The sequence below is a fragment of the Rhincodon typus genome, chromosome 5, assembly GCF_021869965.1.
Source record: "Rhincodon typus isolate 14 chromosome 5, sRhiTyp1.1, whole genome shotgun sequence".
Lineage (NCBI taxonomy): Eukaryota > Metazoa > Chordata > Chondrichthyes > Orectolobiformes > Rhincodontidae > Rhincodon > Rhincodon typus.
This window is the reverse complement of record NC_063336.1, coordinates 49,699,700-49,767,702: the sequence shown is the minus strand read 5'-3', so window position 1 is coordinate 49,767,702 and position 68,003 is coordinate 49,699,700. Positions and strand designations below refer to the sequence as shown.

At 41.9% G+C, this 68,003-nt stretch overlaps 1 protein-coding gene across 1 annotated transcript; it reads right to left on the bottom strand.

Annotated features, from left to right (window-relative positions):
- Positions 1 to 7,496: 7,496 nt before the first annotated feature.
- slc35f6 (solute carrier family 35 member F6) lies at positions 7,497 to 35,391 on the bottom strand. Its single transcript, XM_048597451.1, has 6 exons — positions 35,222 to 35,391; positions 23,342 to 23,414; positions 22,582 to 22,753; positions 19,513 to 19,728; positions 13,288 to 13,398; positions 7,497 to 8,777 (listed from the first exon to the last, which is right to left on the bottom strand). The coding sequence occupies exons 1-6, from the start codon at positions 35,296 to 35,298 to the stop codon at positions 8,305 to 8,307; spliced, it is 1,122 nt and encodes a 373-aa protein (XP_048453408.1). The 5' UTR covers positions 35,299 to 35,391; the 3' UTR covers positions 7,497 to 8,304.
- Between the last annotated feature and the right edge of the window lie 32,612 nt (positions 35,392 to 68,003).

Below are 68,003 nucleotides of genomic sequence, written 5' to 3'. Positions count from 1 at the left end.
AGGCTCGAAACGTCAGCCTTCCTGCTCCTCTGATGCTGCTTGGCCTGCTGTGTTCATCTAGCTCTACACCTTGTTATCTCTTGCTTTCATAAACACTTTTTTTGTTGTTTTTGTTTGTTTGTTTTTTTGGTTTTTTTTAAACCAATCTTCATCTCTACATTGGACTGACTGGATTTTGGTCATTCATGTACTGAACAACTTACTTTCATTGCAACACTGAGCCCAACCGTCCAAATTTGCTGGGCATCACAATGATTTGTCTAGACATGGAACAAGCATAGCACCACCCAGTTCCCACGAGGAGACTTGTCTAAAGATTGAGGCTTTTATTTTCCTTCTGGTCCCAATCTTCTCTTAGTTACATTCCTGTCTTTTGTAATGGCAAATTTGTTCTACAGGATACACGGCTAATCTACTAACATGTTTATGCAACTGAACCAAAACTCCTAATTGATGCATTATTTTCTCTCCCAGAACAAGTACGTTTTCTAGGATATGAATTACCACAGGCATACTGACGTGTGATCTGTAGAAGCCCTATCTCAAATGGTTAATATTGAGTACTGCTCAGCGCCAAGAGAATGCTTAAGACTTTTGTACCACAGTGGTTTTCATTTGTACATGTACCTTCAAAAATCTTAGCACAAATCTGCACAAGGAGGATGGATAAACTGGCTTCTTCTTTAAATAAAAATCTGGTGTGTTCTGTGTTCAAAATGTGATTAGATTCTCTCAAATTTGCTGGAATATTTAGCTGTTAGACATGACTACTTAATGTTTAAATATGGAGCAAAAGTAAAAACTGCAGATTCTGGATATATTTATTTTTAAAATATTCCATTAATTCATTAAATATCAAAAGTTTGTCAATTTTTTTTACAGAGAAGCATGAAGGGAGCAAGATCTCGCTTTATCTGCTTTGAAGACTACTTCCATAAACCTTTTATTGTTATAGCAAATAGGTTTACAGCACAGAGCTACTGAAAATCTCTCTGCACTAATGTGTTGCTGGCATACTGCACTATGCTAAAATCCTTCAAGGTGAACTACTAAATAAAGGCTATTGTATGCAAAAGAAAGATGGCTTTCATTAACTTTTAAATGTATCACCTTCACATAGCATTTGGTAACTAACCCAGATGCTGCTAGCTTCATGGGCATTCATCACGTTTCAGTCTGTAAAGAAATGCATCACTGAGATTTGCCAATTTCCTTTGAAACATTTTGCAGGGGTACCTGCAAGGAGCAGAGGGAAAGGGTTGGCATTGTAGGAGCAATACCAAGATTTTCATGACTGCTTGGTGGAATAGACATTTTCTTCTTTTTATCGACATAATTAATTGGGTAGTAACGTGAATTTGGAAATGGTGGTAAAGTAGCTGAGAGAAAGGAGTCTGTTCAAAGACCCGGGGAGAGATGGATATTGCTGATGTTCTATGCTTTGTTTTCATACCAGCCATCAACAGATTTGCTAAATGTAAAAATCTTTTTTTAATCTTTTAAGATATTTTAACCTTAAGATGTAACAAGTCAATATAAAATCTTCTCAACCAAATAAAACATGCTAATCCAAATTCTACTAATTCTGTCCATTGTGTGGACCATACGAATAAAACTAGATGAGGGCAGTTTCATTCGTAGAGTCAGAGATAGAGGTGAGGTGTTGGTGGATGATGTCATGGTCAGACAAGTTGAAAATGACATCTGTTAAGGATTCCGGTGGATAGTTTAACACAATCAAATAGGGTGCAGTTGGTGATTTTTGAATACATTTCAGTGCTGTGGTAAGGTGAAAATGTAATGGAGAGGTTAAGACATGGAGTTGTGGGTAAGACAGGCATAGATTTGGGAGGTGATGGTACTTGCAAAGACATTGAAGAGGAAGAGGTTGGAGGTATGGCAATTTATAAAGACATAAGAGTTCAAAGCTCTTTAATGAGAGATGCACTACCACAACAGAGGTATGCACTTTATAATATCAGCCAGCCTGAGGATGAGGAAGAGAAGTTGGGTAATGATCAATCAGTGAGAACATAGTCAAAATCATGGTAGCCGAGTCTCTGACACTTTCTTGAGTAATGAGTACAAGTTGTAATGTTAGACTGACCTACTATTTGATTTGAAACAGATCACTGCAGAACAGTGGTGCTTCAGTGGAAGTTCACATAGAGGCATACAGCACGGAACCAGACCCTTTGGTCCAACCAGTCTATGCCGCACAATGCTACCCAAGCCCCCAGCATTAATTGTATAAGCCCTACCCATGTTTTTGGGTTTTTTTAAAAAAATTAACCATTTTGGGTGGCAGGGAAGTATTTTTTTCCTGCTACAATTATACATTAAAAGTAAAGATTGAGTTTTCTTTTACATCATTGTCTTGGTTTGAACAAAGAATATTGAACCACAACTTCACAATATTTAGTACCATATTGGTTTAGATCAGAGTCTGTATTTGAATACTGGGACAACTGGATGAACAGATTTATGATGTAACAAAATAAACAGGAGCTGGGAAATTGTCAGGATGTGCCAGAAGTTTGGAGATGGAAAGAAGTCACTGCTAGAAACAGACAGATTTCACTTCCTCTTTGGCCTGTCTGACTTTGAACCAGGCATGTGATTTCTTCAGTGATTGTGAGCCTGACATCAGTGGTGGGCAAGTTGTTGGAGGAAATCTCGAAGGAGAGGATTTGCATGTATTTGGAAAGGCAAGGAGTCAGTAGAGATAGTCAACATAGCTTTGTGCATGGGAAGTCCTCTCACTAACTTGATTGAGTTTTTTGAAGAAATATTAAAGAGGATTGATGAAGGCTGTGCGGTAGACGCAAGCCACATGGACTTCGGCAAGGTTCCACATGGTACACTGGTTAGCAAGGTCAGATCTCACAAAATACAGAGTGAACTAGCCATTTGGATACAGGACTGGCTTGGAGGCAGAAGATTGCGTGGAGGGTTGCTTTTATACTGGAGGTATGTGACCAGCAGTGAGCTACAAGGATCAGTGCTGGGTCCATTGCTCTTCATCATCATTTACATAAATGATTTTGATGTGAACATAGAAGGTATGGTTAGTATGGTGGCAGATGACAGTGAAGAAAGTCACCACAGTGTAACGGGATCTTGATCAGATGGGCCAATAAGTGGCAGATGGAGTAATTTAGATAAATGTGAGGTGCTGCATTTTGGAAAGGCAAATCAGGGCAGGACTTATATACTTAATGGTAAGGTCCTGGGGAGTGTTGCTGAACAAAGACACCTTGGAGCACAGATTCATAATTTCCTTGAAAGTGGAGTCAAAGGTAGACAAGATAGTGAAGGCAGCATTTAGTATCCTTGCCTTTATTGGTCAGAACATGGAGTATAGGAGTTGGGTAGGTCATGATGTGGCCATACAGGACATTAGCAGCCTAACCATTAAACTAGTGCATACAGCTCTGGTCTCCCTGCTACAGGATGTTAAGAAACTGGAAAGAGTTCAGACTTACAAGGATGTTGCCAGGGCTGGAGGATTTGAATACAGGGACAGGCTGGGACTATTCTCTCTGGAGTGTTGGAGACTGAGGGGTGACCTTGTAGAGGTTCATAAAATCATGAGGGGCATAGATTGAGTGATTAACCAAGGTCTTTTTCCCAACTGTGGAAAAGTCTAAAACTAGCGGGTACAGGTTTAAATGTGAGAGGGGAAAGATTTAAAAAGGGCCCGAAGGGGCAACTTTTTCCACAGAGTGGTGCATTTATGGAATGAGCTGCCAGAGGAAGTAATGGAGGCTGGTACAATTAAAAATATTTATAAGGCATCTGGATAGGTGTAAAAAATAGGAAGGGTTTAAGAGGAATATAGGCCAAATTGGACTAGATTAATTTAGGATAGCTGGTTGACAAGGACCAAAAGGGTCTGTTTCCTTGACATACAGCTCTACAAGGGAGTCTGACAGCTTCTGGAATGTTACTGGATATTCTCCCCACCAAAATCAGCCTGTTCAGAGATGTTATGAAACACCTCTGGAGCAGGTATGATTTGAGCCCAGGTCTCCTAGTTTGGAAGTAGGGACACTACCACTGCATTAAAAGAGATTCCTCCCCCTCACACCCATAGGATAGTGACTAAATGTTTGTTGGCATAAGTCTGGGGTTAGATGATCCCTATGATGAGGTACTTCTACAGCAGATGAGACTTGAACTCAGGCCTCCTAGCTCCAGGGCAGTGAAATGTCATTTGACACCACAGGGATTAAACTCAATCACAGGAACAACAATTAGGGAAAAACAAACATGGAGAACAATTGCCTACCTATCAAGAACCCCACTCAAGTGAGCAGAAACATGTAGGTGGGAGCCAGCTGACACTCGGAAGCCTGCATGACAACCATTACTAACCACTAATGGCACAAAGTAGGCAAGAGTGAGTCTTCCACTCAGTTCCTGGTCTTGAGCAGCAGTACCAGAAGTCAGTGTCAACTGCTGGGATCTCACACACTCCCAGGATCAAAGGCCTCGACAGATCCCTAGATCCAGGCAAGGAAGGACTTTGGGCAGTGAAGACTTGGGAACCTTGGTGGCATGGGTAAGGGAAGCATGGAGTAAAGTTTTAAAAAAGTCCACATGGGACTCTGAAAAGATTCTACTCTCCAAAAAAAAATAGTAATTTCTTTCCCCAACCAGAACAAAAAAAACACCACACCTCCACCCGTGATGTTGGAGGCAGGTAACTCTTTTTGCTGAAAGAACTGCAGATGCTGTAAATCAGGAAAAAAAAAACAAAGTTGCTGGAAAAGCTCAGCAGGTCTGGCAGCATCCGTGAAGGAACTCAGTTCTGAGGAAGGGTCACCGGACCCAAAACATTAACTCTTTTTCCTTCAGATGCTACCAGACCTGCTGAGCTTTTCCAGCCACTCAGCAAAACAGCTGTGTAGCCATGTGTTCCTGCAGTGCCCACCTCTCTCTAAAAAGAGAGAGATGGAGACCAGGTACTCCTACACCAAAGAACAGCTGGGCACAAATGTAACCATGAAAGAGGGGCAGAGTTGGTAGAGGTGCCCACTTCTGCAGGCCACTGCCTGGGTCTGTTTATGGCCAGCCTGGCCAGGCCCAGGAGCAGACCCACAAGTAGGTCCTCTGATCTGCCCACTGGGTGCCCAAAAGATCAGGAAAATGTAGCTGAAGTTCAACAAAAAAAAAAAAAAAAAAAGATTTTTCAAATAACAAACAAAAAGGGTGCATACCCCCACAACCAATGTATACGTGGCCCCACAGCACTGCAAAATAAAACAGTTGGACAGAGTCCACGAACTGCTGCAATTTGCAGTTACATAGGACTGCTGCACACAAACCCCTGCATCCCAGGCCCCTGATGGAAAGTGGGTCTCCTCCCATGTAGCCAGCTCTCCTATTCAGGGCCCCTGCCTCCCAGCAGCAAATAACTCCAGATTACCCTGGCTCATACTTAAGTGTTCAAGTGGTCCTTATTCACACAAGGTGAGCAGGCTGATGATTATAGCCCCCATACTGCCCACTCTCCCTATTACCAGGGAGAGCTTGGAGCTAGTGTGAAGATGTTGGAATGGGCAGCCAATCCCCCCACACATCAATTTACCCAACAGGGCACAAGATCCAGCCCAACATTCCCACTCTGGTCTGGCTTTACAGACAAAGGTTACAAACCACCTACCTAAAAACTTTAAAAACACTCAGATTCTTATTGCAGTTAAAGATTGTAATTAGATTGAAATCATCTTCAGGTGAAGAAATAACCAAGTAACTCAATTATTTAAACATCAAGGACTGCAGACTCAAGTAAAATTATTGCTGTCTGCCACAGATGAACCACAGCCATATTACTCTATTTCCTAATTTACTTTCCCTGATTGAGCAATTAAGGATGGGTGTGACTCAATTAGTGGCAAGCTACCTTCATGAACCACTGCAGTTCACATGGGAAAGGTATTGCTACACTGCTGCAGTTAAAAGGATTCCAAAAGTTTGACTGCAGATAGAAATTTTCCACCCAGGGATGATTAAAGAACAACAATGTGTTTCCATAGCAAGATGTGCTAGGAATGGAAGACAGACTTGCAGATGGTACTGTTTCCATGGGGGCCACTGACCATTTTCAGCAGTCAATATCATTGGGTTGGTACAGATTAAAATGAACCTTACAAATAGGCATGTCATGCCTGCTGGCCTTTACCTTACCAATTTAAGTGCTTAAAAATCTGAAGGCTGAATTCAGCAAGTAATTGGGAAATATTGCATTTTGTGGATTTGTTTTCATTACCAAAAAAAGGAAGGTGTTTAGGCATTCCAGATAAAGAGGTTCTCAGTGCTACCTAAAAACCACATTCTTCATTCAAGCCACATTGACAGGGGAATTCATTTATATTATTTATTCAATGCAGATTCATTGTTAACCAAGAGATAGCACATTTACTTCTGAAAATTGAAATGCTGATAAAAAGGTGGAGTAGATGGAATGTTTTGCTTATATTTCAACTTTGAATTCCAAAAAGATATGATATTTCACAAAACAACTCTGCAACAGTTTTGCAGACAGACCAGAGAAACTTATTTTGGACAGCTAGAAAAGTTGTGCTTAGCCAAAGCTGGCCTAAACATTTGCTGCTATCAAAATGTACCATGTACAGGAAGGTAGACCATGAGGAGATAGCAGACCAAAAGAAATACAGGAAAGAATTGATTATAATTAGACGAAATTTAACAAGTCTGGGTTGGAGGCAAAAATAAAAAGGAAATAATGGGAGAGGTGTCATTGTTTTCCCAGTCACTGGAAATCTGGCAATAAAATAATTGAACTAGCCTTCTTACAAGCAGTAGGCCATGAACTATTAAAAATTACACATCTACTAGCTGAATAAAATGATTTAAGATGTTTTACTCCACAAGCTCCACTGTTCCACATCTTGCATCTGATTAAACCTGGATGCAGCAGTTCAAAATTTATACACAAATGGGAACAGGAGAAGGCTATTCAGCCTCTTGTGCCTACTCTGCCATTCAATAGGATCATGGCTGATCCAACATTCTTCACATCCACTTTTATGCCCATTCCCCAAAATGTTGGGGCACAACTTTAAATTAGGCTGTAAGTTTCCCTCCTAAGCATGAGGCATTAGACAATTAGGACTTGTCCCAGAAATAGGGAGAAGGCCAGTGCTACAAGAACCCTGTAAAATGCACTTAGATGTATAACAGCATAAATTATGAAGGTTTAATTTCATGCCAGAAGTGCAAATTGAGAGACATAGCAAATGCAGTGGAAAATTTGGCAAGTTTTTTAAAAAAAAAGCACATGACCAATTTTCTGGCAAATTGGGTAAAACTGTAGGGTCAGGGGACATGGAAGTGGATGCAGGGTATTGATCAGAGTTAATCCAACAAAATCTAGGTGCCAACTGTTCAGTCCCAATTCTGTTTGGTGTGCAGATGCTGCAAAGATGATTCACAAGTGAAAGACAATTTGAAAAGATATTGCACTGAAGTTATTTATCTAGAATAGTGGTTTATTTTGAAGCAATAAATTTGTAACTATATACACATTTTCATTTCACATTAAAGCAAAATAAATTACTTCCTTGGAATGTACATGGAGAATGCCCATCAGAAAAATCAACTTTTACTTTAGTCATGGAATACTCCCTAATGATTTAAAAGAATTCTGTACAGTGATGAAAAGCAGAGTTTAAAAACCTACACTTAGTGTTTTAAATCTGTTCAATATAGACCTGCACAAAGAGGAGGAGGAAGGTGAGGGGGGGAAAACAGAATCATTGCAAGACTGGCAAGGTGGTAAAACAGAGGCATCACCAAAATTAGGCTACTTCACTGTTGGCAAATCTGTAGCACCCAAGAGGAGAGCTCTGGGTGAGAAAAATCCAGCACTGGAACACGAACTACAGCCTGCTGCAGGATTGGAGATTTCTCCTTAGACAAAATAGGAAACCAAAAAAAAAAAGGTATGTTTATTATTTTTCCCTCCCATTTTTAATCTCAAAAGCTTCTTAGCTGCAGCATCAATAACCAATGCCACTTACAGTATGTACAAGTCACTCATTCCTCAGCATATCAGTTCTATAAATTGCCCAAGTGTTTCAGCACATCTGTCTGGCTCATGGCTGCCAATAGAAAAAATAAAACAATTGTGCATAATATTCCAGCAATTGTGTATAGTCTTGGAGTACCATGAAAACATATTAAGGAATTTAGTTTAAGTGGATCTGCTTCAATTGGAAAACAAGTTAGCTTCCATTTAAAAAGAGGCAAACCATGAGCAACTTCAAACCATTAGTTTCATGGGCTGACATTAATGGAGTCCTTGTTTTCAGTCAATAATCGTTCCCTTTCGTATTCTTCCTCCATTCGCTCCTTGCGCCAGGGAAGCTTTGCTAGGACTGGCTTATGGAAGCCATTGTAGAGTGCAGCACCTGCCAGCAGAATTAAAAAGCCTAGAATTTGGAGACCGTGGAACTGCTCCCAACCCACTGCGAGACTCACTATCCAGATTACCAAGGTCCTCAGACTGTCCAAAACCATCCTTGTGGTTGCACTGATTTCTTTTGTGACACTAATACCAGCAAAGTTAAAGAATGCAATGCTCAAGATGTTTCCCAAGAGGGCTACAAAGATTAGTGGCTTTAGACCTATTTGACAGAAAGCATCCAATGCATCTTCAAGGACACCTCTGGGATTTCCACTGAATTGGCCCACAGGAATGTAGTACATTGGAATCAGCAGCAGAGTTAGGATGATGAAGCCAAACATTCCTAAGAGAAAAACAACAAAATTAGTTGCTAGCGTCAACCTGCTATAGACAACCAGACTTAAGAATAATTGACAGAAAGTAGGCAAGTTTGTAAATGGAATTTCCTACAAAAAAGGCTCATTCTGAATGACAATTCTTTTTTCAAAGTACTGTGTATTATCTTGATCTGAATATTCAGGAGCAGTAAAATCAGTCATCAAGTGTACTGGGAAGAAATCAATCCCCACTTTTGTCACGTGGAGTTTGCTAAAAAAGCAGGACTCCTCAATTTGACTTTCACGCGCAGATGGACAAAGCACAAACCAAGTTTCCATATTTAAAAATTATGGAGTTTCTGCAGTCTAAATCTATATTTGTGGGCAGTCGAACAGCTACTTGCTAGAACTCTAACCCACTGAATTCTGCTTTAATACAGAAATGCTAGATGTTATGGGCAGAGGAAGTGACTGGGAAGATGGCTGTGGTCCCTGAACACATGGTTTGTGAAGGTGATCCTCTGGCCAATCAGACCACCACTTTGAATCTGGAGAAGGGTGTTCTTGCTTGCCAGAGATACAAGCCTGACTGACTCACTTAATTCGTATACCTTTATGTCGCAGTTTATAGCAACCAGCAAGGGGAAAGAGTTATAAAAAGTTATAACCTGGCCATCTTCAGGCTTGAGAGTGAAACAGATCCATCCTTTCTGGAGGTCCAATGGCTTGGTGTCCATCTCATTCACCAACCTCCAAACCCCCAAGCTATTCATCCAACTGGTACATTGTTATTAAAAGATAGAAGGTCTTTATCAAAGATAGTAGGAACTGCAGATGCTGGAGAATCCGAGACAACAAGGTGCAGGGCTGGATGAACACAGCAGGCCAAGCAGCATCATAGGAGCAGAGAGGCTGACGTTTCGGGCCTAGACCCTTCATCAGGATTTCACAAGTTTCAAAATCTCCCCTCCTCCTACCGCATCCCAAAACCAGTCCAGCTCATCCCTGCCTCCCTAACCTGTTCTTCCTCCCACCTATCCCCTCCTCGCAAAGACTGCTCACTAGTTCACAGGCTGTCTACTTATTGCTGGCCAAATCTCCATTCATAAAACACACACTGGCTTATGATAGTCTGCAATGAGACCCTCCACCAAATGCTTGAGCAAACAGCTGGGTAACTGTATTCAGGTGACATTCCACAGGGTGGAGTGCTGGGTCCCTTGTGAATGCCATAAACAAGTGTAGATGAGAATGTGGGGCAAGGGTGATATTGGGGTGGGGGCAAGTGATCAGATTGAAACAAGTTACTTATTTTGCTCTCTACAAGATGAAGAGCAAAATCAGGTCAAATCCATCCTTTAGTACTGGAGACATGCTTGCAAAGTGAAATATCGGGGTGCGCACTAAGGTGGTTGACCGGAGTCTGGCTAGAAATTTGTGTATCCCTAAGTCTTCAGAAAATGCTGAAATTTTAGCTTAACACTAATGACAAAAAAAGGCAGAAAATAAATTCAAAAAAGGCATGTCACAACTGTGTGTGATTTGTATCTTCATACATATTGACAAAACAAATTGGTGAGAAAGTTGATTTCTGACAGCTTCTGGAACAATATTCCCATAATCCACTACTTCCAATATAATATTGTTTACTGAGACATGGCCAATTTGTATTTTTATAGCAATCTCTAGAAAAGGCAATACCATTAAAATTCCACTTAGATTTGAAAGCAACAGTCTTGTTCAAACAAGCAGTTAGCCTTAAAACATAAAGGGCAGGTATGACAAGAGTTGGCCAAGATTGATTGGTAATAGACTAGAAAAAAAAGGGGTAGTCTGGTGAAACAAAAATAATTCACATATATTCCAAATGCAGTGAAAATCCTGAAGATAATCCATCAATAACTCACTAGGGCAAGCTGAAGGAGGTATTAACTTAATACTAAAAAAATAAAAATATTGTAAAGAATAATCTAAGTCAAAGAATTGAGAGAGAGGTGTTTTAGAAATAGAGAAACCACAAGAGTGGATAAAAATAATTGGGTGAGGTGGGGGAAGAGAGAGTAGGCTAGCCAGGAATATTAAAAATACTTAGCCTGCCCAACCATGTGTAATGGCTAATTATGTTAATATTGGAGCAGGGGCAGGGTCTGTATGGTATACTGTTGGTGCTATTTATGTTGTCGTGCTTCATTCAGCCCATTAGAAGGGTAGTATGTGTACAGTATTATAGTGGGGACAAGGCAATGAAATAAAAAAGGGACAAGATTCTTAATTTACACTTTTCTGTCAATGAAAGTTAAATGCAATGATACAACTTTGAATTGATGACAGTGTTGTGCCACTAACTTCAGAATGAAACTAAATTGCCAGCATTATTTTCTAGTTTAATTCATGGAAATGTGGGCACTGCCATATAGTCTAGCATTTATTGCCCACCCCAGATTACATTTTCCCCAGTTAAGAGTCACCACACTTTGCTACAGACCTAGAATCACATGTAGGCCTAGCAAGGACAGATTTCTCCCTTTTAAAAAAAATTAGGGCATTAGTGAACAAGATTGTTTGTAACACTTGACAATAGCTGCATGGTCACCAAGGCTACTTTTGCATTCAAAATTCTAGTGAAATTTGAACTCAATATCTGCCATGGGAGATCAAAGAGTAGGAAACTTATGCTCATCCATCAGGTATTGTTAAGTCCTAGGGGCGAATAAAAATGTCTAATTATCCCAAAGCTAGCTTTCTCTCCTACTGAGGAGTATTGTCAATACAGGAACCAGCTCTGACAGAAATCCAAGTTTCTTTGTAGATGCAACCTTAGTGGTTAGCACTGCTGCCTCACAGCACCAGGGACCGGGGTTCAATCCTGCTCCTCACCTGCCAAACTGGGCAACTGTGTTGAGTTTGCACATTTTCTACTCCCTGCACCCCCCCCTCCCCACCCCCACATCTGCGTGGGTTTCCTCTGCGTGCTCTGGTTTCCTCCCACAGCCCAAAAGATGTGTAGGGTAGGTGGGCTGGCCTTGATAAATTGCCTGAAGTGTTAAGGGATGTTTAGATTTAAGTGGGTTTGGGGAATGGGTCTGGATGGGATGTGCCAAGGATCAGTGTGAACTTGTTGGGCTGAAGGGCCTGTTCCCACACTGTAGTGATTCTATATAAATAAAGATATTCACCGCAAGAGCGAGCGCTCCTAAATAGGGAGGGAGAGGGAGAGTCTACGGCTACTCAAAAATTAGCCGAATGACAATTGTGCATAAAAACGGCATAAAAGGGGAGTGTAAGATTAAGCTTCAAATCATGTGTAAGGTTTTTGGAGTAGATCTGTAGCTTGGGTTGTGGGTGTGGAGGTTGGTTGGCTCGCTCACTCAAGCCGGTTTGTTGTTCCGCAGATGTTTCGTTACCGTGCTTGGTAACATCCTCAGTGCAGCCTCTGATGAAGCGTCGGTGTGTTTTCCTGCCTGGTTTTTAAACTCCAGGGTCCGTTGCGATGGATTGCCTCACTTCCGGGTTTCCTCCGTAGTGGAATGTATACAGGGTCGAGTTCAATGTGTTTATTAATAGCATGCTTCGTGGAGTTCTCATGCTTGTCTCTGCCTAGCTTGTCCCAGTCGAAGTTGTGGTTCTCCTTGTCCATGTGGATTGAGATGAGAGAGTATTGGTCGTGTCTTTTTGTAGCCAGTTGGTGTTCCTGTGCTCTTGTTGTTAGTTTCCTTCCTGTTTGTCCAATGTAGTGTTTCTTGCAGTCTCTGCAGGGGATCTTGTAGATGACGTTGGTCCTGTCCATGGAGGGGAGCAGGTCTTTAGTTTGGGTGAGCACTTGTCGTAGGGCTGATGTGGGTGTGCGCCACTCCGATGCCCAGTGGTCATCAAAGTCTTGTGGTGAGTTCTGACGTGTTCCTAATGTAAGGTAGTGTGATGAGTGTGTTGGGGTGTGTAGAACCTTTCTGATGCTGTTCCTGTAGGCATCTCCTGACCCAGTTCTTTGGATATCCATTATCCTTGAACACTTGGAAGAGGTATTCCTCCTCCTCTTGGCATAGTCCTATGTTGCTGCAGTGTGTTGTTGCCTTTTTAAATAGTGTTCACTATTCCTGGAAGCATGGCACTCCACGAAGCATGCTATTAATAAACACATTGAACTCGACCCTGTATACATTCCACTACGGAGGAAACCCGGAAGTGAGGCAATCCATCGCAACGGACCCTGGAGTTTAAAAACCAGGCAGGAAAACACACCGACGCTTCATCAGAGGCTGCACTGAGGATGTTACCAAGCACAGTAACGAAACGTCTGCAGAACAAACCAGCTCAGCGAGCCAGCCAACCTCAACATCAACTTCATGTCTCCATGGTTTAAGTTCCATAATAAGCAATTATTCCAGCCATGTTACAAAGTGACACCCCAGTTAAGAATATTGCACAATGTAATATACTGTTCATTAAAAGACCAACACCCTCCCTGAAGAGGGCTCAAATATACACAATTAATGCTTGCTCCTCAATGGTGAAAGTATTGGCATCAATATTACATACCTTCAGTACCCACAGCTCGAAGTGGGTGTACATCATGTTTATAAACAAATTTCTCCTCGAGCACCATCTGAATAGCCACAATGATCTGTGCAATGATAATTAGGAGGTCCCCTAAACAGCCCAAAAAAAAAACACGTTAAAAAAAAAGGACCGAAATCGGAAGTTTACTACTTCAAAACTCAGTTTCTTGCCTAGAGAGAAGTCAGAAAAAGAAACAGTTCAGTAGCTGGCACTCCGACAGTATTTGAAACCATTGATCAGGTAAATGCATCAGAAAGAATATTTGTGGCCTGTTTCTACTCTGGACAACATACCATTTTGTTCAGAAGCAGCAGATAAATCAGAACTAGCAACATCAGAAACTAAGTAAACTTAGCAATATTGGAGACGGTGCTAAAATCTTCAGCAAAATGTATGTGGTAGGTATTATTAACTAACAACTGTGGGCAGTGATTTCAGAATGAAGTATCTGCAGTTCAGTTACTGAAGGTGGCGCTGTAGCAGGTAGGGACTGTACTCCAGGAAGTAGTCACATTTGCAGTCAGTAGTCAGACCAGAGGGTATGTTTGCACGTGAGACAGGAAAGGGGACCAGACAGCAGGGGCTTCAGCCATTACGACTGTTTAACATGAAATTTCCCTGCCAGGAGTATGAGGTTCTTCTTAGCAGTACCAGAATCTGCACATTACTTTTGAGGCGATGTTAATTTAATCTGTGGATTTAACAGTCATTCATGGATCTGTCATTGCTGGCTGGAACAGCATTTGTTGTCCATCTAGTTGCTGTTAGAGTGGTGGTGAACTGCCTTGAACTGCTGCAGTCCATTTAGGTTAGGTTTTCTCCATGTGATAGAAGAACAGTTCAGAATTTTTGACCCAGTGATAGAAGGAATGGTGATATATTTCAGTCAAGATGGTGTGACTGGAGGGGAGCTTGAAAGAGTTGTTGTTCCCATTCATCTGTTGCCCTTGTCATAGATGGTATTGGTCAAGCATTTCAAGTGTCTGGTGCATTTCTGCAGTATCTTGTAGATGGTGCATAACACCATTGAGTGACAGCAATGAGTGAGTGAATGTTTAAGGAGTGGTGCCTACTGGCAAATGTAGTACAACAGTTAAGTTTCCATTTGAGCCCAAACCTAGCTATTGTTCATGTCTTGCTGCACTTTAACATGGACTGCTTCATTAGCTAATTTGCTGCTATTCAGATATCAAACATCTCTACTTCTAAGCTTGTGGAGACAAGGTCATTGAAGAAACAGGTGAAGATAGTTGGACCTAGGAACACTTTCCTGTGAAATTCCTGAAGAGATGTCCTAGAAATGACTGGCAACCAACCATACTGATGAAATGGCTGAACATTGTCTACACGACCACAATGCATTCAACAAGGTTCCCCATGGTTGACTGGTTAGTGAGTTTAGATCACGTGGGATCCCAGAGGAGTTGCCACTAGAATGCAAAATTGGCTTGAAGGTAGGAGACAAGGTGGTGGCAGTAGAAGGTTGCTTTTCAAACTGGAGGCCTGTGAGCAGTGGTATGCCACAAGGATCAATGCTGAGTCTGCTGTTTTTTTGTCATTTACATAAATAATGTTCTGGATATGAATATGGGAGGCATAGTTGAAGATGACACCAAAATAGGTAGTGTAGTGGACAGTGAAGGTGGTTCTCAGTACAATGGAACCTTGATCAGATGAGCCAAGGAGTGGCAGATGGATTTGAATTTAGACAAATGAGGTGTTGCACTTTGGAAAAGCAAGTCAAGCCAGGACATGACAGGGCTGCAGGGAGAGGTGCCAAACAAAACAAAAAACAAAAAAAAAAAAAAAAAAAGGGGTTCAGGTACATCATTCCTTGAAAAAAAGTAGAGTCAAAAATAGACAGGCTGGTGAAGGCAGCATTTGGCATGCTTGCCTTCATTGGGTCAGAACATGGAGTGCAGAGCTGGGACATCATACTGTGGCTGTCCAAGACATTGAGATAACTCAATACTGTGTACAATTCTGGTCACCCTTCTAGGAGGATGTAAAAGTGGATTTACAAGGAGACTGGAGGATTGGAGTTATAGGGAAGGAGTTGAATAGGCTGGGACATTCAATGCATTCCACTTTGGCCACTCTCCTAGCCTGTACGAGTCCATCCACAGACTCCACACTTAGTCAACGCTACCTGCCCCTCCACCTTTTTCATCTGCAAAGATAATGATGCCCTCGGTTCCTTTGTCCAGGTTGTTAGTGTAGGATGTGATTAGTGGTGGTCCCAAAACCAACCTGTGCAGAACTCCACTAGTTACTGGCTGCCATCCTGGGAAAAAAAGTGATCTTTTATCCCTACCCTCTGCCAGTCAGGACATCCTGTATCCATGCCAATATCTGGCTGCTATCACCATGGGCTCTCATCTTATTTAGCAGCCTCCTGTGTGGCAGCTTGTCAAATGCCTTCTGGAAATTCACACAGATCATGTGCATTGGCTCGCCCTTTGAAGGGAGAATGAGCAAGCTAGACAGAGAATTAATAGATTTATTAGGCATTACCTCCCCTTGACAAAACCATGCTGACTCAGCCCTATTTAAATCATGCACTTTCAAGTACTCTGCAAACTCATGTTTAATATGGACTCTTAAAATCCAGACAGACATGTCAGGACTGCAGAGCTTAAATCTTGTTAGTTGTGGAAGTGCTTAGCCCCAGCTATCATTTGCTGTTTATGCTGCCTGGCATAAATGTAGTCATACTTTGTACCTTCAACTTAAGGCTTTGTGGTCTTTGCATACCCTCACCCACTTCATTCAGCCAGCTTAAAAACAGAGGGGAGGATGTGCCACACCAAGGTTGCAGACTGTTAGTATCCCGAAAACAAAAAAGAAAGATAGCCAGTTTTTGAGGGGTGGAAAAAACAAAAAAAAAAAAAGACAGCAGCTGCTGAGTGTTTAAAAAAAAAGTAAACTTTCGGACCTTAGTAAATCTCAATTATAGCCATTCCTCTATTTAGATTTCCTTTGGGGCCAGCAAGAAGAATGCAGTCTCCCTCCCCTGCAAAAGTCTCAAGATCTTCTACACATTCACCCATTTCTCACTCCAGATGCCATCTGACCCTCTTGTATTTCCTGCACTAATTGTTTGACTTCTGGCATTTGCCAAGTTGTGTTTCGGGATCTCTATGGAAATCCTTAGGACGATCTAGAATTCTAGCAGCTGTCGAGTAAACAGCTCATTGTAGAGACCAGGCAGCTATTCATCCCAGAGTCAGAGACAAAAGGTGTTAAAGTTTGATCAGCAAAATAAAAAACCAAATACAAGTACAATTAATTTAGGCATTAACTAACATATTGGGAAATGGAGAAAAAAAAACTGTATGGAGGAGATCTCCATCATCTATAAGATTAATAGGGTGGTTATGGTAGGGAATCTTAACTTTCCAAGCATACTCAGACTGCCAGTGTTAAAGGGCTTGGGTGGAGAGGAATTTGTTAAATGTGTACAAGAAGATTCTGCTTCAGTACATGGAGGTACTTACCAAAAGGTGGTGCAAAACTTGACCTGCACTTGGGAAATAAGGCAGGGCAAGTGACTGAGGTGATAGTGGGGGAGCACTTTATGGCCAGTGGCCACAATTCTATTATTTTCAAAATTGTGATGGAAAAGGATAGACCAGATCCAAAAGTTAAAGTCCTGAATTGGAGGAAGGCCAATTTTGACAGTATTAGACAACAACTTTCAAAAATTGTTTGGGGGCAGCTGTTTGCAGGTGGGGGTGGGTGGTGGAACCAGCTGAAAAAATGGGAAGCCTTTTTAAAAAAAAAAAAAAAGAAAGAAAGAAAGAAAGGGAGAGCACATCCAGAGACAGTATGTTTCTGTTAGGGGGAAGGGCAAGGCTGGTGGGTGTAGAGGATGCTGGATGACTGGAGAAATTGAGGTTTTAGCAAGAAGGAAGCATATGTCAGGTATTGACAGCAGAGATCGAGTAAATCCCTAGAAGGGCATAGAGGCAATAGGAGTACACTTGAGAGAAATCCAGAGGTCAAATAAAAAAAGGGACGAGAGACAGCTTTGGCAAATAGGATTAAAAGGAGAATCCAAAAAAGGGATTGTATAAAATATATTTAAAGACATAAAAAAGTAACCAGGGAGAGAATAGGGCCCCTTAAAGATCAGCAAGGCCACCCATGTGTGGAACTGCAGAAGATGGAGAAGAGGAGGAGGACTAAATTAGTATTTTTTAGTGTTTACTGTGGAGATGAATATGGATAAATCAAGAACTTGGGAAATAGTGACATCTTCAAAAATAAAAAATTTTTTAAAAGTAGCACAAAATGCCCATATTACAGGTGGTGGTGGTGCTGGATGTCTTAAAATGCAAAGGTGGATAAATCCCCAGGTCCTGATCAGAGGTATCCTAAAACTCTGTGGGAAGCTAAGAAAGTGATGCATGGGTCCTTGCCGAGACATTTGTATCGTCAATAGCCACAGGTAAGATGCCAGAGGACTGGAGGTTGGCTAACATTGTGCCGCTACATAAGAAAGGTGGTAAGGAAAAGCCAGGGAACTACAGACCAGTAAGCCTGACATCAGTGGAGGGAATCCTGAGGGACAGGATTTACATGTATTTGGAAATGCAAAGATTATCTAGCCTCAAATAATGCTATCTTGTAATGTTGATTTTGTCTAACACACCCTGTGCAATGTAACCAATATGCCTCTAACATTTTAGAAGCTTTGATTTGTACATCCTTGCTTACTATGATCTGCCTGTAAGCAAAGTGTCATGTACTGAAGTACAGTGAAAAAAATCAAACATGGCTTTGTGCATGGGAAATCATGTCTCACTAATTTGATTGAGTTTTTTTGGAACAGTGAAGAGAATTAATGAGGGAAGAGCAGTAGATGTGATCTATAGGGACTTCAGTTATGCATTTGACAAGGTTCCTCATGGTAGATTGATTAGCAAGATTAGGTCACACAGAATAGAAGGAGAACTAGCTCAAAGGTAGAGGACAGAGGATGGCGGTGGAGGGTTGCTTTTCAGACTGGCGGTCTGTGACCAGCAGTCTGCCACAAGGATCAGTGATGGGTCCACTACTTCTCAACATTTATATAAGCAATTTGGATGTGAACATAGAGATATATAATTAGTAAATTTGCAGATTACACCAAAATTGGAGGTGTAGTGGACAGCAAAGAAGGTTACCTCAGTACAATAGGGTCCCAATCAGATGGGCCAAATAAACCAAGGAGTGGCAGATGGAGTTTAAATTAGAGAAATGAGGTGCCACGTTTTGGAAAGGCAAACAGGGCAGGATTTACACACTTAAAAATGGTAAAGTCCCTGGGACATTGCTGGACATAGACCTCAGAGTGCAGGCTCATAGTTCCTTAAAAATGGAGTTGTAGGTAGACAGGATAGTGAAGACGATGTTTGGCATGCTTGCCTTTATTGGTCAATGCATTGACTATAGGAGTCGGAAGGTCATGCCGAGACTGTACAGGACATTGGTTAGGCTACATTTGCAATACTGCATGCAATTCTGGTCTCCCTGCTATAGGGAGGATGTTGAGAAACTTGAAAGGGTTCAGAAAAAAGATTTACAACAACATTGCCAGGGTTGGAGGGTTTGAGCTCCAGGGAGAGGCTGAATAGATTGGGGCTACTTTCCCTGGAGCAGTGTCTGAGGGGTGACCTATTAGAGGTTTACAAGGTCTGAGGGGTATGGATAGGGTAAATAAGCAAGGTCTTTTCCAGGGGTGGGGAGTCCAAAACTAGTGGGCATAGGTTTAGGGCAAGAGGGGAAAATTTAGAAGGGACCTAAGGGGCAATGTTTTTCACCCAGAGGGTGGTGCTTGTCTAGAACAAACTGCCAGAGGAAGTGGAGGCTGGTACAATTACAACATTCCAAAGATATCTGGATGGATATATGACTAGGAAAAAAGGTTAAGGGATATGGGCCAAATGGGACTAGATTAATTTAGGATACCTGGTCAGTACAGTCAAAAATCAGACCAAAGGGTCTGTTTCTGTGCTGTATATCTCTATGACTATGTTGAAACTGACACCAGTTTGAGCTACTTGTCCAACTGGTTTCTTTTCCTACTCTATCAATCAATACTGATAACTGAACAAGCAGGCATTAGAACTAGCCTAGAATCAAATTTAGAGTATTAACACAAAGCTGGTTCAACACCAATCCATATACAGCATTAGGTATACCATAAGCACATTTACTCACCAGTTATAACATGAGATAACTTGCTGCCTTGGTCATTATTTCCACTGACAAAGTCTGCTAGGCCCACTACCACAAGACCACAGATAGTGAAAAAAATCCCCACCCACTGGCTAGCTGTTAAATGACGGCCTAGGAAGGCAACAGAGAGCAGGCCAGTGAAGATGATAACAGCTCCTCGTAACATCTGAAAACTGGATGCACTGGTCAAGTTTAAAGCTGGAAGATAAAATAGCACAGGGTAAAGAAACATTTCAAGTTTATGGGGCTGACTTGATGAAAGTTGCTAGAAAACTAAGTAAAAACAGATCAGCTTCAAGGAGATACATGATCAGAGAAAAGTCAAACAGACCCACAGCAACTGAACAAGGTTGCTCGATCTGGAGGATCAGTGATCATGCAAGTTCTAAATACATTCACTGAGAACCATAGGGGAATGTCAATGCATGTTGGTAGCTCAGAACCGATGTCCTTTCAGGAAAAGTGGGTTACTCTAGTGTCAGTGTTCAACATCCAATTGCATTCCTTCTCCTCCCTTCTTCCCCAACCCCCTCCTTTCCACATCCCCACCCCTCACTACTGCGGAGTTAAAGTAAACCAAGTACAAACACAAAGATCAGAGTATCTTGACTAACCAATGAGAACAATTAAACCAGTAATACTTAAATGCTTGAAAATGGTTTTATGGATTGGTACCACGTTGCTAAGGCTTAGATTATCTATCAACACATTGAGAATTTCTAAGTTACTTTCATTGTGCAGCATTCGATTTCTTAATTTTCACTTAAGGGGGCCAGGATTACAGCTGATGAACGCAGCCTCTAGAGCAGCAAAGCCTCCTTTAATGACCATCACTAATTACACAAAATATTGAAAAAGGATACCAGGTACAAACAGGTCTTTCCCACAAGATGGGGAAAATTTCCTCATGGCCATTAAGTCAGACCTTAAAATTGTGTCTACCGCTGCAAATGTTTTAAAGAGGTCAGAGCAAAGCAGTATGGATGCTTATTTTAGGCATTATTCAACTTGATCTATGATCTAGCTGGATATTAGCCATGTTTAGTTCAGCTACCCTCCCATCAACAGTAACTGTATTTATTACCAAACAGACATCTGCATACTACACATTTGTAGAAACCAAGGCTGCCCCAGTCAGCAGTAAATTTAATGGTACCAAAGGTAGAATAGTGGACTCATGGTAACTTCAGGACAACATGTTCCCTTTTATTTTGGCAAAAGGAAAGCAAACAAGTTGCCATTCAGTTGTTTTCGTGTGTTGTCTGAGGATAATGGTCAGATGACCAAAAATGCAGTGCATTCAAGAAGTTAATTCCATTCAATTTGGAACACCAATGGTCCTGAGATCACTTACATTAACCCAACATGATCAAAGGAACTTGGATTAAGACTTCCGTGCAACTTGCAAATACAAACCAAAATACAATTGATTGCAGTCCATTTTCAACCACAACATTGCAGTAAGTGATACCAACACTAACACAGAAAACATGTTAAAAACATACAAGGCAGCATGGTGGCTCAGTTCTTAGCCCTGCTTCCTCAGCAATAGGGACCTGGGTGACTGAGCAGTTTGCTTATGTGACTGCATGGGTTTCCACTGGGTGCTCCAGTTTCCTCCCACAGTTCAAAGATGTGCAGGCTAGGTGGACTGGCCATGTTAAATTGCCCTGTATTGTCCAGGGTTGTGTAGCCTAGGTGTATTAGCCATGGTTACTGGGAGTTTTAGGGATTGGGTGGTCTTCAGAGGGTTAGATTTGACAGGCCAAATTATCCATTTCTGCCCTGCAGGGCTTCTAAGAAACTAACTTGTTGTTACAGAGCAACTGTGTTCTTGATGCAATCTTTTGCTTAGTGAACATTTGAGCACCATTTGCTTGAAGTCACTGTTTTTCTGTTCCAGTGATTCATTGGTAACGTTTGTTCTGTGGTACTGAGTCAGACAGACCCAGAAAGTCCAATTTTGATGGACCTAAAAACATGTACAGATCAGGAACTGCAGCAGCAGGGGACATAGAAAAACTAATGAAATTCAGTGTCCTCACAGGGGATACAAATGATTAGGAAATCAAAAAAAGTAAAAATTTGTTGCTAAATGCTGCTAGTGGTCAGCAACAGTGAATCAGGTGCAACAACTCAAGTTGTGTATTTGTAAAGATACTGAAGACAAACAACTCAGTAAACAAAGTATACAAGTCAATAAATATTTGTTTCAGAAACTCCACGTGATCCCAGTTATGAAAATGCTGGCTAGATATTCCTGGAATTTAGGAATCACTGGTTAGATCAGCATTTAGCTATCTGATTATTTTCTTCATTTTAAATGAGAAAGGGGAACTCCAATGTGTTACTCCAGAGCAATATTGGGATTGGCTCACTAGCTTATTTGAACATGAGCCATTCTGTTCTATCAAAACTGCTTGAAAACTTAAAGTTGACAGCATCTGCCTAGATGCTATAAATTGCAAACCTGATGCTGCAAAGTTCACCTTGGTACTATCTGGGGACCAACGCTAAAATGGAGCGCAGTCTCTGACCACTTGAGGAACAGGATGACACTGCCTGACCCCCATTGCCCCTCCTGGGAGGACACTCCACAAATATCCCAGTCTCAGGACAGCCTCAACCAATCTGTGGAAAAATCCACACACACGCATGCACCACACTTAAATGTAGGTCTTTGCTTCACCCTCAGCAATTCTCAATACCAACTTTGAGGGTTTCTCACTCAACCTCTTAATTGGGTCAAAAAGTTTCATATTGTGAACAGGCACACTAGACAAAATGGGAAGTAAACAACCTCTAATTCACTAAACTGAAACCATATACTTTTGAACCTTCACTACAACTCGGTTATAACCGAACAGCAGAAGTATAACTGGGTAGCATGTCTTAAGAAAACCAAATGTTACTCAGAAGTTGCTCCACTCGCAACTATTTGAAAATGTAGCTGCAGAATGCCAAGAGAAATATTAGTGTTTAATTATTCCTGATCAGAGTATTTTGGTTTCTTTGCCAATCCTTTTGAAGGAGTCAGTCAGTACTACTTACCGATGTACATAATACTGGTGGCAGTCATGTCACATAGTGCAGGGGGTAGGAAAATGAAAGAGTTGAACTTCCTTGCAGAAGCCATTTGGGGTTCTGGTTTTCGTCGATCATGACACACGATTATGTAAAACACAGCTAAACAGGAGACCTCCCCAAGAAACATTCCTACTGCCTGCAAGGAACAAAAAGATGGCAAATAAGAAAAGCATTTTTCCCTAGCCCAGCTGAATTTTGAGCTTCTTCCAGGTCACGTTACAAAACCTCCTTCAGTTGGAAGTTCTTATCACTAGAGATAGAGATAGTGTCTCCAACTGCTTTATGTATTAGCAAAGTGTTGAAAATCTGAGGGCTGACAACTGAAGCAAAATTGCAAACAATTGCTTCATAAAATGAGTTTTGGTGAAAGGGGGGCAGGAGTAGAGAAAGAAAGAAGGCTTCTAAAAATCACATGATCAAATAAAAAGGACAAGAACATCTGTGTATGGTAGTAGAAAAGATGCAGGGCAATGCCATGAAAAAATATTGTTTTAAGTCAGTAGGGTTCAGGAAGCCACTGGTTTGAAGTTGTGGTTTCAAGGGAGTAAGGTCAAAAACAGGGTAAAGGTAAAAACCAGGTCAACCATACTGCAGCAAGAATTGTTCTGCCTACCTAACCACCTTATAGCTTAAATCAAATCAGAAGCTAAACTCAAGTTAGTTGTGATATTATTGCTAAGATTTTAAAAAGGGATTTTCAGGAATGCTGATAGTGCATGCTCACCTGAAGGAAAGGATGATTAAACAGGTGTGTCTGTGATCCATGGCAACCTTTGGCACTAAATCCATCAGCCCACCTGGAAAAAAAAAAGTGTCAAAAAAAGTTAATTTGTCATTGCTTGCTCAATTGTACAAAAAAGGTTGTGGCTTGCTTGTCCTGCAAGCTAGAAAGCAAATGGAAACTCTTACTCAACTCAAAGGAGATTTAACAGGAGGCTGAGTGAAACACAAGAGAAGACAAACAATACAACCAAAACAGTGGGAAACATCCGTTACCTCAATGTCAACAAGCTTGCTGCAAAAACAGTACATGGAAAGCCGATGGGGTGGGGGTGAAAAAATAGTCTCCCATAACATTAGAGACTTCCAAGTGATGATCTGGCTCTCCATGAGTAAATGCTCCACTGCTTAGGGCAGCCTTGGCTTCAGGGATCCAAGCTGGAACCTTTGTAGTTGAAAAAAATATTCTGTATTGTGTGCAGCACATATACATTCAGAAGCTGACAAAGTCTTTATTTATTGCTCATTGCTTCTGACACCAGCTCTCACCTAAAACAAAAGCCTCTATCCAAAATAATTTCTAACACCCAACTGTAATCACTTAAGTTTTCTGCTCAGCTCTGGCACAACATGCTGCACAGGTATCCAAAATATACAGCTCCCAAGATGGTGCACAATTGAGTGGAGAGTTGTAACCCTTAACAAGGATTTAACCTGGTTGTACAGTGTCAGATCATTTGTGAATGGGATGAACAGCAGGTTGAAAAACTCCCATGAGTCAAACTTTTACTTTGATAACACCTCCAATCTGTGGAAATTCCCACCAGCAGGAATTAATGTGAATGTTTGGACAGTACAGAAAATAAGCTTATGCACAGAAGAAACTTATTGCAGGAGTGTCCTGGGTATACGGATGAAATGAAGGAAGTGAAAAGAGAACAAGGATGCCAAACATCAGGTTTCAGAACTCAACAATCCACAAGTGGGTAACAGGGCACACTACAGTTGCTCAACATTTGGAAAAGCTGCCATAACAGAGATACATCTGTTAAAATTGTCACAGTACTGTAAGATTAAATACACATTGATGCTTTTTGCCAAGGGATTCTATGCATTTGCATGATGTGGCTACTATTGTAGTTTGAACTATTTCCTCCAATTAGATAACATTGACAAGTATCATGGTTCTCTGGTCAGCAGCTAGATAGTTAAAAGTGAATCCATGCTGCACTGAATGGTCATAAAGCAAAGCTAAGCAGTGACTGAATTGCATCATACTTCTCTCCACAAAAGTATTACTTGGTCAGCAGTTGAATTGAACAATAAATGTTGTTAGATCATCTTTCAAGACAGTAATGTTCAACAAACTTCTGCTTACTTTGCTGTTTGGTTCTGCGATGTGTCTGAACATTTCAAATGCATCAGCAAAAGATTTTTCTTGGATTGAAAGTCTGTTCCACAGGAGGTTATTGGAGAGACAATGTCTCTGGACTCATGGGCTGTCACAAGGTGCACGTTGGCTTAGTCAGCACTGCTGACTCAGATCCAGGGAGCTGGGTTCGTTTCTACCTTCAGAAAATGGGAGTTTGCACACATTCTCCCGAGTCTGCGTGGGTTTCCTCCAGCTGCTCTAGTTTCCTCAGTCCAAAGATGTGCAGATTGGGCAATTTAGCATGGCCAATCCACCCAAAATGTCCAGGGATGTGTAGGCTGTATGCATGAGCCTTGAGAAGTACAGGGTTACAGGGATAGGGCAGGGGTGGGACATTGAGGGTCATTACGGACACAATGGGCCAAACAAACAGTCTACTTTCACAGGGGGTCCTACTCCAGTTGCCATTGGATGCTGACTCAGCACAAGAGCATACCTGGCAAATCAAAAGCCAAGGCCAAACCAAAAAAAAAAACCAACTCACAACACACTCAATCCATTGCCAACTGGAATCAAGTACCACTATAGTCCTCACTGAGGAGTCCTCTATGCAAATCAGTAACTGGACACCACAACATTCACCCAAAGGCAAGTTGTTGAAAGAGGCCACTATTATTAAAACTGTTCTGACACTGGTTATCACTGACTCAGGTGGAACTGGACCCAAACTTGACATGCTGCACCACAGGAAGTCTGGGTTTAAAAAAAGGGAAAGAGACATGCAACAGAAGCCCTAGAGAAGGGCAGAAAGCATAAGGGAACTCAAGAAAGCAATTAGGAAGGTAAAGAGCCATTAAAAATACATTGGCAAGAATCTCAGCGTATTCTTACAGAATATCCATAGGATGAGAATAACCAGGGAAAAAAGGAGGCCCTCTTAGGTAACAAAGGGGCAATCTGTGATAAAGGAGAAGATGGACATTGGTAAAGTGTTACCAAGTACTTCACACCCTTTACTCAGGAGAATGCAAGTACAGCATTCATGAGTGATATTCTTGAACAGATTGTTTAGCAAGGTCGTATAGAGGTTTTGGCACATTTAGAGATGGACAAGTCCCTAGGTCTCGTAAATTATATCCCAGGCAGCTGTAAGAGGAGGAAGAAGTTAGAGGCTCTGACCCAATTTTAAGTGGTCTCTGGCCACAGGTGAAGTGCCAGAGGTCTGGAGGCAAGCTAATTTGGTTCACATCACAATGTGATCAGAGATGGATCAGGGGAAAAAAAAACAAATTATTTGCACAGAAACTATTGAAAATAATAATGGGAAAATTAATCTCCATTTAGAGAACATTTCATCAGGGATAGTCAGCGATGGCTCTGTCAAAGGGAGGTCATGCCTAATAAATCTAGTGAAACTTTTCAAAGAGGTGACCAAGTGGTTGGATGAGGGTAGGGAGGTTGATGTAATGTATATGGATTTCAGCAAGGCCTTAACAAGCTCCCACATGGAAAACCAAAAGCTAAAAGCTCATGGGATGCAGGGTAACTTAGCATATTGGATCCAAAATTGGTTTAGCAATCGGAGACAAAGGGTGGTTGTGGAAAGCTGTGTGTATGGACTGGAGCCCGGTACTTGATGTACCATAGGGAACTTCATGCTAGATCTGGTGCATTTGAAAACACCAAACCCTTAAACTAGAACTGAGCCAGACCTTTAAGAGAAGCTGCTGTTCAAGTCAACAAGAGACAGAACTTCATTTTTCTCCCCTAATATAGAAACTGAACACAAATCTTTAAAATATGTTAAGCTGTTAAATACATGTAGCTCAACTGAAGAAAATTTAAACTGCAATTTCAGACACAATTGACTATCAATATCAAAAAGCAGCCTTTTGGCATGAAGTCCAAATGCTCTGTGGATCTTCCCTGTGAAGGTGACCCTTATGTTTGTAATGAGAAGTTAGTGAGGGAAAAAAAAAAAAAAAAAAACAAACTTACTAAACCTGGCAGCATCGGTGAAAGAAACAGTTAACATGGAATCCAAATGACCAAGATTCCTGATGCTGAATTGGCCATTTGGGTTGCTAGTGGGAGTTCTTTACCTTATGTCCTCACTTGGATGACAAATCTTATCACTGTCAGCTTGCAGAAACAGCTGCTCTAAACTCATTCCACCCAATGATGCACTGGGTCATAGAGGACAAACCTATATAGATGGTCCAACAGATTCATATTTACACACTGGCATCCATTTTTTCCCACCCCTTTAGGCTTCTGGAACCCATTTCAGTCCCCTCCTCAAAATATGAGTGTTGGAAAAGGAGTCTCTATGGCATAAACCAAACAGTTGTTTCTCACCACACATTTAACACTTCAAAAAAATTTTAAAAAGTGGTCTTTGGATTCTGTAAGCAAACTTCTTGTTGGGTGGTGATAATTTTGGCAATATTCAATTGTTTCTAGGTTATGATTGTTGAGTTTCACATTTTATGAAGGATAAATGTTGGTGACAATGCAAAGGTCTGCAATTTAAATGAAATATTCTATGGCACTAAAGTTTGATACAGGAGATTAGAATAGCTTGTACACTGCAGTTGTACTATTAAGCCTGAGAAAGCTACTACTTGCCTTTTAAGCAAGGTCTTGCAAAACACAATCAAATGACAGACCAGATGAGAACTCCACCTCAAAGTATGCTTACGAGAGGAAGCACTGACTCCTCAGCCTGGCTGCATTTCAAAACAGTTAGAGCATGAAGTCTACTTCAGTTGTCATGAACACATCTTTAGTACTGGACACTTGTGGCATAAATTTACTCACTGAATGTCAGCCCAAACCCAAACATTGCTGCAAGTGCACATTGACTGCTTCAGTATCTGAACACAGAAATAGCGCTTATGTTCGTAGTGCACATCTCCACTTTCAACCTTTAACAGGGGGAGGTCATTGAAGGAGCTGGAAGCTAGGATACTAGCACACTGAGGAACTCCTGCATAGATTTCCTGGAGCTGAAACGACTAACCAACAATCAAAAAGTCTGCTTTGCAAAAGATTGATTGTGGAGTCATGTGGTAAATAAATATGCCCATGCTTTTGTTTTCTTCTTTTGGACTGAGGACATCAGATATATAATGCAGCTGATTGATCAATTATAGATTTTTACAATGTGTAAAGCAGACCCTTGTCCAACTCTTCCATGCTAACTAGATGGATGAAACTGAACTAGTCCCATCTGAAGCGCTGCAGCTATTGTTAAGTTTCACTTCTGCCTTGTGTATCCATGACAGAGGTGCAGTTCCTTGTTACTGTTAAGTAGGTGAAGGTCAACATCAACTCAAACCAGATTGATTCTCATTTACCTTCAATTCTAGACTTGATGGAAGTCCATTAGAAGTCTCTTATTCACGATGTATGGAGCGTTTTTAAAATCATACAGCAAGAAAATGGTCTGTTTTCTACCCCCTTGGTTCAGATGGAGTATTTGCTCCAATTTGACTTGCTGAAACACAATTATAGCCAATCAACAACTGCTGACTAGTACTGATGCACTCTAAATCATCAAAAAGGAACTGAGTCATAATGTGGCTTTAAAACCATAAAGGCTTCTCCAGTAGAGAAAAAAATTCAACCAGTCAAAATCTGAAAGTGTGCAACATTTTAAACAGCTCAGAAACTCCAAGTTCAAACTGAAAATAGATCAGTGCTACTATACAGCAAGTGGTCTTTGTTATTCTAGAGGTTGTGAAAAAAATGAACCACTTTCAAGTTCCAAAAACTGTATTCCAAGGGTGGGATTCCACAGGTTTGCTTGAGTGACAGCTTTGGTACTACACTCGACATTCGTTCCCCTCAACCTTCCAGCAAACAATGCAGCATGCATCACTTTGCCTGCACAACAAAACCCCCTACTACAGTATTCCTTCTAGATTAACCTAGAAAACACTTGTTATCTTCATTGATCCTTTACAGCACTTGAGCTAATTTAACAATAGCAGTGATACAAAACACCAATTCCAAATCATCGTTCTTTAGATAGTTATCGGATTTGACTCACTCACCCTAGTCAAGGTGATGTTCATATTCAGATAAATCTGCCAGTTGCATTCCTAGTAGGAAGGACCAACCTAGTCTCTCGGCAAAAAGTTCTCTTCACATGAGTTTACTGCTCAGTGTCGCAAGGTCTAGTGTGGCACTAAAACAAGAGATCTTCTGCAGATCTAGCCACTCAAAGTTGGAGTTGAATAAAATTGTTGTAATAGGCCATTCTCTATCCACCAACCTGACATATCCCTCATTCTAGGGAGTTATTTTTTAAAATATACATTTGTGGCACATCAACTTTGCTGGCCATCATCTGTCCAAAATTGCCACTCCCCAAATGCTTTCTTGAATTGCTGCTGTATATTTACTGTCGTTAGACCCATGTTACTGTTAGAAAGGAGTTCAGCATTTTGACCCAGTGACACTGTAGGAGCAGCAACATATTTCAAAGGCAGGATAGTGAGAAGTTTGGAGGGGAACTCGCAAGTGGTATTCTAACATATCTGCAGCTTTTGTCCTTTAGGGAGGAATTATGGCTCAAGGTGTCATGAAGCTTTGGTTACTTTCTATTGTGTATTTTGCAGATAGTTTACTGCTGCTACAGTCTAGTGAAGGGGGCTGCTTTGTCCTGGCTGATGTTAAGCTTCTCATTATTAGAGCTACATTCACCCAGGCAAGTGGGGAGTGTTCCATCACACTTCTGCCTTGTAGATGTCTAGATTTTCTTCCCCAAAGCCAAGAGTTATTCACTGCCAAATACTAGTATCTGATCTGCTCTGTGAAAGACAGTATTTCTAAGAACTCCAGTTCAGTTTTCAGTCCACAAAAACTCAGAACATTTATGTTGGGGAATACTGTAAAAGAGTGATGCCATTGAATGTCAGTGGACAACGTCTCCTTGTAGAGATTGCAACCAGTCATTGCCTGACACTTGTGGCATAAAATTTACTCACTAAATGTCAGCCCAAACCCAGACATTGCTGCAAGTGCACATTGTGTTCAGATACTGAAGCAGTCAAAGTGCTGATGTTTGTAGTGCGCATCTCCACTTTCAACCTTTAAACAGGGGGAGGTCAATGAAGGAGCTGAAGGCTAGGATACCAGCACACTGAGGAACTCCTGCATAGATTTCCTGGAGCTGAAATGACTAACCAACAATCAAAACCATATCTTTTTGGACCAGATAGGACTCCAACCAGAATTGCAATCACACAGCCAAGACCCAGCCCTGGCTGAAGAGAATACAAATAAGCTCGCTAGATGGAGCGACATGCATATCTGAGAGAGGTGTTAAGGCTGCAGGAAGAGGTCATGCATGCTACATAGAGCTGAACAATCTAGTCAATGGTTGAGATCAAAGCTGTGTTTCCACACCACATTCAGAACTGATAGTGGATGCCAATCAAAATGGGAGGAGACTCCACTGGCATCTCCATCCTCAAAAGCAGAGCCTCAACATCAAGTTCAATCACCTTTAACCTGGACGGCAAATGGATGCTCCATCTTAGCCTCCTGATGACTCCAGCATTACAGAAGCCAGACTTCAGCCAAAACAGCTTATTCCACATAAGTGCATGAAAGCACCAGATATAGCAAATCCCATACCCAATGAAACCTTGTGCTGCAGAATGAACACACTGCCTAGACAAGCTGGTCCACTACAACTACAGGTATCATATGTAGTAGATTTTTCACTACAGTACTTCCTATTCACAGAAAAGGTCAAATTCCATCCATTCAATTACCACCTTATTCAGTGAAGTGGATAGAGAGAACAACAAAGCTTTCAAGCAGCAATTCCAGCCTGCTACTGGCTTACTGATGCTTTGTATAAAAAAAGCAACTCAAAGATTATAGAACATACAAGATTTTACAGGAACTATCAACAGTGAATATAGGTCCCTTGAGAAATGAGACTGGGAAATTGCACAGCCTAAGTATTTTTTTTCTTCACAATAGAAGTCAAAGAGTCAGGAACTAAAGCAAATCATGGGAAAGAGTGCTGAGAAAACAAGGATTAAAAATTGACAAGTTCCCTGACTTGATGCCCTGGATTTTAAAGCAAGTGGCTACAAACAAAAGTGGAAGCATTGGTTGTAACTTCAGAAATTCCCTGGATTCCAGGAAGTCCCACTAGATCGACAAAATGTAGTGTAATAATTATATCAGAAAGGTAAAAGAAGCAGGCCAGTTAATTTGTTATTTTCTCAATGACAGATTTTTTTTTTCTTTTAAAAAGGAATTCTACCTCAAGTATTATGTCAAGGAACAGAGTCAATGCAGTCTTGAAGGGAAATAGTGTTGTTTGAGAATTTAACAGTCAGGGTGGATTGGTTGGGTTGAGGAAAAAAGGAAGCAGGTAACAGATTCTCCAGCATCTGCAGTTCCTACTATCTCTAATACCTCTCTCTCCTTCCTGGAGCTCCATCTCCAGCAACCACCTAGAAACCAATATCCATTTCAAGCCCACCAACTCCCACAGCTACCTAGAATACACCTCCTCCCACCCACCTTTCTGCAAAAATACCATCCCTATTCCCAATTCCTTCGCCTCTGCCGCATCTGCTCCCTGAAGGAGGCATTCCACTCCTGTACATCTCAGATGTCCTCGTTTTAAGGACCACAACATCCCCCCGCCCCACCTCAGTGGTCGAGAACGCCCTTGACCATGTCTCCCACATTTCCCGCAACTCATCCCTCACACCCCCTTCCCCGCAATAACAACCAAAACAGAATCCTCCTCGTCCTCACATACCACCCCACCAACCTCCAGATCCAACGCATCATCCTCCGACACTTCCACCATCTGCAATCTGACCCCACCACCAAAGACATTTTTCCCTCCCCATCCTCATCCGCCTTCCGCAGGGACCACTCTCTCCGTGACTCCCTTGTCCGCTCCACACACCCCTCCAGCCCCACCACACCCAGCACTTTTCCCCTCACCCCCATCCCAGGCCCCAAGAAGACTTTCCACATTAAGCAGATGTTCACTTGCACATCTGCTAATGTGGTATACTGCATCTGCTGTTCCCATTGTGGCCTCCTCTACATCGGGGAAACCAAGCCGAGGCTTGGGGACCACTTTGCAGAACACCTACGCTCGGTTCACACTAAACAACTGCACCTCCCAGTCGTGAACCATTTCAACTCCCCCTCCCATTCAGCAGACGGCATGTCCATCCTGGGCCTCCTGCAGTGCCACAACGATGCTACCCGAAGGTTGCAGGAACAGCAACTCATATTCCGCTTGGGAACCCTGCGGCCCAATGGTATCAATGTGGACTTCACAAGCTTCAAAGTCTCCCCTCCCCCTACTGCATCCCAAAACCAGCCCAGCTCGTCCCCGCCTCCCTAACCTGTCCGTCCTTCCACCTCAAGCCCCAACCCCCATCTCCGACCTACTAACCTCATCCCACCCCCTTGACCGACCTATCTCCTCCCTACCTACACTCACCTTTACTGGCTCCATCCCCGCCTCTTTGACTGGTGTGTCTCCTCTCCACCTATCTTCTCCTCTATCCATCTTCTATCTGCCTCCCCCTATTTATTTCAGAACTCCCTTCCCCTCCCCCATTTCTGAAGAAGGGTCTAGGCCTGAAACATCAGCCTTCCTGCCCCTCTGATGCTGCTTGGCCTGCTGTGTTCATCCAGCTCTGCACCTTGTTATCTCAGATTCTCCAGTATCTGCGGTTCCTACTATCTCTTAATTAAAAAGGTTACTGCACTCCATGTGCTCTATCTTCTGGAATGGAGCGTGATCTATTAGCATGCACAGAGGATTGAAAATAAAGCCAAGACATTAAAAAGGAATCCTTTTTAATGTTGAAAAGCTGGAATTACAGAAGTGCTTCATGGATCAATGCTGGGACCTCAACTAATTACGAGTTAGAAACAACTTAAAAAGGGACTGATTATCATATAGAAATTTGAATACAGTGACAGAATCTGCAAAGGAAAATTGAAGGGTTTAAGTGAATGGGAAAATAACTAGATGGAATAGCATGCAGGAAAATGCAAGGTTATCCACTTTGGCAGAGAGAATAGAAAAGCAGTGTATTAGTGCCGTGATAGAGGAGTGCATCCTTATGCATGATTCACAGGCACTGTGCAGATACAGCAAGTGAAGGAAAATGGAATGATGGCTTTTATTGTCAGGGGGATACAGTATGAATAAAACCCAAATATTGCAGATGCAGAAAATCTGAATAAACAATGCAGGACTGGCAGCATCTGTGGAGAAAAAAAGTTAGCAATTCAAAGAATTGTCAGACTAAAAAAAACAATTCAGTATCTCTCAATAGATGCTGGCAAACCAGGGTTTCTCCAGTCCTAGAATCCTAAAGCAGCACACGGGATACTACCTTTATTAAAAAGAATATTTGTGATCAGGGAAGTGATACCAAAACTATATTAAACATTGGCTAGGCCACAACTATAATACTGTGTGCAGTTCTGGAATCCACATTATAGTAGGGATGTGATAGCACTGGAGAGGGCACAGAGCAGATTTACCCAGGGTGTCGTAGGCCAAAATGTTTTTGTTATGAAGAAATTGGATAGACTGGGGTAGTCTTCCCTCAAGAGAGGACTGAAGGGGGGCATGATTGAGATGTATAACCTCTGAGTGGCATAGACAGGAAGAAACTCCCACCTTCCACGCCCACCCCCACCCCCCCCCAAACCTTGGTGGGGACATAGATTTAAGGAAAAGGATAGGAGGTTTAGAGGGAATGAGAAGAGTTTTTCACCAGTTCGTGGGAATCCACAATACACTGCCTAAAAGGGTCAGAGAAACAGAAATACTCATTTTAGTATTTGACGTGCACTTAGGATGACATGGATACAAGGCTCTGGGTGAAATGCCAGAAAAAACATGGGATTAGAATAGCTAAGTGGCTGTTTCTGACCAGCACAGACTCAATAGGCCAAGGTGCTGATATCTGTACTGGAGACCTCTATGGTGCTAGTGACCAATCACAAAAGCAGGCAAGTCTTACTACATTGGTAGAAGGCACTGTTAGTACTCCAATCTAGGTATTGTCTTATGTACAGATTTGAAAATTTTGCTCTGAAATAACATCCAATGAGTTAGAGAACTAAATTTTGTTTTGTTTTAGAAACAGAGACATCACTGCCTTTATTTAAAATTAGCTACTTGGGGTCTCATCAGGAAAGACCAAAATAAGAATTTGAATTCAAGAGCAGAACTGCCAATTAAAATGATTTCCACCTCCAGAAAAACAGGTCTCTCTAGAGACCCCCATCCCTAAACCCAAGAGAAGCTCATCAGTTGCTTTGTTTTTCAAGTGGATACCAGCACACTTGATAAATTTTTCCAGCCTGAAGGAAAACAAAAATCAAACATTTCCAAACATTCACACATGACCAGCCAAAGTTACCATGAAGGATTCGCCTTCTCAACTTCTGCCCCTGCCCAAGGTGCAGTGACCCTCAAGTTAAAATCATCACCAATCAACTCTCTAATGAGGGAGAAGCCTGGTGGTCTGATTGGACCATGGTTGAGGCAGGGGAGCTGCTACAAATATAGCAAAGGGATATTTATCCTAATTAACCATTCAAACAGAACATGCAGTACCACATTAAATGCTTACTAAGTACACCAAACAACAAGTCTTACAGACTGCCAGTTCAATTGTGGAAGTGGTTCCCAGTCAGTGATATACAGTACATCAGCGTGGCTACCTTCCACTTTAGGAGCCTAACGTTGCAGCCAAGACTAGAGACAGGTTTCAGGACCATTGTCATTTCCTTGTGTAGGTGCAAAGCCTTTCAACTGCACTTATCAATTCATGTTTTGGAAGGGGGTCTTGTGGCACAGAGATAAGAAGGTTTAGAGCTGGATGAACGCAGCAGGCCAAGCAGCATCGGAGGAGCAGGAAGGCTGACGTTTCGGGCCTAGGGTCGTGTCCCGATTATCAAGTCCCACATGCTCCAGAAGCGGGCCACAACACTCAACCAGATTGTTACAAAAATATCTACATTCCAGTTTAATTTAACCTTCTACTTCCTGCCGGCGCTAACTGCACTGCAGTCTGGGACTTGCAGTCCTCCACGTTAGTTGCATACGGAAACTACCTAGAATACAAAAAAAACCAGGAACTACAAGTCAAATGGCATCCATCGCACAGTACTTTGTTTAAACCTCCAGTCAAAAAAAGTGCTCAACTCTATTTAGCCTATCCGCTTGACCCATCAGTGAAAAAAAAAACATAAAATTTGCGCTGCTGAATTAGATCGCATATCGCAATGGGAATAAAATTGAAGTTTTTCAACTCCAAATAGAATGAAAGATTGCAATCTCCGGGTTCAAATAATAAAACCCTGTAAATGGAGCGATGATCTGCTTAAAGAGAGTGAGAAGAAGAAGCGAGAGAGGGAGAGCTCGTAATGTTTCAGCTCCAGCCTTGGAGAGTGTGTCCGTGTAAAATGATACATTTTGTTACTTACTTAGCCGACAGCGTATTAATAGACCCTGTAATCAGCATCATCGCTGCTAGGCAAATCTGGTACTTAGTCCACGCCATGAATAGCCAGAAATGTATCAATTCTACTTTAGCCCACTGGTTTTTTTTATATGGAAATAGCCCTTCCTTCCCTCGTGATCGAGGGAACCAGAAATCACATGCTTCAGTCAGCTGAGAGCTTGACATCTCGAACAGCAAAGAAAGCGCTTGAGGGCTGTTCACTGTTTTACCACTAGGAGTGATTTCATTCCAGTGAGATTTGCTAGTTTGGGGTGGGTATAGAGTACTTTTCAAAGCACTTTACCTAAAACATGAGCAAATAGGCTTTTTCAGGGGTTTCACAAAAACAGAAGTTGCTGGAAAAGCTCAGCAGGTCTGGCAGCATCTGTGAAGAAAAAAGTCAGACTTAATGCTTTGCGTCTGGTGACCCTTCCTCAGACCTGATGGCAGCTGGGAAAATGTTGGTTTATATGCAGAAAATAGGGAGGGGGATGGGGTAGGGAGTAAGGTAGAATAAATAATAGAACCCAAAGAGACAGAAGAACAGTTAGATAGACAAAGGAGTTGATTACGATCTGGCTAGGAGGGTGAATAGCTGTTAGTGGGGACTAGTAGTGACTAACGATAGATTGTGTGTAATGGCAAGCTATGTGATAACAGGAGCTGATGTGTGGGGCGTGGGGTGGGGTAGGACATGAGAGAGTTTAGGCCCTAAAATTATTGAACTCGATATTGAATCCAGAGGGCTGCAGAGTCCCCAAGCAGAAAATGAGGTGTTGTTCTTCCAGCTTGTACTGAGCTTCAGTGGAGCACTATAGCAAGCCAGAGACAGAGATGTTGGCCATGGAACAGGGTAATGTGTTGAAGTGGCAGGCAACTGGAAGCTCAGGGTCTTTTTTGCGAGAGAACGTAAATGTTCTGCAAAGCGGTCACCGAGTCTATGCTTCGTTTCCCCAATGTAGAGGAGACAACATTGTGAGTAGCGAATGCAGTAGACTAGATTCTGGGAAGTGCAGGTGAAGTGCTGCTTCATTTCGAAGGTGTGTTTGGGCCCTTGGATGCCGAGGAGGTAAATGGGCAGGTGTTGCACCTTTGCAGGTTGCAGAGGAAGATGCCTTGGGGCTGTGGGGGTGTGTTGGGGGGTGAAGGAAGAGTGGACTGGGGTGTCCTGGAGGGAATGGTCCCTGCGGAAGACGGACAAAGGAGGGGATGGGAATATGTGTCTGGTGGTGGCATCTCACTGGAGGTGGCGGAAATGGTGCCTGATGATCTTCTGGATATGGATGCTGGTGGGATGGTAGGAAAGGACAAGGGGAACCCTATCGCTGTTGCGGGAGGGAAGAGAAAGGGTGAGGGTGGAAGTGCGGGAGATGGGTCGGACCCTGTCGACAGCGGTGCTGGGAAATCCTCAGTTGAGGAAGAAGGTGGACATTTCGGAAGCTCCCTTATCGAAGTTGGCCTCATCTGAACATATACGACAGAGACGGAGGAACTGAGAGAATGAGATGGAGTCTTTACAGGAGGCAGGGTGTGAGGATGTATAGTCTGGGTAGCTGTGGGAGTCAGTGGGTTTGTAATGGATATTAGTGGCCAGTCTATCCCCAGAAATGGAAACAGAGATGTCGAGGAAGGGAAGGGAGGAGTCAGAGACAGACCAGGTGAAAGTGAGGGCAGGGTGAAAATTGGAGGCAAAATCGATGAATTGGTCCAATTCCGGACGAGACTGATGATATCGTCGATGTATCGGAGAAAGAGTTGTGGGTGGGGGCTGGAATAGGACTGGAACAAGGAATGTTCCATGTACTCCACGAAGAGACAGGCATAACTGGGGCCCATGCGGGTACCCATGGCCACCCCTCTGACCTGAATAAATTGAGAGAATTTAAAAGAGAAGAACTCCTCTCATTCCCACCACCCCGCCACACACCCACAGCTCCACGGCATCTTCTCCTGCAACCGGCAAAGGTGCAACACCTGCTCATTTACCTCCTCCCTCCCCAGTATCCTAGGGCCTAAACATAACTTCCAGGTCAAGCAGCACTTCACCTGCACTTCCCAGAATCTAGTCTACTGTATTCACTGCTCACAATGTTGTCTCATCTACATTGGGGAAACAAAGCACAAACTGGATGACCACTTTGCAGAACATCTATGTTCTGCTTGCAAAAAAGACCCTGAGCTTCCAGTTGCCTGCCACGTCAACACATTACCCCGTTCCATGGCCGACATCTCTGTCTCTGGCTTGCTTTAGTGCTCCAGTGAAGCTCAGCACAAGCTGGAAGAACAATATCTCATTTTTCGCTAGGGAACCCTGCAGCACTCCAGACTCAGATATCGAGTTCAATAATTTTAGTGCCTAAACTCTCCCATGTCCTAGCACCCTACCACACACATCAGGCCTTGTTATCACATAGCCTGCTGTTACACATTACGTATTGTTAGTCACTAACAGTCCCCATTAACAGCTATTCACCCTCCTAGCCAGATCGTTATCAACTCCTTTGTCTGTCCAACTGCTCTTCTCTCTCTTTGGGCTCTATCCTTTATCCTATCATTTACTCCCTACCCCAACCCCTCTCTATTTTCTGCATATAAACCGATGTTATCCTAGCTACCATCAGTTCTGAGGAAGTGTCACTGGACTCGAAACGTTAACTCTGACATTTTCTTCACAGATGCTGCCAGACCTGCTGAGCTTTTCCAGCAACTTCTGTTTTGTTCCTGATTTACAGCATCCGCATATTCTTTCGGTTTTATTTGGTTTACTTTTAACTGTTGATCTCACTCTTAACATTATTTCGGTTGAATACGTGTATAATCAAATGAGGAAAATGTGAGATCATGAAGTCAGTGGGACTAATTGGACAGCATATTGAAAGTGCTAGCATAGACATGATGGGACAAATGGCCTCCTTTTGTGCCATATCATCCTATGATTCTGATTCTATGATCCCCCAGAATTCCATAATGTTGACAGTAGTTAAGGCAACAAAATGGGTTGACCAATATATTTCAATGTTCTTCCAAATAAGGGGGTAATCTGACAAAATCAGATTTGAAATTACTCACAAATAGAGAACCTTGGTACATAATGTTTGTAGCAGTTCAGGGGAGCCCACAATTTAAACCTAATTTTAACCATTATATTGATGAGTAGTAATTATATTGTAGCAGTTACATTATTTCACTAATGGATGATTAAACACAGGGCTTTCGTTCAATCTGTAGCTTTTAAAAAATACTTTGTTTTCAGAGGTCAAAGAGAAACTACTTTCATACTTTGTAGAACTGTTCACAGCACAATACCTCAGCTTCTCATTGTTTCCCATTTGCAGTTTATTTTTCATTTTTTTTCAACCTTGGTTAAAAAAATGCATTTTATCAATATTAGCTTTCCACTATAACGAAAGCAAAGAGATGTCGCTGAAACAAGATTTAACAAGTAGATGAATAAACTCAAAAACATACTAATTTAAGAAACTAAAACAATATAAATGAAAGTGAGAAATTTGAACAGGTGACCAATCTTCAGCAAATCACTATTGCCATTGATTTTTTGAACATAATTATTTGTGTTCAAACATTAAATAGAATCATTTATATTAAATACTTGCACAATTATTCTCCTGCCAGAAACTATGTAGTAACTTGCATTATTTTTAATATTTGTGTGTTCATGGCATTGCTGGTAATGCCAGTATTTATTGCCCAAGCCACCTCCTCAAGGGAATCAAGGGAGTCTGTTCTTGAAGGTACTTCTGCAGTGCTGTTTGGCAGGGAGTCCAAGGATTTGACTCATTGACAGGGAAGAAACGTTAATGTATTTCCAAGATAGAGGGGAGTCTTGTGCCTGCTACCATTATCCATCTACCGGTAGAGGTTGTGGGTTTGAAAGGCACTATGATAGGAGCCTTGGTGAATTGTTGCAGAACATCTTGTAGATGGTACATACTGCATTCATGGTGTGCCAGTGATGGAGCGAGCGAATATTTAGGTTGGTGGATGGGATGCCAATCAAGTGGACCACTTTGTCCTGAATGATGTCAAGTTTCTTGAGTGTTGTTCATGCTGCACTCACCGATGCAAATGTGGAGCATTCCACCACATACCTAACACTTGACTTTGGCAGACAGACTTTGTGCAGTCAGTTGTTGGATTACTTGCCAAAGCTTCTGCCCTAATCTTGCAGTCATAGTATTATCCGACTGGTCCAGTTAACCTTTTAATCAATACTAATGCCAGAATATTTATGGCGGGCTTGTGAGGATAAGGCCAAAGGAAGATGGCTAGGCTTATAATTAACTGGCACCTGCAAAGCCTGAATGTTTGCAGGTCTTGCTACATGAAAGTGTGGACTGCTTTCAAGTGGAACCAAATGCTTTACAATCATCAGTAGCAATCCTGATTTTTGATCTTAAGATGGAAGGGGGGTTCATTGATGAAGCAGTTCATGGTCTTAGTTGTTGGAAATCTGCCATTCTCAGTTCCAGGATATGTCTGCAGGAGTTCCTCAGTGTAGTATCCTAGGCCCAACCATCTTCAGCTGCTTCATCAATGACCTACTTTCCATCATAAGGTCAGAAGTTGGGATGTTCACCGATGATTGCACAATGTTCTGCACCATTCGCAATTTCTCAGATACTGAAGCAGTCCCTGTTCAAATGCAACAAGATCTGGACAATATCCAGGCTTGGGCTGACAAATAGCAAGTAGCATTCACGCCACAAATGCCAGGCTATGACCATCACCAATAAGAGACAATCTAACCACCACCCCTTGACATTCAATGGTGTTGCCATGACTGAATCCCCCATTATCAACAGCCAACGGGTTATCATTGACTAGAAACTCAACTGGACTCACCATGTAAACACAGTTGCTACAAAAGCAGGTCAGAGGCTTGGAATACTGCAGCAAGTAACTCACCTTCTGACTCATCAAAACTTATCCACCATCGACAAAGCACAAGTCAGAAGTATGATGGAATACTCCCCACTTGCCTGGATGAGTGCAGCTGCAATAACACTCAAGGAGCTTGACACCATCAAGAACAAGCAGCCCGCTTTATTGGCATTACATCCTCAAGCATCCACTCCCTCCACCACCAACGCTCAGTAGCAGCAGTGTGTACTATACAAGATGCACTGCAGAAATTCACCAAAGATCCTCAGTGAGCACCTTACAAACCCACGACCACTTCCATCTAGAATACCAAGGGCAGCAGACATGTGGGAACACCATCACTTTCAAGTTCCCCTCCAAGCCACTCACCATCCTTGGAAATATATCGCCATTCCTTCACTATCACTGGGTCAAAATCCTGGAATTCCCTCCCTAATGGTATTGTAGGCCAACCCACAGCAGGTGGACTGCAGTGGCTCAAGAAGGCAGCTCACCACCACCTTCTCAAGGGCAACTAGGGATGGACAATAAATGCTGGCCAGCCAGCAACGTCCACGTCCCACGAATGAGTAAATTAAAGAAAAATGTTCAGGATGAATGGGTCTAGGACACTGCCCTGAGGAACACCCACGGTAATGCCTTGGGGCTGACATTATTGACCTCAAACAGCCATAACCATCTTCCTCTGTGCTGACTATGAATGCAGTCAGGGGAACTCCACCCCGATTATCATTAACTCCAATTTTATGAATGCATGTTTGTGCCACAATCCACCAAATGCTGCCTTGATATCAAGAGCAACCACTTCACTGCAGCAAGTTTGTTGTTGTGTCAATGTCTGGACAAAAGCTGTAATGAGGTTTGGAGTCAAATGGTTCTGACAGAACCCAAACTGAACACCAGTGAGTAGGTTATTGCCAAGTAAGAGTCACTTGGCAGCAACTTGAATGACACCTTCCACCGCTTTTCTAATGATTGACAATAGGGTCATGAACTCTAATTGACAGATTGGATTTTTTAGCTATACCTGATGCACCTAGATGATTTTACACATTGTACTGGAACAGCTTGTTAGGTGCATGATTAGTTCTGGAGCACAATTTCTCAGAACCACGGCCCAGATATTGTTGGACCCCTTTGCATTTGCAGTATCCAACGTGCACAGCTATAACTTCTGACTGAAGATGGACACAAATACTTTCACTCTAGTCCTGGGCTTCCCCATCAATGAGGATGACAGTACTCATGGAACCACCTCCTTCTGTTAGTTATAAGGCTGTGATTGACTGAGTGTGGCATCAAGGAACCCTGACAAAACTAAAGTCAATGGGAATCAGGAGGAAACTCTCCTCTGAACGGAGGTATAATTGGCACAAAGGAAGATGATTGCTGTTTTGTAGGTCAGTCATCTCCACTCCAGGACATCTCTGCAAGAGTTCCGCAGGGTAGTGTCCTAGACCTAACCATCTTCAGCTACTACATCAATGACCTTCCCTCCATCATCAGGTCAGAAGTGGCAATGTATGTTGTTGATTGTACAATCTTCAGCACCATTCACTACTCCTCAAATACAGAACCAGTCTATGTCCAAATGCAGCAAGACTTGTATAACATCCAGACTTGGGCTGACAAGTCACAAGTAACATTTGTGCAACACAAGTGCCAAACAATTGCCATTTTTAACAGTACACAGTCTAACCATTGACTTTACCATTCAACAGCATTACCATCGCTGAACCCCACATTATCAACATCCTGGTATTACCATTGATCAAAAACTGAATTGGACTGTTTATAGTAGCACTGAAGATTCACAGCCACTGGGTCAAAATCCTGGAACTCCCTCCTTAATGGCATCGTGAGTATACATCCTGCAAAATGACTACTCTTGTTCGAGAAATTAGCTTACCATACCACCTTCTCAAGAACCACTTGGGATGAACAATAAATGTTAGCCCAAACAATGAGGTCCATATCCCAAGAATGATTAAAGACCCATCAATCAAGATGATGGGGTGCTGCTGATCAGAGGTGCCAGGGACCACAGTGTTCAAAAAACAGCTGACCTTTTCTGTTTGGAAAGCCCTTCTCTTGGGCACAGAGTGCCAGAAATGACAAAAGGAAAATTTTGCATATCAAACAGAAAATGCTGAAGAAAGCTAGCAGGTCCGACAACATCTGTGTGAGAAAGAAAAACAGAGTTAATGCGTCAAGTCCAAACAGTCTTCTGTAGAAATAAAAAGAGCTGGAAAATTATAGTTTTCATGCTGTTGACAAATGAGGAGGAGTGAGTGGAAACAAAATGTTCATGCTCTGAGGTTGTTGAGCTCAATGTTGAGTCTTGAAGGCTCTAAAATATCTACGAGGAAAATGAGATGTTGTTCATTCAGTTTGCATTGAACTTCATTGGAATTCTGCAGCAGCGTGAGGGTGGAAATGTTAGTGTAGGAGCAAGATGGTTTATTAAAATGGCAAGAAACTAGAAATTGGGGTCAGTCTAATGGACAAAAGAGAGGTCATAGAGTCATGCAGCATAGAAACAGTCCTCTCAGTCCACCATGCCTATGCTGACCAACAAGCACCAAACTACACTAATCCCATTTACTTCCACTTGGTCCATAGCCTACAGCGCCCTGGCATTTCAAATGCTTGTCCAAATGCTTCTTAAATGTTGCAAAAGTACTTGCCTCCACCATTGTCTCAAACAGCACATTCCATATTTCTACCTCAGTTTGAAAAAAAATTTCTTACATCTCTTCTAAACCATTTACTCTTCATCTTAAACTCCTACCCTCTGGTCCTAGACATGTCTGCCATGGGTAAGTGATTCGCACAATGTACTCTGACTATGAATAGTTCTGTATCTCAATCAGATACCCTCTCAGCTTCCTCTGCTCCAAGGAAACCACACGCAGTCTATTCAGTATCTCTTATAACTGAGACTTATCATCCCAGGCAACATCCTGGTGAATCTCCTTTGCGTCCTCTCCAGTGCAATCACGAGCTTCTGATAGTGCGGAGAACAGCACTGCACACAGTATTTAATGTGTGGCCTAATCAGTGTTTTATAAACTTGTAACAAGTCTTCCGTGCTCCTATATTTTATGCTCTGGCTAATGAACACAAGCATCCTGTATGCCTTCTTCATCATCCTGTCTACCTGTGCTGACACCTTCAAGGATCTATTGACTTGTACAGTAAATTCCCTTTATTCCTCGGTACTCCCCAGGTACCTACCATTCATTGTGTATATCCTTCCCTTTTTAGATCTCCCGGAATGCATCACCTCACACTTAGCAGGATTAAATTCAATCTACAACTGCTCAATTTACCACTGATCAAATCAGATTGTAGCCTGAGACCATCCTCCTCACTATAAACAACACCACCAGTTTTCATGTTATCTGCAAACTTACTAATTATACCTTCTACATTCTTGTCCAAGTTGTTAATGTACATAATAAACAGCAAGGATCGCAGTACGATCCCTGTGTGTGCTGCTGGTCACAGCTTCCAATTACAAAACATCCATCCACCATTACTCTTTGCCTCCTATTTACAAGCCAATTTTGGATCTAGTTGGCCGATTTGCTTTGGAGCCAATGAGTTCTTACCTTTTGGACAAGCCTTCCATGTGGGACCTTGTCCAAGGCTTTACTGAAGCCCATGTAACCTCATTAACTGCACTCCCCTCATTAAGATATTTAGTTTCCTTTTCAAGAAATTCTATTAAATTAGTCAGACAGGATGTCCCTCTCACAAATCAGCGCTGACTATTCTTGATAAATCCTTGCCTTTCCAAGTTTCCTGTCCTTCAGAATTTTATCCTGTAATTTCCCTACCACTGACATCAGACTAACTAGTCTGTAACTACCAGATTTTTCCCTGCTGCCCTTGAACAAAGGAACCATGTTAGTTATCCTCTACAAAGTGTTCCACAAAACAGTCACCTAGTCTGCATTTGGTCACATCAATGTAAAGCAGACCAATAGGGTTCAAGGGAGCTATTTGTCTGTGGAGCTGAGGACATTGTAGGGCATTAAATGCTCACTTCGCATCAGTCTTCACTCGGGTAAAGGAGGATGTAGGTATTGAATTTGGGGAAAGGAACTTTGATGTTCTTGAGCAGATTGACATAGTGAGCGAGCAGGTTTCGGAAGGCTTAAAGGTGAACAATCCCCATGTCCAGATGGGTGGAATCCCAGGCTACTGTGGGACGCAAGGGAGAGAATCACAGGGGCTGTAACTCAAGATTTTTAATCACTTTCTGTCCACAGGGCAGGTGCCACAGGACTGGAGGATAGCTAATGTGGTTTCATTTTCAAGAAGAGTGGTAGGGTTATACCAGGGAATTACGTACTAGTGGGTCTCACATTAGTAGTAGGAAATTTCTTGGAGATAATTCTGAAGGGCAGAGTCAATCTCCACTTGGAGACACGAAGAGTGGCCAGGGATAGTCAGAATGGCTTTGTCAGAGGGAGGTAATGCCTAACAAATTTGAATGAATTTTTCAAGGAGATGATCAGGTGTATAGATAGGACTAGTGCAGTTGATGTAGCTTATATGGAATTCAACAAAAACATTGAAAAAGTTCTACAGAAGGGACTGTTAAAGAATATAAAAGCATATGGGATCCATGGTGCCTTGCCAAGTTGCATCCAAAGTTGGCTTAGTGATAGGAGATAGAGCATGATAGTTAGAAGGTTGTTTGTGTGACTCGAGTCTAGTGTCCAGTGGCGTACAATGGGAATCAGTGCTGGGTCCCTTATTGTTCATGCTATATAAACGATATTGATGAAAATGTTAGGGGGTGGGGGGAGTGATAAGTAAGTTTGCGGATGAACAAAATTTGACCAGGTGGTTGACAGCGAGGAAGAAGGTGTAAAGTTAAGGGAAGATGTAGATGGATTAGTCAGATAGATCACTGGAAGATGGAATTTAACCCTTAAAAAGTGTAAGATGATTCACTTTGGAAGAAGTAACAAAAGAGAGGAGTACTCGATGAATGACAGGAAACTAAGAAGCTCAGAGGAATGGACAGATATTAGGGTTGTCCACAGATTATTGAAGACAATACAGGTAGTTCTCCTATAACAATCATGGTTGATTTCTTACGTGACCTCATGCTATAGAAAATCGAGCTATAGAAAATCGCCATAGAAAATCATGTTATAAGGAGATTGCTATAGAAAATCGCTGTCCCTGTACAGCAGAAAGTTTACATTATCCAAACAGTGTCCACTATTCATCAATCGTGATACAGCCAATATACATTAATGGAACACGCGTTATAGCAATACTACCTGTAGGATAGGTTAATAGGATGGTTAAAGTACCAAATGGGACACTTGCCTATATCAGTCATGACATAGGTTATATGACAGGGATATAAGGTTGACGCTGTACAAGACTTTAGTTAGGCCATAGCTGGAGTACTTTGCCCAGTTCTAGTTGCCACACTATAACAAGGATGTGATTGCACTGGAGGGAGTGCAGAGGGGCTTCACCTGGATTCAAGCATTTTAGCTAAGAAGAGAGGCTGGTTAGTCTTTGGTTGAACGGGTCCTGATTGAGGTGTATAAGATTATGAGAGGCATGGACAGAGTGAATAGGAAGCGGCTGTTCCCCTTAGTTGAAGGGTCAATAATTAAGGTGCATAATTTTAAAGTGAAAGGTAAGAGGTTTCGAGGCGATTTGAGGAAAAGGTTCGTCACCCAGAGGGTGCTGGGAATCTGGAATGCACTACCTGCGAGGGTGGTAAAGGCACGAAACCTGACAACTTTTATGAAGTATGTGGGTGAGGACTTGAAATGTCATAATATTCAAGGCTGTGGGCAAAGTGCTGCTAAGTGGAATTAGTGTAGATAGGTTCCACATTGTGAGCAGCAAATACAGTAGATTATATTGAAAGGAGTACAAATAGATGCTACTTTGCCTCAAAGGATTCTTGGATAGTGAGAGGGAGGAGATAAAAGTGGAAGTGTTACACCATTTACGATTGCATGGGAAGATGCCATAGGGGTTTATAAGAAAGCGTTAGAAGCAATGGAGGAGTGAACCAGGATGATGCAGATGAAACAGTCCCTGTGAAATGCCAGACAAAATAGGAGGGGAAGATGGTGGTGATACCCTGCTATAGATGGTGGAAATGGCAGATAATGATCCTTTGAATACAGAGACTGGTAGGGTAGAAATTGAGGACAGTGGAATCTGTATCATTATTCTGGAAAGGAGGAGAAGGGGTAAAGACAAAGGTTTTGGGAAATAGATTGAACATGTCTGAGGGCCTTGTCAAATAAGGTGGGGAGGTGGTAGGGGAATCCTGAGTGGAGGTAAAAGAGGACATATTGGAGGCAGCAGAAGATGACAGCATTGGAACAGATGCGACAGAGAAGATAAGTTGCTTTGTTTGATTTAATATAGTCTTTTACATTTAAATTAACCATTTTATGAATCTGTTTATAGAGTAATAATGCTGAATTTATAACAGAGCCAGAGGGCAGTGTAGAAAACTATTTGACTTCATTTCATTTTTTGTCATTCAAGCTGATTGATTTATACTGTGAATTTCTGTCAATTATCACACTGCCCTCGAGACCATGAGGTGAAAAAAGTAAGAATTAGTTCATCTCATTTCTAATATTTTATTTTCAATTTCAGCACAAAGAAAGGAAATTATAGAATGCAAATAAATTCCATATGAAGTGAATGAAATTCGGTTCCCCTGGCATTAATGATTCCATTGGCAGTGACCCCTTGCTTTGGTACAGGCACCAGCTAATCAGAAGTGACTGTTTTTCTTGTGAGAGACCGGACGTGACAATGAAGTCATGTGATTAAATATCATGTGACCACATCACATAATCGAACCTCCAGAAATATGTCCAATCAGAGTTGGCAATCCTAGATGACAATTTGAGATCTTCATCGAACCTGAAACTCAAGCACTGGCTGTGCTGCACTGCCAGAAAGATGCCATATCTCACTCAGGAATGGAATTAAGATGCCAGCTGCTAGCAGTATTTTTATACTACGTATTTTCATTTACCATGACAACTCAGAAACGAAGTATCCAATTTTTACCATATTTACACAGATCAATGTTCAGAACTGTCTGGACTCTGGCAATGGATATTAGATCAGACAGATCTCATTTCACCCTCCAAACAGATGTAATTGCAGTTGCATCTGTTGACTTAATAACAATCATTTGCAAATGAGTTAGAATTGTAAGTAACTTAGTGGCACATCAACAAAGGCCCTGGCTCTGCAGTTTTACATTCAGGAGAAAGTTTGATCCCCTCAGAGCGCAACAAACACTTTCGATCGGAAACTGGTCTGGTAAAGATTGGTAATTCCTGGGCAGAAACTGCCTAGCACATTCTCTGCACTGTTTAGACCAATTTCCAATGGTAACACCTGACCCTGTATCGCAGCGCCTGGATAAGTCCTGCCATGGCAAATGGTGAAATTTGAATTCAATAAAAATCTGAAATTATGAGTCTAACGATGAGCTTGAAATGGTTATGGATTGTCAGAAAAAGACATATGGTTCACTCTTGTCCTTATCCGATCTGGCTTACATGTAACTTCTGACCAACAATATTGTTGACTCTTAACTGCCCTCTGGGCAATTAGGGATGGGAAATAAGTGCTGACCCAGCCAGTGACACTCACATCGTATGAATGAACTAAAAAAAGGATATACAAGAAGCCTAACGACAGAGATCACTGAATATCAGCTGAGACAAAATAAATTGGTCATGAAGTTACAATTGCCAGAGCGGGAGCAACTCTGAATAAATTGCCAGGATTTAGGCACAAAATGTGAATCCATAGGATCACCAGTGGTGTGCAGTGTGTCTCCAACCAGACCTGTATCTGTGAAGAGTACTCACGTACCATTTCCTTGATTTACTGGCAGCAGCTGGAGCGGTGTTACTGAACACTACTGGCTGATATGATGCCTACTCTTCAGGCCACACAGGTTCTTTGCAGAAATTGGGCTGTCATTCACCAAGTAACATGCATCAGCTGCAAGAGGGAGACAAAAAGCATTGTTACTTAAAGGGACAGTTACCAACTTGCAGATACGATTATTTAGAATAACCTCTGCCATTGTAAAGCCTCTGGAAGTACTATTTTGTGTTTTGGGAGGTGTTCCATGAGTTCCTGGATTTGGTATGGAGCGTTGCTCATTGTAACAGAGACGGCAGAGAATTTGATAACATTTTCACCTAAAGACTGAGACAAGTATGGTGTTGCAGTTGCAGTTGTCTCTGGATGTGCCAACTGACAAACAAGTGGAATAGAAGGTGCAAAAAGGTGCTAGCTTTGTAAGTTGCCTCTTCCATGTTGTGGTTGAACTCCACCATGCTTCCTAATAGCTGACAGGAAGCTGTCTCGAAGATTACTCCATCAGTAACTCTGAATCATCAGCAATGGAATGGAAGGTGTTGTTGACAGTTAACACTTATTCAGCAACTGAAATGAGACTCTTCGGGAAAATTGATCAAGATTTGATGTTTAAATGTAGCTTTAGAATAGACAAAAAAAGCACCTTTTCTATGCACGATGGGAAATGTACCAATACTCTAAGCATGATGATATGTTGCTAATTCTGTGGAAGCCTAGCTAAGATAGGAAATTGTTAAAGTTAGTAATCTTCACCACACTGAATAGTATCCTTGAGGAGATAAGGGAGCAAACAGGAGAGGGATGTAGAGCCACAGCGATAACAACGCTATGCGGGGTTAATGAGAAAATGAGAAGGACACCTCAGCACAACCCTGTTTATTGCTAAGGGTATGTGATGTAAGAGGTAAGATCACCAATGATGAGTGAACTGTCAAATGTTGTAATGAAATGTGACAGTTAAGACTATAAATTGTCTTGCTGACTACCTTGGTAGACATTTTATCAAGTATGTCTCCGGCATATGCTTGAATAAGATTTATAATAACTGTGCCCAAGACTCAAAGTTTTTTTTTAAGTTACCACAACACAACAGACAAGTCAATTTGTTTAAGCCTACAAGACATAGAAACAGAAGTATTGTTATTCAGCCCATTGAGTCTGCTCCACCATTTAATAAGATCATGGCTAATCTGTCATTTTCTGAAGAAGGGTCTAGGCCTGAAAGGTCAACCTTCCTGCTCCTCTGATGCTGCTTGGCCTGCTGTGTTCATCCAGCTCTACAACTTGGTATCTCTGACAATTTTCAACTCCACTTTCCTTCCTTTTCCCCGTAACCCTTGATTCCCTTACTATTTAAAAATCTGTCTATTCCAGCCATGAGTATACTTAATGACACAACCTCAACAGCCCTCTTTGGTGAAGAATTTCATAGATTCACAATTCTCTGAGAGAAGGAATTCTATGTCTTAAATGTGCAAGCCCTTATTTGAAATTATGCCCTCTGATCCAACACTCTCCCACAGGGTAAACATATCTACGCTATCTACTCCTCTAATCTGATGTTTCAGCAATGTTGAATGAATGAATGAATGATTTTATTGTTACATGTATTTTATAGTAAGAATACGACAAAAATACAGCAAAAAGTTTTCATTTGTCGCCACGATTCAGCACCATTTTGAGTAATTTAAGAATAAGGAAAAATAGAAAGATATCATTTAAGATTGTGAATGTAATCAAAAGGAAAAAAAGAAGCATATGTAAGTTTAGGAAGCTAAAATCCGACAGGGCCTGTGAGGAGTATAAGGAAAGCAGAAATTAGGAGAGCAAGAAGAGGCCATGATATGACCTTGGCAAGTAGGGTTAAAGAGAATCCCAAGGCATTCTATGGATACATTAAAAGCAAGAGGATAACTAGGGAGAAGGTAGGACCACTCAAGGATAAAGGAGGGAACTTGTGGCTGGAGGCAGAAAATGTGGGTGAGATCCAAAATGAATACTTTGGTTCGGTATTCACCCAGGAAAAGGATATAGAGGATAGTGAGATTAGTGTGGAGCATACTAATACAGTAGAGCATTGTTAGATCAAGAAAGAAGTGGTGTTGGATCTCTTGAAGAGCATTAAGGTGCATAAGTCCCCAGGCCCGATGGTATCTACCCCAGATTACTAAGAGAGGCAGTGGAGGAGATTGCTGGGGGCTTGACTAAGATTTCTTTATCCTTGCTAGCCACTGGATAGGTCCTAGAGGACTGGCGAGTAGCTAATGTTATTCCTCTGTTCAAGAAGGGATATAGAGATAATCCTGGAAATTGGTGGTTGGGAAGCTGTTGGGCAGAATTCTTAGGGATAGGATTTAAGGGCATTTGGAAAAGCATGACCTAATTAGGGACAGTCAGCATGGCTTTGTGCATGGCAGATCATGTCTTACTAACTTGATTGAATTTTCTGAGGAGGTGATGCAGGTGACCGATGAGGGTAAAGCAGTGGATGTTGTTTACATAGATTTTAGTATGGCTTTCAACAAGGTCCCTTATGGTAGGCTCATCCAGAAGATTAAGATGAAAGGGATCCACTGTGACATGATCGCGTGGATTCAGAATTGACTTGCCCCTAAAAGACAGAGGGTATTGGTGGAAGGGTGTTTTTCAGGCTGGAGGTCCATGACTAATAACGTTCTGTAGGGATCCATACTGGGACCTCTGCTGTTGTGTATATATAAGTGACTTGGATGAAAATGTAGATGGGTGGGTTTGTAAGTTTGCAGATGATACAAAGATCGGTGGAGTTGTGAATAGTGTCGAAGTTTGTCAAAGGATACAGCGGGATATAGATCAGTTGCAGATATGGGCAGAGAAATAGCAGATGGACTTTAATCTGGGTAAGTGTGAGGTGCTGCATTTTGGGAGATCAAATGTTAAGAAAAAGTATACAGTTAATGGCAGGAATCTGAACAGCACTGATGTACAGAAGGATCATGGGGTTTAAGTCCATATCACCCTGAAAGTGGCCATGCAAGTAGATAGGATGGTGGAGAAGGCATATGGCATGCTTGCCTTTATTGGTCAGGGAATTGAATACAAGAGTCAGGATGTCATGTTGCAGCTTTATAAGACTTTGGTTAGTTCACACTTAGAGTATTGTGTTCAATTCTGGTCGTCACATTACAGGAAGGATATGGAGGCTTTGGAGAGGGTGCTGAAGAGGTTTATCAGGATGCTGCCTGGATTTGAGGGTATGAGCTATAAGGAGAGGCTAGAAAAACTCGGGTTGTTTTCTCTTGAGCAGCGGAGGCTGACGGGAGACTTGTTAGAAGTCTATAAAATTATGAAATGTATAGATAGGGTTGACAGTCAGAATCTTTTACCCAGAGTTGAAATGTCTAATACTAGGGGGCATGCATTTAAGGTTAAAGGACCAAAGTTCAAAGGAGACCTGAGGGGCAAGTTTTTTACACAGAGAGTGGTAGGAGTCTAGAATGCACAGCAGGGGTGGTGGAGGCAGATACAAAAGGCCATTTAAGGGACTTTTAGATATGCACAGGAATATACAAGGAATGGAAGTATATGGACCAAGGGCAGGCAGAAGGATTAGTTTCATTTGGTGTCATGTTCAATACAACACGAGCCAAAGGGCTCATTCCTGTGCTGTACAGTTCTACGTTCTAAAAGACATTTGGGTAAGTACATGAATAGAAGAGGTTTGAAGGGATATGGGCCAAATGCAGGCAAATGGAACTAGTTTAGTTTGGAACATGCTCAGCATGTTCAGCTCCATTTCTGAAGAAGGGCCCAGACCCGAAAAGTCAGATTTCCTGCTCTTCTGATGCTGCCTGGCCTCCTGTGTTCCTCCAGCTCCACACCTTGTTATCTCAGACACCAGCAACGGCAGTTCCTACTATCTCTGACTAGTTGGACTGAAGGGTCTGTTTCCATGCTGTATGACTCTATGAGTACATGTAGCATAAAGAGGGTCCATTAGTTCTGAGCCAGCCTATTGCCATCAACAATGCCTGCTCTGCCATCCCTCCTCCACCACTTCTCCACCATTAACACTGAACCCAACCAGTGTCGATGTCACCGATCCTCAAAGCATCATCTTTTGCCACTGGGCCTACCTCGCTGATGTCGTCTCTGCTGATATAGCAGTTGCTGATTCTGATACCAGGTCCTGTGCTCTCCCTCGAAAAGTAAGTAAGGGCTCACTCGAGGTCTGCATGTTGGGCCTGCTCAATGTTCCTGCCCTGAGCCTGCCCAAAGTCCTTGCACTGTGCCAGCTCGAGGACTGCGCTTGTGCCCCTTAAGGTCCACGCTGTAGTCCCACTCAAGGTCTATGCTGGGCTCTCGCCACCACCGATGTCGTCCAAGCTCAGGACAAGTGGTAAGTAAAGGTATAGAGAGAAAGAAAACAAGGAAAATAGAGAAAAAGAAAAGAAAAAAAAAAGAAATGTGGTTGGAGCGGACGAGTCTTGGCTCAGGAGCCTTACTCTGAAACCATCTTGTTAAAAACAAGGTTGCTTCCCATTCTTCTATATTCTAATGAATGCATGCCCAATCTACTCAACCTTTCCTCATAAAATCTAGATATCAGCCTTATGAAACTTCACTTTGGGTGGCATGGTGGCTCAGTGGTTAGCACTGCTGCCTCACAGCATCAGGGATCTGGGTTCGATTCCAGCCTCGAGCAATTCTCTGTGTGGAGTCTACACATTGTCCCTGTATCTGTGTGGGTTTCCGCTGGGTGTTCCGGTTTCCTCCCACAGCCCAAAGATGTGAAGGCTAGGTGGATTGGCCATGCTAAATTGCTCTGTAGTATCTAGGGATGGCCAGTCTAGGTGAATTAGCCATTGTAATTATGGGATAGTGTTTGATGCTCTTCAGAAGGTCGGAGCAGACTCGATGGACTAAATGGACACTGTAAGGATTTCGTGATTTTCTGGATTCCAGAATGTTCCAGACCTGTCTCTCTGATGTTCTGGTATTTGTGGTCATGTCACTAATTACACATGATTCTCTTTGGCATCTTTCAGACATGCTTTACTCGGTAAATATAATATTGAGAAGTTCCTTCAACTACTTCATAAGAAGAATGAATATATTCCACCCTGAGCTCAACAAGCCTGCCCTTCCTGAAATATGAGATTGGCCGGGCATCCCTTCATGCAGGCTTCTTGAGCTCAATTAATTCCAGCTACAAAACACTCTCTCTAAGCCAATCACTGTTCAAATCAGAGACACAATGTTCCCCTGAGTCTGTGTGGCCAATGCAGCCACACAGGGTGGCTGAATATTCCATGTGTGTGCCAATCGGCATGAGGATGGATTGATGTCTGGTTCTGGAAGTTGTTGCTGCTCACAGACCTCAGAGGCCCATGCAGCAACAGGATAAAATGGAGGGAACATAGCCAGCAGGAGTTTACAGCGAAGCAAGTAGTTATCACCAGTAACGTGATGACTAGAAAGCCATGTCAAAGAACACTCCAATGTCCATAGTGACCTTCCCGTGACTTCTGTTGACAAACCACTCCAAATATTTCCACAAAGCTTGAAATAAATCAATTTTTCCATGAACTTTCAATACTTTAGTCCACTGAGAAATATTAAATATGAAATGTCTTCATATACGTATCTACAAGATGCATTGCAGCACTCATCCAGGCTCTTTGGACAGCACCTGTAGAGGGGCAGAAGAAGCATAGAATATCATCATCTCCAAGCTCCCCTCCAAGCCCCCACGCCATTCTGACTTGGAACTATGTCACTGCTTCTTTACTGTGTTGGGGTCAAAATCCTCAAACTCCCTTCCCAAAAGCACTTAATGTGTACCTACAACCCAAGGACTGAAGCAGTTCATGAAGGCAACAGTTTGCAACTTGTTATCTGCCTGGCCAGAGCAACCGAGGATGAGCAATAAATGCTGGTCTGGCTAGTAATGCCCACACGTCATGAAAAAAAATTGGGAGCAGAGCAAAATGTGAGGTTGGAGTGAACATTAGGTGTGAGTGCTGACAGCCAGAGACTCCTGGCGGGTTAGCAATGAGATATTGAGCAGTAAGCAGTATGATGCATTGACGGTGATGTGGGAGATGGCATGTGAGAACACATTCACTGATCTTGAGCACTGGCATTAGGTTGTCAGACACCTTGTGAAACTCCTACCATGTCCTTGGAGACAGATGCTAGGAATTAGCTTCCTTGCCCAATATGTCCATCTGAGGGCTTTTTGAGGGGTTTATGACCCCCTGCAGAACTATGGCAACACTCCACCTATATTCTTATGGCTCCATATCATAACGCTGGAGCACTTTTCTGCCATGATCAGCCATAATTTCTTTTTTTTAATCCAAAAGTATTCTTACACACAACTGAACTCTTTTTTCATCACCAAATCACCCATGGTATTTTTTTCATCTCTTAACTACCAACAGCCAATCACCCCTGTTCACATTTTCCTTGTTTACGATTAAAACCTCAGTACCTTTAATTCAGTGCAGCTTCCCTTTAAGATGGACAGACTGTCTTTAAGAACTGGGCCACATCCTGTCAGCTGCACCACATAATATTAGCGCATGCAATGTGACTCCCTGCGTTCAGAGGTAGGCAGCAGCACAGATGATCTTTGGGCCTAGATTACTGGTGGTTCAATGTGGTGGCAACAGCAAATTGTTTTCTATAACCCATCTCAATGGGAAGGGTTAGGTTGCAAATTGTGACCCTGTATGCAACATCATGCTGTCATCGTATACTTTCAGCTCTACAATTATTTTGAGTTGACAGCTTTTTTCTTTGCATTTTCCAAGTTTGGCAAGTACAAATCATTGTCATGGGCGGCCTCAGGCATACAGGAGACAAACAAATTTGTAGTTGAACAGGACAAGCCAAGAACAAAGGCATGATCAGCTGATCAGCCACATTTCAAGATAAATGGCAAGGTTTACCAACTCTTCATGCAAACATAAGCACCAAAATTAAAAACAGAACTAAATATTTTGCAGTGACAAATTACAATTAAGTTTAAAATGAATCCTGTTCCACTTATTTGAATCTATGGTCTGTTTGCTTTAAATCTACATTTACAACACGCGTGCAGACAGAAACTACGAAAACAAAAATTGTATTTGTCTGATGCAGCAGCTTTGAACCTTGCCCACCAATTCTTTCCTATCACACAATGAAGAGAAAAAGTAAACAAAACCAAATGAAATAACATGGACACACTGCTTCACAAAACACAGTCTCATTTCAGAATAGATATAAACATCATAAACTTAAATGATAATAAAAAAACCTTACTGAGCAAAAAATTCACCTGCAAATATTACAAATAAATTAATGCATAATATTCAGAGACATTTTAAACAAATCTTAAAAACACAATATAAGATAATAATGTGAACACAAAGTCTGGAAATTCTTGACCCTTAATTTGCAAGGAAAATCTACATGTAAATGTAATATCTCCAGAATGGAAGCAGATTACAACATTTAAAAGGGATCTGGATGGGTATATGAATAGGAAGGGTTTAGAGGGATATGGGCCAAATGTTGGAAAATGGGACTAGATTTATTTAGGGTATCTGGTTGGCATAGACAAGTTGGCCAGAAGGGTATGTTTCCATGCTGTACATCTCTATGACTCTATGAGAATACGAAAGAGCATATATCATTTTTATTATTTTTCTTTAAATTTCAGTACAAATTAATCCAGCGTATTTGCATTTAAACGTAGAGTTATTAATGTTTAAATGGTCTGGATTTATTGTCCATTTCAACTTTGGTGTCAGCTGTGTTAATCATTTCTTGGTCTATCTATCTTTAACAATAGTCACGATTTTAAATTCCCCAATATTAACTTGGATAGGTAAAGTATGAAAGGCTTAGAGGGCATAGAATTCTTAAAATGTGTTGACAAGAGCTTTTAAGCCAGCATGTAGAAATTCCTACAAGTGTGGGGGCAGTGCTGCACCTAATTTCAGGGCTCAAGGCCAGACAAGAGATAAATGTGGCAGTATGGGAGTATTTTGGTGGTAGTGACCATAATTCAGTAAGACTTAAGTGACAATGGATAAGGCGAAAGATGGACTAGAACTAAAGGTTCTGAAATGGGGGAAAGCCAATTTTAAAAAGATAAGAATGGTTCTGGCCAAAGTAGACTGGGAGAAGCTATTTGCAGGAAAATCAACATCAGATCAGTGGGAGATATTCAAAAGGGTAATATTGAAGTGCAGGCTTGAGAAAATCATTACTGCTGTACTTAGAGACGATATTTCTGAGTTGCAGAGATGATTCTGAGATGAGTGAAGCTATATGGGTGGAACTCAGAAACAAGAAGGGGATGATCACCGTGATGGGATTGTACTATAGGCCCTCCAATAGTCAGAGGGAAATTAAGGAACAAATATGTAGAGACAATCTCAGAAATATGTCGGAATAATAGGGTTGTAATAGGAGGTGATTTTAATTTTCCAAACATTGACTGAGACTGCCCTAGTCTTAAAGGCTTGGATGGTTTGTTACATGTGTTCAAGAAAATTTTCTTTATCAGTATGTAAATATACCTACTAGAGAAGGAGCAAAACCTGACCTTCTCTTGGGAAATAAGGCAGGGCAAGTGACAGAAGTGTTAGTGGGGGAACACTTTGGGACCAGTGATCATAATTTAATTAGTTTTAAAATGGTTATAGAAAAGGATATGCTTTGTATAAAAGTTAAATCTTTTAACTGGAGTAAGGCAAATTTTGATGGTATGTGACAGGAACTTTCAAAAATTGATTGGAGTGGACTGTTTGCAGGTAAAAGGGCGTCTGACAAGTGGGAGGCTTTCAATATTGACATAACAGGAGTTAAGAGGCATTATGTTCCTGTTAGAGTGAAGGGTAAGACTGGTAAGATTAGGGAACAGTGGATGAATAAAGATATTGGGCTCTGGTCAAGAATACAGAGAAGTCATATATTAGGTATAGACAACTGGGATCAAATGGTCTACTACAGGGGTTGGATCTCTTGCTATTTGTGAGGTACATTAATTATCTAGACATGGAATAAGAGGTATAATCTTTAAAACCGCTGATGACATGAAACTTGGTGGTGTGGTAAGTAGTGAAGAAGAAAGCCTTAGACTACAAGATGATTAGAAGGGCTGGTCAGATGGGCAGAACAATGGCAAATAGAATTTAATCCTGAAAATTGTGAGGTGATGCATTTTGTGAGGCAAAGGAATACACATTAGACAGGGTAGGACCCTGGTGAAGTACAAAAGATCAAAGGGATCTTAGTGTGCATACACAGATCCTCGAAGGCAGCATAGAGTCATACAGCATAGAAATAGGCCCTTTGGTCCAACTTGTCCCATGCCAGGACAAGCGGATTAGATGGTTGGGAAGGTATAAAGGACACCTACTTTTGTTAGTCAAGGCGTTGAAAACAAGAGCAAGGAGGTTATGATGGTGCTGTATATAATGTTATAGTTAGACTATAGCTGAAGTTTTGCGTGCAGTTCTAGTCCCCACACTATAGGAAGAATGTGATTGCAGTAGAGAGACGCAGAGGAGATTCAACAGGATGTTGCCAGGGCTGGAACAATTTGATGATGAAGACTGACTGGATAGATCCCCATTAACAGCTATTCACCCTCCTACCTGGATTGTCTGTCTAACTGTTCTTCTCTCTCTTTGGTCTCTATCCCCACCTGTTGTTTACTCCTATCCCCTCTCTCCACTCTATCTTCTGCATGTAAACTGACATTTTCCTAGCTACCATAAATTCTGAGAAAGGGTCACTTGACCCGAAATGTTAACTTTGATTTCTGTCCACAGATGCTGCCAGACCTGCTGAGCTTTTCCAGCAATTCTGTTTTTATTTCTGGGTAGGTTGGAGTTGTTTTCCTTAGTGCAGAGAAGGCAGGGGAGATCTGCTTGAGATGTAGAAAGTTTTAATGGGCTCAAACAGGGTAGCTACGTGAAACATTTCCTCTTAGTAGAGCAGTCAATAACCAGGAGCACAGTGTTAAGGTAAGGAGCTGGACGTTTAGCGAGAATATGAGGAGAAAAAGAATTATTCAGAGAGTGTGGGTATCTGGAACTCACTGTCTAAAAGATTGATAGAGACAGGAACCCTCAGCATATTTAATAACTGTTTAGTTGATCACTTGAAATGCCATTAGATACAAGACTATGGGCCAAGTGCTGGAAAATGATATTTGAATAGCTTGATGTTTGATGAATGGTGTGGACAAGATGGGCAGGAGGGCCTTGTTCTGTTCTGTAAAAACTTTATAACTTTATGAGTCTACATGCTCCATGGTCATTGGCCAAAAGGATTCAGACAATTGACACTGAATTCCCACTAGGGGGATTTACTATTGACCAGAAACTGAACTAGGCTAACCACATAAATACAGTGTCTACAAGAACAGGTCAGAAGCCAGGAATCCTGCAGCCACTATCTCCTGACTCCCCACAGCCTGTCTCCCATCTCAAAGACACAAGTCAGGAGTGTGAAGGAGTACTCTTCACTTGCCTGGATGACTGTAACTCCAATGACACTTAAGTTGCTCGACAACATGTGGAACAAAGCAGCCTATTTGATTGTCACCACATCCACAAACATCCACTCCCTCCACCACTGATGCTCAGTAACAGCAACATGCACCATCTACAAGATGCGCTGTAAGAATTCACCATAGCTTCTTTGACAGTACCTGCCAAACACACAACCACTTCAAACTGGAAGGACAAGGGAGCAGATACATGGAAACACTGCAAGTTCCCCTCCAAGCCACTCACCATCCTGACTGAGAATTTTGTCCCTGTTCCTTCCCTTGAATTCCCTCCCTAACGGCGTTGTATGTCTACCTGCAGCATATGGACTGCAGAGTTCAAGAAAACAGCTCCCCATCACCTTCTCAAGGACAATTAGCGATGGACGATAAATGCTAGCCCAATCAGTAAAACCCACATCCAATGCATAAATTATTCATCCTCTGGTATCAGTAATGCATACTTTCTTTATCTAATGAGCTAATTTATCATATCTAAACTGTTGCTTCTTAACAAGCTCAATAAACCACCTGAAAATTGCTTACAAATGATAAGCTACCGATATTAGGATAACTGTGACTTTGAAACCCCAAAATCAACAGTTCACCTGTTCCACGCTCCAATCTAATGTTTCTGCCTCCTGTACCACCACCCCAAGACCCCAGTTAGCTCCTTGAGTCCTTTTAAATCCCAGTCAAGAGCTGAATTTCATAAATGAGTTGAGAGTAGCAGAAGTGTGGGCTGTCTGAGTGATAGGCAATAATAAGGGACCTGGTAGGGTGGCAGGAGGACAAATATTGTCAGCCTGAGAGAATACAGATACAGCATGCTCCACAGTCTATTATTTCCCTAGGGAGGTGCCTACAATAGTCCTAGTGCTGTAAGGCGTTGCAGGACAGTTTGCTAGAATGCATTGACACCTTGTATGTCCCTTTGAGCACTGGTATCTGCAGATATGACTGCAGTAGTCTGAGATTGCAGCAAATTGAGCTTGCATGATATTTCATGGCAGCAGTTTCTACTGCAGCAGTTAGATGATATGTTACAATTCTCAAATTTCTCGGAATTGCAACTATTTATAATTATTGCCATTGAACAAAAACAATTTTAATGAAGCTTTCATTTACAACAAGTTTGCCGGGGTTCCATGTGATACAGTCATATGCTTCTTGCTCCTTCTGGTAATCCTACTTTGGGAGGAGGAGAAGGAGGAGCATCTAGAGCTGCACCTGGAGGAAGAGCTCAAGATTTGCACAGATTGCAGAGGCCCCCAAGTCCAGTTTGTAATTGCTCTCTGTGTTTCTTCGTATAACAAAACTTCTACTATGTTAATGTACAGTGGATATGTACTGACCAGCAGCCCATCATACAGCCTTGTGCCCATTTTACCAGTAGCCATTTTGTGACAAAATTTTCAGTTTTCTCGCCCCCACATAACACATTAAAGCCTGGCTGATTGAGAATAAAATCTATCCACTGCGCAATTTGTTCATGAACTCACATTCAGTTGCAGAAATGTACAACAGTCACACTCCTGATTCTACAAGTAGAGTCCTTGCTCAGCAGACAGTTCAGCTATGCCTGTTCTGGTAGCTTCTTGCATTGCAGTCTAGAACCCTACAGGTGTATAATTTGGTTTATGCTGCACAAGTTTTCTGGGCAGTGGGATATAATATGAAACCAGCATTACAACATGTTTTCAGAATGAAGAAGGAAAGGGCATTGGTCATGTTGGAGTTAAACAGAAAAAGGGAGGCATCCAATTGCCTCTTCAGTCACCTTTTCCACAAATGGCTTTCCAGTAAATCCTAAATGTCACCAACCATGATGTGAAAACTTGGTTACAGTAGCCAGCACAGCTCAAAGAGGACATAAAAGCCCACTTGCAATTTCATAACAATACCAAAGACTTTGAGTTTCTGAGTGTACCTGAGAATCCCATTAAATCACGTTTAGAACAGAGTCATAGTATTGTATATAGTCATTGTATTGCAGCTCTCCCTACTATTAACAGCAAGAATATAAGTGGATCTAAGAATGAATGCATCGAGCACCCCCATTGTTCAATTTTGCTAAAATTTTCCTTAACCAGGTGCAGAACAGTTGGGATATTTGGAGATGGAAGGTGTTTACTTTCAGAAAGCCCACCCTGGGTGACAAAAGTTATCTAATCCAATAAAATGACAAGTGATTTCACAGGTTGTCTGGGCACAAGAGGTTATGACCTTAAATTCTTAGGAGCAATGATGGGCCGATGAATTTCTCCCTCATCTGGCTGGAATTAAATGAAAATGTTACAACATCATCTATATTTGGCTGAAAAGATGATAAAAGTTTTGTTTTCAAATGTATTTCAGAGGATGAAATGATTAAAATATTTCGGTACTATAGACTGAGGAATAATTAATTACTTTCCATCCTCTGCAGAGCACCAAAGAATAAATAGATATAAAAAAATGCAAAGTCTAATTGGTGCATAATCAGAACTCCACTTCCTGAGAACTGTGGCAGCTGAATTTTATTTCGCTTATCTGTTCTGAAAGAGATTAAATGATTCTGTGGAAAAGCCCCATGTGACAAAATCTATTTCTGATTCTAAACATGGATGTAATGGTGACTGTTTATTGTATGAGATAATTCCAGGTGCGGTCAATATACAGGATTTTCTGCTCCTGCATCCTGGCAAATTGGGGGAGGGGCATAAAATTGTGAGGCATTGCGACTTAAGTGGCTCCGCTCTTTACCGTGAGAAATTTTCCTGCGGCAGCAGTTGCCAGGGCCAAAAGTGGAGGTAAAACATGTGACTGGCTAGCTGAATCTGCATCCTGTTTGAGTGACCTCTGCTCATGTCACATCCCATGGTAATTCCCTGTTCTTTACCCCATGACCCTTGGTGTCTTCTTTGGGCACTGCAAACAGTTCCAGAAGTGGCCACTGCTCCCAGTGATGCTGTTGGGACTTGAGAGCTGCTGACCTTTTGATTGACTGACCGGTCACAGAGACAGCTCTGCCACCCTGATGCTGTTGAGGGAATTTTGCCCTCAATCTAGACCAACAGTCGTAAAATTAGCTTGGAGCTTCCCAGTCATGTGGAAGTTAGCTCACTCATGACTTTCGAGCTGGGAGTGGTTGGGTTGGGGTGACGGCAGTGTTATTCCATCTGCATAAAGTTCTGGAAAATATATTTAAACAGTGTACAGTGATTCCCCAAACCCATCCAACTTTCCTCATTATCTTTAATATGAAGAGACATATTTTTATGGGGTGCATGTTCCCCATTCCACACTCTGTCACCCCCATCCACATGACCGAAAAATTGGTCATCAGCCCTTCCCCCGGAACCTGGTTAGCCTGCTGTGTTATTACACCAGGACCTGCCTTAGTTATTTCAGAGTGGGGTCGCTGCCCCCATCAGGGTGGAGGCTCCACCTTAGACAGCTGCTCGTGAATGTGATCTGTCAATCTGACAGAATTGAATGGTGGCCACTGCTGGGACTACAGGCCATCCTGGGTGAAGAGATTGAAGGAAAGCCTGGACTTAATGTTAGGATTTTGGATGGGCCTGGGATACTCATTTTGCCTCTGGCTTCTCTTGCTGCATGTAAAATAGTGGTGAAGGTGTAAGGAGTCTATTGGCCACTTAAGGCCTTTAATAAGCCTAAGGACTTGTGGATTGCCAGATGCCTAACCCATTCCAGTAATACAGGGGACAGCTTGAGAGGGGAAGACAGCGGGAAGGACACTCACTGGATTTTCTTGAACACCCATGAGCTGTGAGGCGGCCATAAAATACAGCCTACAGCCTGACTGTGCTCTCTTTTCCTGGGTAGTGACTTGTTATTGTTGTTCCTTGTTGGCCCTACTTTTCTCTTCTGATTTAAAAAAAAATCATTATATGGCTTGATTCTCACAAAACCTCATCATGAATAGCTGGCCATGGTTTGACAAGAATTAAAAGGCAGTGAAAAGGGCACACACTTTATTGTTTATGCCCCCCTTCCCATCTTCAAATATATGAGCAGTGGGTAAGGGCAGTGGGTGCACCTCTACAAGGTGACCTTAGGCTGCTTCTGTAGTTCAGAAAGTAGAGACAACCTCCATACCTGGCAACCTGCTCTCCAGCTTTCCGGATGTTAACTTGGTACACTCTACCTATGGGAAACTCGTGGCTTTAATTACTCAGGTCAGACATTGACCATGAATGGGTTGGTATCTATACTGCCACCCGACAACCTGCCTCCACAAAATGGCTTGGGCACCAGAAGGGGCCAGAGAACAGGCGGGCAGTTCGATTCTAGCCCAATCCCAGTTAGCACCTGAATGTCAAGTCCGTGATGTTCACTGAAATTGAACCCTGACAATCAATGCAGAAAGTATCCAGGAAATGACAACCTTTTCAATATCTCTAGCCACAATGCAAATTACAAACTGGCTATTCAGGCTTTTCCTTGTTCAGGACAGCAGCATACAGCTAATGATTTGGGAATAGTAAACCAGAGGCCTGAACTAATGTTCTGGAAACATTTATTTAAACCTCACCACGACAGCTGCAGGCAATTGAAATCGATAAGTTAATATATCTCAAATTAAATACTGGTCTCAGTAATGAGAAGCATAAAACAACTGGATTGCCATAAAAACCCAACTGGTTCACTAATATCTTTTAGAGAAGAGAATCTGTCATCCTTATGTGGTCTGGCCTATGTGTGACTATGAAGCCACAGCAATATGATTGGTATTTAGCTGCGCTCTGAAATGGCCCAGCAAGCCATGAGGTTACAAGAGAATTAGGGATGATACCAATATCTTAAAAAGAGATAAAAATGGACTTAGTCCTTTTTGCAAAGCCACTCTCTCTGCAAAGTTATTCTCCTTTTCTCTATTTCTAAATGTAATGTTGCTAAAATTAGACATAATTGGAAACTGGGAAACCATGTACAATTTTGCTGTGGTTTCCTTGGAGTGATGATCTCAAAGGCCGGTAATTACCATTAGTGAAGGAATCATACAATACTCCATTACTTTATTTATTACTTTACTTACTACAATAGTCAGCTTACATTGACAACACCATAAAGCATGCTGCTGGACAAAAAAAAACACATTTACCCTGTATTACTGAATATTCTGGCGCATCTTCCATATCTTTATGATTCAATTTGACAGTGAGTTGAGTTTTTAACCCCATATCCTCTGTATTATCAAGGTTGCCTTCTTCCATTGTCATGATGGCACATTGGGCAGTGGTTAGCACTGCTGCCTCATAACACCAGGGTCCTGTGTTTGATTCCAGTCTAAGGTGACTGTCTGCGTGGGGTTTGCAGGTTCTCCTGTGTCTTTGTGGGTTTTCCTCCCGCAGTCCAAAGATGTGCAGGTTAGGTGGATTGGCCATACTAAATTGCCTTCAGTGTCCAGGGATGTGCAGGCTAGGTGGATTAGCCATTATAAATGCAGGGTTATAGCGATAGTGTGTGGGAGTGTTAAGTCTGGGTGGGATGCTCTTTGGACCATTGAGGGGATTTGATAGACTGAATGGCCTGCTTCCACACTGTAGGGATTCTATGACATTGCTTATCTCCACTCTGCCTCAGTTATTTTCTGCTGAAACCCTCTTCTGTACCTTTATTGCTCTGGAACGCAATGTTCTCTTTCCACCTTCAACCTTATGTAAGCCATCTTATCCAAAGCTCTACTGCTAGTATTCTAACTCATGTCAGGTCCTGTTCACCAATCATCCCATTTAGCTACGCTACCAACTAGTCTGGCAACATCTCAAATTTGAAATTCTCGTTCAACACCCTCACCAACATCCCTACGCCACCCACTTCCTCTATAACATTGTTTAACATAAGAATTCTTCAAGGTTGCTGTGCTCCTTCAATTCAGACCCTTCAGACTTCCTCAATTTCCATTAGCTGACTACTGGTGCATTTGGATATGTAGGCCCTAAGTTCTTGAATTCCCTCTCCAAACTTGCCAACTCATTATCTTTCTCACCTCCTTTAAGATGCTTCTTCAAACCCTTTCGACCAAGCTCAATGGAACTTGTGTTCATATTATGTTGTGTGGCTCAGTGTCTGGTTATCGATCATAATGCTCTTGAGAGGTGCTTTAGGATGTTTTAATGTGTTGAACATGTATGATGTTGTCATGATGATTGCTTACAGAGGAAATGGGATATGCTAGCTGACCATGCGATTCCAGTCACACTGCTCATTTTAATTTACTGCAAAATGCAAATTTTTAAAGAAGCAAGAAAGATCTGCAGGTGAAAAAAAACACAACATTTAACTTACACAAGTACTTGCAAATGCATGCCAAATTCAAAATAACAAGTCTTTTGTTGTGTTTATGCGCAGGTTTCTATTAAAAGACTTCAGTTTTTCTGCAATGACCTGGAAATATAGTTGATCCAAGTGAACTGAAGCATTACCCAGCAGCTGCCACATGCAAACTCGGCCTAGCAGACTGACAACGTTTTGCATAGCAATCCAGTCCGATTTTGAACACACAAGGGCTGCCTATGAAATAACTGGTTCAAACAGACTCTCATTCATCGAAGAAAAGGAAGCTCTGTCATTCAAAGCAAGAATCTTACAGAACAGCAACTGGGGGCAGACATTTCAGTTAATGATTTCTGGGCAGCAGTTTAAGTACTTATTTCGTTTTCGGAATGGGGTTTGCAACAAAGGCAATGTATGTTATCCATTCCTGTTTGAGATTTAAATAGGTACTGATGATGAGCCTTTTCCAATCAGACCTGTTGCAGACCTCATGATGCTTGGTGAGGAGGACTAGGAGTCCAATGATAGGAATCTGTGATGTCAGAGTAACAGTAATTAATTATTATTATTTCTCTCTCTTTAGCAAGAAAGACAGTGCCAATAATAACGTTTTCATTCTCCTGGCATGACACTCTGTTTCCTATTATCTAATACTGGACAGAGATTGTAAACAATAAATACTGTAGCCATTGTGCATTTGATTTTTAAAAAGAACCTGCAAGAAATCATGAACAGTGTCATAAAAAGCATCCAAAACTTGGAGGTTTGTAGTTCAACCATGACTGTGACAGTTAAGAACGTTCACAGCCAGGAGAGAATATTTGCTGCCTCTCAAATGTAATTTCCCCCATACCATTTGCCAATTTGAGTGAAGCGATAGACAAATTACATTCAAGTAATCACTCAACGGAGGCCAGTTTATTGTGTTACTTTGAAAAGGCAAGACTGACAAAGGAGCAGCAATACAAAGACAGAAAGGCTGCTGAAAGGGAGAGACCATATTCTTTGACTCATTGTGTGCAACACCACAGTAAATCAGCTGACCTACGAAATAGCAAATACGGGAGCTCTTATGTCTTGAAATCAAGATTTTATTCAGTGACAGCTGAACAAAAGCATGATTACAGAGCACCGGAGCAGGGCTACCTATGCAAGTTGGGAGCTGGATTTATGCCTTTATGAAGCCCTGTAAAATCGCACAATTCACAGTGGGTTGCCTTTCCACTTCTTTTCAGCAACCACTGCCCTATGTTTGTAAATTTAAAAATGAAAATATGTTTCAAAAGTAGCAAATGACCTGAAATGTATACCAATTAAATATGTGTGCTGCCCGTAGAAGTTCAATAGGCACTGGCAACCTGGCCAAAAGATATTAACAAGGCTGGAGGATCAATATCTGTCTGACCTGAAGTTTCTCGGATGGCATACATACTTTCTGACCAGCATTTGTTATGTACTTGAAATAAAGAAAAAGACCATACCTAATTTCTAGATGTAGGCATTTGAAAGAAAGGATAAGTTAGAAATTAAATTGAGTTGGTAAAATGCTGAATTGCCTGGCATAAACTGCCTCCTCTTGAGGTGGAGTCCTTAACTATCTTGCAAAATGGAATTGAAAGTCACTTGAATAGAATAAGTTAAAAACAATGCATGCAAATTAGAATAACCCTGGGCCGCTTACCCACCTGGAAGAGTACATCAATTTAGAAGTCATCTGTTTTAATGCCAAATGGACTGTTACCAGACAATGAATTTGTATAGTATTCCAGAAATCAAAGAGGATGGTATAGAGTGTGGTTTATCTTGTGCATTTGAGTTTTAAAAAGCATTTGAAAAAGTACTACGTAATAGACTTGAACGGGTAGGTGGGGATGTTTGAACCCATTAGGTGGGGGCAGTGAGACAATTGAAGATTGGTTTAGAAGAAGATTGATGGTGTGGGCAGTTATGGTTTAAAAGGATGGGCTGGGGGTGTGTCAGTGACAACAGGGGCCTGGGGCAAGTTCCAAACCTGTACAAGGTTGGAGGAGTCACAGATTGGGGCTGGAGTGAGTCGGTGATTCAATGGAAGGGGAGTAGTGAGACATTGAAGTTGGAGGTGAGTTAGAGTTCAGTTGGGTGGAGGAGAGATAGAAATCTACAGGGTTATGAGGGTGGACAAGTCAGAGTTCAGCTTGAGATAAGTCATAATTCAAAACGAGGGTGGAGATAGAGATTGGATGGGGTGAGGGTGTTGGAGATTTCAGGTAGAGTCTGAGATCCCGCAGAAGACGCAGAGTCCAGGAGGAGTCAGAAGATATCGGTTGTGTGAACAGATTCATTTGTCAGATCTGGAGGATTGACTCCTGCTCAGTTATAAACTGCACAGAAATGGTTATCAATTGTTTACTAGTTGCTTTTCATGAAATATCTAGCATGACTAAAATATGCTAAATGCTGTCATGGATATCCAACTGATGAAATAAGGCATAAACTGTCTGTTTCATATATCTTTTCTCTATCTGAATTAATTTTGATTCACAGTCTCCAAATTAATTTTAATCCTGACTCAATATCCAATCTGTGGCAGCCTTCCATCTTGTAAGAGGATGATTTGAGCTGTGATTGTCAACTCTGTGTTAAACATTGGCTGATGTGCCTCAGGGTCACCACTCTTGAGTGGTGCTGTATTTGCTGCAGAGAAAGACAGTGAATAAGAAGGTACACAAGTTGCTGGCATCTGTTTCTAAGTGCTCTCTTCTCAGCCAGCTGAGCTTTTCACTTTTTGTTTGTCTCTTCTAATTGCCTCTGCAGCCATTAGTGATTGTCTCCTAATTCATACTGTCGAAATCCACTATATTCAGATCTCATTTGAATGTGTCCTTGTGTTGGAGCTATGAATGTCCAGGAGGTCTGGACCCTATGGCCAATTCAATGTACAAAAGGTCATTGAGTATACAGCCTACATCCACTGGATTAATATGACCTTGCTAGTGCAGATGTCTTTGGCTTAGCAATGACTATGTTGATGAAGTTAGCTGCTCCAAGACCTGTCCTGCCAAGAGAAGCTGAGGATGTGTTTCAGGCAGTGAAGGAGGATTCAGTTCTGGCTGTTCCATTGCCCAGCATATGTTGTTTAGGTCTCTCT

What these genes read in the sequence shown, in the direction of transcription:
- slc35f6 (XM_048597451.1), bottom strand. Translation starts at nt 35,298, where the DNA reads ATGGCGTGGACTAAGTACCAGATTTGCCTAGCAGCGATGATGCTGATT. An exon ending in ATTAATACGCTGTCGGCTAA is followed by an intron (nt 23,415 to 35,221) that starts GTAAGTAACAAA and finishes TTTTTTTTCCAG; the next exon opens with GTGGGCTGATGGATTTAGTG. An exon ending in GTTATCTCATGTTATAACTG is followed by an intron (nt 13,399 to 19,512) that starts GTGAGTAAATGT and finishes TGGGCTGTTTAG; the next exon opens with GGGACCTCCTAATTATCATT.